Raw genomic sequence first — 56,988 nt, forward strand, 5'->3', positions numbered from 1 at the left:
CAATATACGGCTACAAATGTTGGCAAAAGTCATCGAAAATTGGATCTTCAGATTATACTAGTCCCGAGCGAGACGTGCAGATAATATGAAAGAAATCATTTTTAAATTACAAAACAACCTTTTTTAACTTCCCATAGGAAGTTATTGTTATGGGTTCGATTTCTCAAATTGAAAATTTTTACTTTTCTCGACGTTTGAAGATCCCTAGAGTCGAAATAAAAGATTTTTAAAAAGATGTCTGACGTTTTTTTTAGTTGTCAATAGTTCGAGAACCAGAAGACATATCGACTTCAAATAAATGTTATTATACAGATAAAAAGGCAGAAAGATGCAGAAATGGCTCTCAAGAAACTTGCGTGGGTGTTTTTTTATGATAGCAGTTTTAAAAAAGGTGATCATTTTGGTTAACCCTAAATATCTTACGAACCAAAAACGCTAGAGACTTGAATTAAATTTTATATAATATATTGTAACGTGATAACAAACAAATATATATATTTATTTTTTAATCCAATTAACGGTTTTTTTTATAAATCAAAAAAACTGGAGAAAAAAAATTTGTGACAACGAAAATTGTGCGAAGAATGATGCTTTCACCTCCAAAACAATTTTGTGCAACGATAAATAACGTTTTTAACTCCTGGTAAAATTTTGAAGAAAATCAAATTGACATTTTTTTAAAAATAAAACATAAACAAAAAAATTAATAAATGTCGACAAAAATTGATTTTTGACTCAAAAATCTTTTCAAAACTGAGATATTGGCCTTAAACTGCTTTAATTTTTTAAAAACTATTGTTGTCAACACTCAGTAAAATTTTGAGAAAAATCGAATTGGCAGTTTTTTTTTTACAAAAAATAAAAACCTAACAAAAAAAAACAATACTAAGTGTTGGTAAAAATTTTCTTACGACTCAAAAAGCTTTTAAAAATTAAAAACATTATCTACCAACTCTTTTTATTTTACAGAAAATATTGTTTTCACATTTAAGTTTTTTTTTATAAAAATCCAACAGTCCGTTTTTTCATATAAAATTAAAATCTATAAAAAAAAGTAAGCAAATTTTAAAAATTGATCTCAAATTAATTTCATTCATCCAATTTGTAAAAATTTAAGAAATTCTACTTAAATTGGTAAAAATTTGGTTTCGACATCTTAAAAAGCACAAAGAATAATTCAACTTCAACTTTTTTTTAACCCAACAAGAAAACCTACAAACTTTTAAGCAAGACAAATCGACAGAGGGGATGTAAAGTTATCAGTGTGGGTAGCATCCTAGCCTCTTTTTGTTATTCCATTTCAAAGTTCTATACATCTTAAAAAGCACCCTTTATCTATTCATAACTTCACCTCTAATCTAGTATATGTAAGTCAAAAAACCCCATTCTGAAAACTCGTGTGGGTACTTTGTCAAAGACCTTGGAAGATCTCTAGAACCAGACAAGAAAAAAAGAAAACGACTCAATGATGATGATGCAATAAACCTTCATACCTTTATCGTACAACCAATAAGACAATCCACTAACCGACAGGCACTTAACATTAAAAAAAAAAAAGCAAAAGTGCGGTAAAGTCAAGTTCTTTAAACTCCCATCTTCTTCCGATGAGACTATACAAATGTGACTTTTGAGTCGGGCCATTGTTTCTTCCGATAAGGTAGCCCAAGGTGGGTTCAAATTGTCTATTTGACCTGGTTAAAGACTCCAAGTATGGTACTTGCTTAGATCACGATCAAGTGAATTGCCGACGAAGACGACGACGCGACGACATCGTAGCTATGCTATGGACGTTTAATCGCGTCGTTTTTCTGATGTAGTCGTAGGTACTATTGGTATTTTCAGCTACAGCGACACGATAAACAACCAAACAAAGTTGACGACGCGACGACTACGAGCGACCGCGACGGGAGAAAGTGAGAACCGGAAGAAACAAAAATGGGCAGTCGTCAATTTTTCTGCCCGATGCGATGCCCTGACATTATGATTGTCATAAAGCAGTATCCAATCGTGTCTTGAATTTTATGTACAGCTCCTCCGTCCAAACGATCTCGCTGTGCCTGGGGCCGGTAATTACGGATGCAGACGCAGCGATCAATTGCGATTGATTGGCGGATGGATATTGATTATGACTATGTACATGCATAGGCATAGTGGCGGCTTCCTTGAAACGATTCAAAGCCGTATCTGAACCACAAGACGACTACCATTAGTAAGTCTTGATTTTTTTTCTGCAATGCAACAAAAAACTGATATACGAGTAATTTCTATACAAAATTCCCTAAAACAAAAATCGAGTTTGCATATTTCCCCTGTTTTAACTTTTTAAACGGTTTCTTGACTACGGCCTTGACAAATATCGATAGGTTTTGAATGAAGTTGGAAAAAGTTCACTTGGTCAGGTGCAGCCAGAAGGGAAATATGTGTATCTATAACATTTACTTGTGTATTTTTGTTGTTGTTGTTATTATTGTTTGGCCTTAACAAGGATGCAGTTTAAAAGGCCACCAACATTGTGAATGAAAGAAAGGGTTACCAGCCGCGCTTCAGGTTGTTGTGTTTTTCTCTTTTTTTTTAATTTTTTGATGGGAAAGTTTCATTTTCAATGAGTATATTATTTTTAGGTGAAAGTATTTTTTTTAAGAATGATTGAACAGATTTCGTTTGATGTGGAAGCTCAAGGGGTAAATATAAAGGGAAATTATTCTAAAATCGAAAGTAAGCTCATATATTTACACGATTTTTCTTGACTTTGATTAATGCTGGATTTTTACTATCTAATCGACATAATATTCTATTTTCGGGCGCATTCCAACCGTTTATTGCCTCAGATATATCTTTTTCTAAGACTACACATTAATACAAAATTATGGCACCATAACATCAAAAGCCTTAATTTAGAAAAAAGCTCCGATCAATTTCTTAATTCTTTGAACTTAATGACACATGAAAAGAAATGACAAACTCTAAATTATCTTCGAAAGGCAACAAATTTGAAAGATGATTTAAAATGTCTCTAAATACAAACAAATTGTTTATAAAATCTTTAAAAAACGTAAACAAAATTTTGGTCAACCTGTTTCGGCTTTTGTCAATTGAAGGCACTTGTCGACTTTAAAGTGGATAGCAGCAAACTATTTACCTTTTTATTTAACAAGATACCAACATAAACTTCTTCACACATATTATTGACAGCTGTTGCAATTTTTTCGTTGACAGTAATATCAAATTGGAAATGACAGAAACAAATGTAAGAAGCTGTGGTTCTGAACTCCTACATATATGTCAAATTCAGAATGTCAAAAATTTCAACCGTTCTAGAACAATCTATTGCTGGCAATTATTTCGTGTAAACATACTATTTTCAGATGACGAACTGTATCAATTTTAACACAAGTGAAAAAAGCATAACAATTGTTGGCATAGTGTCAAACTGAATTTTCAGCAATGACATTTCTGAACGTTATAATATCTGTCATTTTGCATAATTTTTGCTGTAAGTGAAAGAAAAACTTGCAATAAGAGACACATAAGTTGAGATACATATATGTACTTAGATTTTAAGAGGAAATCTACCAAACAAAATATAAAATTTGATAACTCAGCTAACGTCGAAGTATAAAATTTAAATCATTCTTAAACTTAAAGTTTTTGTTTTAAATAAAACTTCCATTTAACTATACTTTCAGGTAATATGTTCAAATTAAAAATTGTGGCACGTACTACCGTTTCTCATAACACGTGTATTTATGTGCATGCACGCTATGACATAAAACAATTGAGGCTTCCTAGTTGTTCAGGCTTCAGGGGATTATTTGAGACTTTTTAAGTCTTAAATATTTCCTCTTTTGTTCATTACATTACATTATTATATTGTATGAACGTTTGTAATGTTGGTACGTGTGGTTATTATTGTGACAGCAATAAGAGTGACAGTAAGTGCGCTGCGCATAGTTCATTCACTTTTCGTTCATTACAACTTGTGTCAAGCTACCTAAGTAAGGTACTCTAGGCACCGAGTACCGATATAATTTTTTCTTTGAAAAAAAATAAAAACTTTTGAACATTTTTGTTTAGATTTGTTGTAGTTTCTTTTTTGTAATTGCTGGCTGTTTGAAAACGCAACTGTCATTATTCCATATTTGATTGGTGAAGCAGGCCTTTTTGCTTTATAGCTTACATGTCTATAATGCAGGCTTGTCATGGAGTCATACTTCTTATGCATTGGTATGTGCGCGCATAAAAAATTATTATCGGAGAAAATCTTTTTTGTTTTTGCTTTTCGCTAATTACCTTTAGCCGTTGATTGCCATTTTAAACACGTTCAATGATTTCGTTTTGGTTATCGAACAGTTCAACTGAAGTGTGTTGTAAAACTTTCTATTTTGTTTTTTTCATTATTTGAAAATTTATAGACACACGAGGAAAAAATAATTGAATTTTTAAGGGTGGCTAACCTGCTTATAAGGCGAATATCATGTAGATATGCACCCTGCTGTCTCGGAACTATATTTATTAGTGTTGTAGAAAAGACTTCAAATAGAAATGATTTATACGAGTACGCTTGGAATAATGACTTTGAATGGTATTCAAACAATTTTCTATTCGTTTGATTTCTTCAAGCTAATGTATTTTAATATAATTTTCAAGATTAAGTAAAGAACAAGAATTGTCTCTTGTCAGAAAATTCCGTCAAAACTTAACGAAACTTAAGACTGCTCTCATAAGAGAATTGGATCAATCGCAATTATTGGAGAACGCAGTATTAAAAATGTCAAGAAATCACTGTTAATCTATTCGGAACTTATATATGGAGTTCTTTAATCCGCTTGAGTATTACTAAAATTGATATATGCAATATGCATACATACTTCCTTCTGTTTCGTCAACTTTTTTTAGATCTTAACTAGTGACTGAGTAAGTTAAACGTACGGAACACATGACTGCTTTCTATAAGAATTAATTAGAAGCTTAACAAGAGTCTCGGAGTAAGGTATATGTATTTACTTAAAGGTAATAATTACAACTAAGTTCTTTTGTGATCGATGGAATTTTTATATTAGAAGAAATTTCCAAGAAAAGTTGGAGGCATACAACTTTAACTTGGGAAAACTATTTTAAATGGCGGCTATTTTGTCTGGTGTCAAATAATTTATTTTAAGTTTAGTTTAGAACGATTTTGCTTAGCGACGAAACTCACTGTTGGTTGAATCGATACGTCAATAGACAAAAATCTTTTTGGAGTGATGATAATCCTCCATGACGGTGTGCGTCTTAAGCATACAGCTTAAGACGCACGCCGTTTTATTTACAAAAACTGAATGTTTGGCGTGCTTTATGGGTTTTATGACCAATAGGTCCCTACTTCTTTAATACCACAGTGGATTAATTGAAGGAAACGTTTGGTTACTGCCAAGTTTCAGATTACAGTACTCACTAGTCCGGAGCTGTACTTTTTTGTACGTATGTTTGAATTGTGCCGAGATGGGATGAGGCCATACTAAGTATGATTCCCACAAGTTAGGTTAATACATTTTAAGAAGAAGATAGGTTACTGCAATACATTTTTATATACGATGTTTTATGTTTTCCTTCCTTAGCAAGAACGTAAGGATTTGGTGGGTTTGTGACTCGTGAGCACGCTACATATAACTGCCCATAGGAAAAACAGTTTTTTTTGTCAAATTTACACCTCCAACTTTCAGCGTTTGCCGCCTGAGCTTTAATTATTGTTATTGCAAATCCTGCTTTCAGAGGAAACTGCACTCTTTTAAACTGAAACGGCAAATCTGTTGGAATTATAGGAATGCGGGGAATGAAAACTGTTTTTTTCTTTTGCTATTCCAATCATGATTATAGCTTTTATAATATTTCGTCCTAGGTGAGTAGTCTGTAGCCGTGTACGATTACATAACTTTGGTGCGTCACGATTTCTCATTAACAGGATTGGAACACCAACCTTTAATCTCAACTTATGAGAAGGCACCTCTGATAATTCAAAAGAATTAAGAAACGCTATGGGATATGATGTTACTGGCTCCGTGTCCATAATGTTGTCTACTGAGAGGATCTTGATGATATCTCCCTCCATGATAGCCCGGTTGTGCGTGATGTATTTCAGTGCACAATTTAGTGCTTTAACTGCTTTTTTGTGGGACATTGTACATTCATCCCAAACAAACAATTTACACTGCTGCAACATTCTTCCACGTTCACTACTTTTGCATACTGGCGTTTCCTCATAAAGCATTTTCAGAACCGAGTACGCTGTGCGTCCACTACTAAGCAGCGCCGCTGCTATTCCTGTGGAAGCTACTGCTAAAGTTTCTCCATTGTTTTACCGAATTTGAGCTAACAATAGATTGAAACGATTGCTGTGCCTCCTGGAACATAACTGTGTCAAAAACTATTTTTAGTTCTGAACATCCTCTGTTATTCTCGGCTCCCGGAAATTACGCCAGAATTTTTTTTTTGGCAAAAACGCCAGAAAATGTTTTCTGCTTCAAATTGGAAAAAGAAGCAGATTTTTTGTGGAAAATAAGGCAGAAACATTGGAAATTGTGCCAGACAGAAATGGAAAAAAACCAGAAACCAAAATGGAAATTAGGCCAGAAAACCAATTGATTTATTCTGGCCTAATTTCCTAATATCAATTTGGAAAAAAAAGCCAGAAAATGTTTTGCATTTTAAAAGTCGTTACTTGGTCAATATTGTAGACATTTTATCACAAGAGGAAAAAACAGCCCCTGACATGCACCCGCGGGGGGCGGTTGCGGCGCGGCCATGGCGTTGCCGTATTTTTTTGTTTGCCATTTTCCATTTCTGTAAATGGAAAAAACGCCAGAAATTTTTTTAGAAAAAAATGCCTGAAATTCCGAAATTTTGCCAGAAAAATTTGGGATTTTTTCCTAGGAATAAAAGCCAGAATTTTGTATGAAGAATTTTCTGGCGTTTTTTTCCAAAAAAATTCTGGCGTTATTTCCGGGAACCGTTCTCTGCTCTAGAGCGACAGTATCATAATTTAATTCTCGAACTAAATCACTATCTCCTTTCACAACTCTCTGTGGTCTGGTCATCTCAAATTCAGACAAATCTTTCCCAGTAATATTTATGACGTGATCTTCTACAAAAGTTAACGCCTCATTGTAATTTATATCAGTCGGATTTTGTTCTTGAACTCTGTGTAAAATATATTCCGCCATATCATTTTTAAACTTATCCCACAATTGTTGAGGATTTGGCATTCCACAAGTTGCTACTAATATAGCATAAAGTTCTCGCACTTTGGGAGCAGAATTACATTGTGCGGCCTCTTTTAGAGTTAGTTCCCAATGGTTGTGTTTTTCTAATAACTCTCTGGCCTCACACGTCTCTCGAAATGTTGTAAATTCTTAATCATTATGCTTTTTTAGATCATTAAAAGAGGTTGGCCCATGAACATGATGTCATTCTCAAACAGAAACATTCCATGTTACTTACATGGATCATGTATACTCGCCCTAAGCATGTCCGGATTTGACACCAGGCCAATTTTGAACTGACACTCCTTGACCGCGACGTTTCCATTCTTTTCGTGTTGCATTCCAGGTGTAATAAATTGGTACCTCGACGTAAAGAAGTGTTCTTGCAAACTCATCTCTTGTACAGAGTTAAAAAAAAGCGATGAAAGTCCTTTTAGGTGGAGATGATAGCCTCTCTTGTAAATTATTTTACGTTTTATACATGCGCACTGAGGTGAATAACGGGGCAGTGCCTTTTATGTAAGGGAAACTCCAACAGTCGCCACACAGCTTCGTTGTTGCTGACATAACGGCTAGACTGATAATTTTGAACTTCATCTAAGGGATTTCCATGGAAATGCATTGTTTTCGTGAGGTCAATAGTAACTCATCTTTTTTAAGTGTCAAACTATCTCCTTACCAAAATTTCAATTAAATCTGTTCTGTAGTTTAGACGTAAAAGCGATCGGCCCACCTGATTGTTTTTTTTTTGGGAATGAGGCATTTTCCAGGGGTAAAAAGTAGTCTATGTCCTTTCTCGGGTATCAAAATATCTCCATACCAAACTTTATACAAATTGGTTCGGTAGTTTAGGTGTGATTGAGTAACAAACAGACAGACAGAGTTACTTTCGCATTTATAATATTAAGCATGGATTATAAAACTGAAGATTTTGTTTGTTTGTTTGAACGAGCTAATCTCAGGAACTATTGGTTAGCCAACTTTAAAAGCAAGACCTATGCGGTCACGGACTTTTTTTTATAACCTTTAAAGGAAAAAAAATCACTCATACATTCTTCTACGAAAACTTTAACCGTTTCCTCAGTGCACGCAGTGGAAGATCTCAAAAGGGAAAATTCTTGATTGTGAAACATTCTCTATTGGTGCTCCGCTCGTACTTCTCTGAACTTTATGTTATATAGCCAATAGCTTTCCATAATAAAGCGGCTATCTAACGCTAAAAAAACTTTTTAAATCAGAACATTAGCTCCTGAGATTAGCGCGTCCAAACACACAAACAAACAAACTCTTTATATTTATATAGGTATTGATACCAATGCTTGAATGGTATACAATTTTATCAGAGTTTCACAGATGTGAACATTATATTAAATATTGTTGTTTATTGGTATAGGCTCATTACTCACTGTTTAGAAGTCACACCTTAATTTTCGCCAATTGTATAATTTTATTGAACCCATCATAATCCTTACAGACATTTCAGCTATTAAGAAGATTTGTATACAAATGGTTTTTTGTTCAGATGCACATCCGTGTATGCATATAATTATGTATGTTCTTTATGTCTACAAAATTATACCGTGCCCCATCTGCTATAATATTGCAACGAGTGTATCTTTACATTTAAATGAATTAGCTGGTGCGGCAAGTAATGAATGCGCCATTGCACCCGTCTCGTTTCGCTCGTTTCTTCATCAATTTTCTATTACCAATTCTATAGAACAATAAATTAATTTCATCAATGGAAGCATGAGTAAGATTGATACTCCTATATGAGCATGCCTTTCTAATAAAGAACAAATCCCTGAAAGTAACTATACACACACTTATGATGCGAATAGTTCCAGATTACAGCCCGCATCTATTGCCAATAATTCAACCTCATTGTTTCGATCTGCAACAAATTGGGAAGCAACATCATTTATCATAAACACCAACACTGGAGCTCCCGACTGGACTCCTTGTTGTTCAATAGAATCTTTGATTACCCTAAGACTTCTATTTCACGTATGTACGTATATTACATTTTCCTATAGAACTTGGTATATCCTGGGTAATTTCAAAACATCTTTTGTTAATGTGGCACGAAATTATTTTGAGACAACAGAACAACAGAATTGCCAATTTGAATGTAGAACGCAGCGTGAGATGATTTAATTTTGTATCAAGATGAACAAAAGGCTTCACTAGGAGTAAAAAATGATGGAAAATATACAATAATTGAGGAAGTCAAGTCGCGAGAGAAATAAAGTCCAGGAAGAATAAAAAATAATGATTTTTCCATTTTGAAAAATTGCCGTTGCATTAAGACCAGATTATACCAATTATAACGTTATTTATAAAATGCAGTTTTTTATGTCACTCTCTACCAGAATTCTTTACTTTGCAATAAATTTTCGTATACAAAATTCTTAGTGTAAATAATTGTTGTTATTGAGCGGCAACACATCACATCAGAAGATGTGTGGGAAGCATCGCAGTCACTTCTAGTCCTTACAACACAAACTCTGAAGTTCGGATTTCGACAACCGGCTTTCCTATTAACTTCAAGACGAGATCCTAAGTTAGCGATTGGTTTTTGATAACCGTTTGGGAAAGAATTACGATAAGTTTCTTGGTGTCTGCAATCTTTAGGACAATAATAAATTATTTTGTAAATGTAAAGTAATAAGTTAATAAGTAAACTAAATTACAACGTTGCAGACTTTGATATTTTTGGGACAGAATTATATTGTAATAGTGCCTAGAGCCTATAGAAGATGCTTTCAACTAACTTTCTGAAAAGAATTGTAGCTAAAGCTTGTGGTGCTGTCAAAGTTGAAAAATACGAAAAGAACACACAATTTAATGTGAAGTTGAAGCGCAAGTTGAATTAACTTTTACTTATGCTGCTCAGATTTTTGACATTTGTATGGTTTACATGGGTAGTTGAGGGATCAATGAACAATCTTTGACTTGAAGCTGTTCAGATTTGCACTTCACTATCGTAGAGGTCCTTCGCTTCAAAATAAGCGGTTTTAATAGCAGCTTCTGCTTAGAGCTTCATCCATTGTGTTCAGGCTGTAACCCAAAAGTGATTTAGTTTTGAGAACTTTAATTCATCCTTTTTGCAGCTCTGAAAAAAATTATGAATATAGTCCAAGCATATCGAGCACGTTCTGAACATCCTCTGAACAAAGCGTTTTCTGAACGCTCAGAATTATTTTTGGAACGCCATTATTTGACAATTGTGAATTTCCTTGAAATTTCTCCTAAAGGCACTAGAAATAGGATTTTAAACTTTAATTAAAATGAGAAAGCTAATTGTAAAATAAGCAAGCAATTTTCAATTTCAATATTTTTTCAATTTTACCTGTCAAATGCTTATCAGCTCAGTTGTTGAATCTGAGCTCTTCGAGCACGCTCTAAACATTCTCAGAAATATTTGAACCTCTGAACATTCAGAGGTAAAAAGGAAACTCGGTTCCAATTAACAGTTCAATATCAGCTTTGAACTAAAATAGAAAAACGCTTTCCCTTTACATTTTTAGCAATGGTGTAGTTTTTACTTGTCAAATGTCAAAAGATAATTGCTTTGAAAGTGACAACTGTCCAAATAGCAGCTTATTCAATTTTTTTTTTTGAAAAATCTTTTATATTGGCTTTTTGACAGTTTTCATAAAAAAAATACTTCCTTCCAATTCGCTCCAGAAACATTCGAGAAATCCTTTAAGCTTTGAAGCTTAAACAAAATATAAAAGTCAACCATATAAAATGAATAAAGTGAATAAAGTGCAAGTGCGTCAACGATAAAATGTTTTTTAAATTAAAATAGAAATCGATGTCACTTGGGGGTAACACATTTAGAACGAACATGAAATTTATTAGTTTCTTGGAAGAAGTAAAGCTTCAACTACATACCGGTACATATGTATATCTCCATCATACACACTGAAGTGGAAAGGAACAAGAAATTCCAGAATCTCCTCCAGGAGGGATTCTAGTTGACAAGTCTGTCGGTTGCTCGTTGTTGTAGTCAATGGTTTAAAGGAAAAAAGTTATTAACATTATACGTCTTCTTACTTTGCAAACCTTGAGAATGAACCCCATTGGAGCGGCGGTGGCTCGGTGGCCGGGTGTGGCGCATCATTTCAATGTTTTTCATTAAGCTTTTTTCCACTTGTGGTTTAAAGTGAGAAACGATGAATTTGTGACGTTAATGAGATCTGATGTCGGCATTTTGTTTCTTTCATAAGTAATCGAATTAATGAATTTACAAAATAAAGTCTTAAAGGTGTTGGGAGATTTGAAGCTAGGTATACTGTAAAAGGCGGTAAGGATTACAACAGTGAATGAATTTAAATGCTCTACTTTTATATCTCAATAACCTATTTATACTTAATATTTTATATGTTAACCAAAATAAAATGTTCTCACAGAAAATATTGTTAGCGTAGATACAAGTACTAAATGTTTGTTTCAATTTAATAGCAATCAGTCAAAAATATGTACAGGTAAACTCTTATAAAGATTTTCGATAGTTTCGGTATAATTTTCGACACTTTTTACCTAAACGAGTCATAGAAATGTACTGATACAATTTCAATTTCAAACGAATCCAATCATGCAAATCACTCAATTTTTCTTGAATGTTACCTTATTATTTAAAGATACAGTGTAAGCACTAGAAAAGGAAGAGAGAGGTTGAAAGGTGGTGTATGTCGTTCAATAATGTCTAAGAGGCTTAAGTAAATAAATAAGTGCAGGAGCACCAGCCCAGAGATGGGAGTTACAGTCATGCATTGGACTTATATAAGTTTTGTAGATAACAGCCTGATTAGAAGGGTAGACAAACTTCTTGCATCGCCTTAGAAAACCCTAACATCTGCTGCATTTTTGTCCACATCACTAATGTGATCGTGTCACAAAAGGTGGTTGGTGATACAGATACCAAGAATATCGAGATCTAAGATTACTATCGTCAACTAAACAAGGTATTGGATTGATTAGATGTTTCAGAAGGAAGATCATTAATAAAAATGATAAAGAGAATTGGAGATAAAACAGAACCCTGGGGCACACCAGAAATTATTTTGTGGTTTTCAGACTTGAACCCATCCAATACTACTTGAATTGAACGATCCGAAAAGTAATTACTAATCCAATCAAGGAGGAATTCGTCTAAACCGAGAACAGACATTTTCGATTATAGAGCCTGATGCCCAACCCTATAAAATGCTTTTAAAATATCAAGTGCAATAATATTATTCCACTGTTCGGTGATATGAACCATGAGGTCACCAGTGGGCCTAATGCTGCGAAGGCCGTACTATCAGTCATTAAGAAGCTTTCGACTTCGAGATATTTCTTGAGCTGATAATTAATCAGTGTTTCCATGACTTTGGAGAGAAATGACGTAAATGCAATCTGTCGGTTATACAGAGTGAAGAAGATACGTCTTTTTTAATTTAATTGTTTTCAATCTGTTCGGACCGATACCTGAGGAGTAGGACAAATGGAGCTTAAACGGTAGTTTTGCCAGCAAACACCTCTGCAGAACAATAGCGGGGATAAAATCCGGACCAGCGTATTTATGCATGCTGAGATCTTTAAGGACTCTCGCTACAGTAGATGTGCGGAAAAAGATTGGCCCCATAGAATAACACCGGAGCCATAAGCAGGGCTGGATTGAGGGAAGGGAAACCTGGCGGAAGCCCAGGGCCTCCTCAAACGGGGGGCCTCTACAATAGAGACTTTGGAAAATGGTTGTCTCAAATTTAAACTAATAAACATCTTTTCCTTTTATATGTAAAATTAATTATTATTCACTAATTGGTAATTGGTCCATCGGCTATTTAATTATTTGATTTCGTGCAGAATTTGTACAGGTTTTTCACAGTCAGTACAGAGTGGCACCGAATTCTGATTGAGAAAGGAGAAGAAAAGCTGCCAGTTTTTAGTCTTGAAAAAGCTCAGTGACTCTCCTTGGTCTTGTCGAGCTGAAGCTACGAATGTCTTAGTCAACGGCTATTAGGAAATCGAAGAAGCTCTAACCAGCATATCTTTTAATAAAGAGCAAAAAGACATCGTAAGAATTGAAGCAACGCACCTAATACAGAAGATGAGTGGTCTGGAAACCGTTTTGTTTGTAACATTTTGGAACGATATCTTGGAGCAATTTAACGCTATAAACAAGATGTTTGCAAGACCCAAAAATGATCATTGAAATCATTCGTGCAATCCAAAAGAAATGATTTTAATAAATACGAGGAAGCAACCAAAAAAATATGCCATACATGAATATGTACTATGTACAATAAAGCACCCGCACCAGAACGAGAAAGGTGAGATTGAATCCGCTCGATTACGGGAAACCACATGACCCAAATCTGTCACCCAAGGAAAAATGCAAAGTATCCGCTTTCATTCCAGTTATCCGTTTCTATTACTGAAAGATTGCATGCCTATGAAACTGTACTTTAGAGATTTGGATTTTTGAATCACATCGAGAAGATGGATGCTAAAAATTTGCACGCTGCAACAGAGGCTTTGGTGAAAGTGTATCCGAATGATTTAGAGCCTAGTCTTGGTAATGAGTTGGTTCAATTTGTGCCTTTGGTTGACTTATACAAACTATTTTACACTATTTTACTTCCGAATTCTTGAAAATCTCGAAATTGCATTGAGAATGTATTTGGTTTTGATGGTAACAAATTGCATTGGAGAGCGCTCATTTTCAAAAATGAAAATTATAAAAAATAGACTTCGAATCACGATGGGAGAAAACCGTCTGTCGAAGCTTTCCCTCCTGAGCATTGAAAGCGATTTACTCCGAGATCTGGATTTCAACGAAATCATCAACAATTTTCCGGCGAAAAAAAGCTCAAAAGGTTCCGTTCGTTAACCCTAAAGATTTGTATAATTCTTTTTTCCGTTTATATTAATTTATATGTGTTTGTTCAATACTAAAGGAATACTTGATTTCACAATAAACTCGAGTGAAAAAAAAGGTTTACTTTATTTTGAAAATAATTGTGGGCGAGGTGGCCTTTGTTTCTTTATTGCACCGAGACCTCTGGACCTCTAAATCCGGCCTTGGTCATAACACTTATCGACTGCAAATAAATTAGCTTTTGTGAGAGAGTATACAAATAGAGTATATTTGACAATGAGCGTAGGAACCAAGGAAGAGAAATAAGTCGTATTTTTTTACGAATAACTAACAATTTTTACTGCCTTTTGGACATAGCAGTATTTTTTGACGTAATTTTTGGTTCGACAAATAAGGACGTTGCAGGCATTCTTTGTTTGATTGGACTTATTCCGGTTTTCCTGGATTGTTGGATTGACTTTAAAACGACGGAAGCTTATCCCATGACCATAATAAACTATTTACAGATCGAATCAAACCATGCGTTATCACAAGGAACCCTATTCGGGATAAAAGAATCAGCGCTGGTATTAAAAAAGTTCTAAAAAGTGGCTCATATGAAGAATTCTACAACAGTATTAAATATTTTCCATTTTTTTTAATTATTTGACATCAGTTAGTTTTTAAACCAATTATATACAGAGATTGGTACCTAAAGCATGTTTCGCATGTGCCTAAAGATTATTACCCAATCGTATTAACTTTATTTTTATTCCCGAAATATTTGCAAAGCTTCTTAATTTAGCTTCAGGCTTTTATAAAAATGTCCTTTATCAAAGTAATCTTTTACTTTTTTTAATTTAAAAATATAATTTCCTATTCAATAACCCAGAGGCCAGAGAAACACGTGTTCCTAAAAATAAAATACAGTTAAAGAACTTCCAATTCCCAAAGACATAAACCATTTCTTCTTTGTTAGTTTTCATTTTCGTATATTAAATTTCTGTACTCCTGTCTAACCGCTAGTTTTATACGATAATCAATTCCCAGATTGTGTCCAATATAAATCAATCCAAAACAAAATAGCTTTTCACCAAGAAGTCAACCCAAAATACGCCTTCTGCAGCCGGCAGCAGCAATATCGCAATTCGGCGTTAGCACACAGCCTCACTGATGCACTTTTCTTCCAGCGCGATGAAATTTCACAACAACGGACGTACCTACATAGTGTGTGTCGTACGGAGTGCTTATAGGTTTTTCCTTTAGCCCCTCGTCGTTTCGTTTGGTCAGTTCTGGGGCGGGTGGTGACGTTGGAGACGTATCTACCGTGGCAGTGATCTTCATCTTCGACTCGAAGTAGATATTAATTTCAACACCAATTCGATTGTCCGCCATGCAATGCCAACCAAGCGAATCTGAATCCCAAGATCGAAAGATCGGGAACCATCAGGAGAGAGGGTGTTTCACAACGACTGCATTAGGCTCAACAAATCGATAGAATCGCATATTTATCGTTTCGGTTTCGGACAAAGTCAAGATCGAGAGTGCACATTGGCAACTGGGATTAAAACTACAACTTGAATGATGATAGTGGTTTTGGTGGCGGGCGGTGGCTCTGGCGGTGGTGGTGGTGGTTATGGCCATGACGATCTAAAAGGAGCAGTGGCGCTCTCGATAAGATGCATATCTCCCATCCTATCATCGTTATCATCCATATAGCCTAACCTCCTTTAAGCAGTAGGTATCTTTATAGTTAACATTGCCAGGGAGAAGTAAAACGCGAGTATAGAGCCCAAGACCCAGATCTAGATATGGATCTTATCTCAGAGATGGTTTGTTTGTGATAATCACGATAGCAAAACATATTTCTTCATTGCACCGCGCCCCTGTCTGTGATCTGTGAACGGTGGTGGACCTATAGACCATGCAAGTAGTCTGGTTTAGTGCGCAGATACACTGAAGCAGCACTGGCACTCTCCAAATTCGAATCGGCCGTTTCGTAAGATTCTAAATCCAAGAGGAGTCCTCCTAGTCCATGGATCGGAAAAAAGTTTAACACTTAATTGGAATCAAGTTGGAATTGATGTTCATGGGCATATCGTTTGATGTCTATCGATGTTAACTGTCAACAAGAACATTTATGTGAAAACCGTTTAGCAGACGATTAATATCACGCACTTCCTAATATGTGCTAAGACTAAGACGTTCGTTTAAGCCCTTTAAACATTTGAACTTGGTTTATGATGACTCTAATGATTCTTATTTTGATGTTTGATTTGATTGACACTCTTAACCTTTTAAAACGTTAAAAAACATAAACCGGACTTGGAGGTGTTGGGTTTTATTTGAAAAAGATGAAATCAGGTCAATCAAGTCAATTCACTGATGAGTAAAATAAATTTGAAACCAACCCCTCTCACCAACCAAATGCATTTCTTTACATTTCTTTCTTTCTCAATTTCACTCCAAAATCCCGTACAACTAATATTACTAGGTTTCTAGTCTGAATCTTAAGTATGGAAGAAGTTATAAGAATCAGTCAACCTGACTGCTGGTGCAGTCGGGTAGTGTAAATCCGCAATAATCTGCAACTTTAGCTGCGCGCACTCATTGTGGTGTCTTCGTATTCTTCGTCGCCTTCGTTCACAGAAATCTCTTGCAGTCGCGTCGGTGCAGTCACTCGCAGAAATCAAAGATGCAGAACATTGGAAATGGGTGATTTGGTGCATGTTATTCTATTCGGTTATTGATACAGTTAGTTGTCGTTGTTAATGTTGCTCCTGTTGTTTTTGTACGATGGGCTCCGCTAGTCAAAAAATTGTCTGTTTTTATTATTGTAGTAGGTGATGTCAAAGTGGTTAGAAAGTATCAAGTTGATGATGTGATGGGAATCTCTTAGGGATATGAATGGACCATTGGCGACTGGCTTTGCAATAATAAAGGGGGAAGTATTATTGGAGAGGGAATATTAGTCTTAACGGTTGTGGATTGTTTAATGGAGTGATATTGAGATATTTTTACAACAGTCTACAGCTTTACGAAACTTTAAGATAATTAATTTAGTTGTAAGCCATGTTTTAAGTACTATCAATTCTTGCTGATATCATAAAAGTTAAAACTTGGACCAAATTTTGCAGACTTTGCATTCCAAAAATATTTTAACCGTTAAAGAAAGCAAAAAAAAGGGAAACAAATTTTCTTCATAAGTTTTTTCGACTTAATATTACTTCAGAAACTCATGGTTTTGTTCTGCCTGCATGTGGCATTCTTATGTCTGTAACAGCACAAATTTGAACTCTGTTGCTGAAAGTCTTGGTGTTGAAAATTTTAAACCCGAGAACCCCTGCTTGAACTTCTGTCAAAATTGGTGAAGCAAGAGGAAAACTTAATTTTAAAAATAATAACAATAAAATAGTGCGTATACGCCCAAGTGAACCATTGCGTTTTAAGTTGTTATTACTAAGACTCATTCTTGCTGTCTTTTGTTGATTAATTAATCTTTTGCTTTCCTGTGTGAACTAGGGCCTTAGCCAACAAACTTCTCCAGTTGCGCACTTCAAGTTGGGTGAGGTTACTTTCAACTTGTGCTTGCTACCTGATCCGCAGTCTTCCTCTACAGCGCTGTCCAATGAGCGTGGATGTTGACGATGGGCTTTAGATGTTCACAAGATTTTGCAAGCGGTGTTAAGTAGACTAATTTCTCTGTAGTTAGTGTAGTTTAGAGGGTCTCCTTTTTTCAGGACATGCTTTCTTTCACCACATCTTACAGAAAAGGTGGTACATGCTCCTTAACAAATTATCTCCAACTCCATTGAGACGTTGTGGGTCACTGTAAAAAGAGTTTTTACTGAGGCCAAAATAAATATAAATAATGAAACCGATGCTTATCGGAAAACGGTTTCGAGAAGTTAGTATAGAGCAGCTCAAAAGGTAGTGCAGAGGTGTGTGAGACGAGATAGGAGGGCCAGATTAGACAAAATGGCAGGAGAAACTGCACGAAGAGGAAACGCGAGGATGCTGTACAAAATCACTAAAGATCTTGTAGGCCAACAAAATATTGTCAACCATCCTGTTCGTGACACCAACGGTATTCTTTTAGTGTCAATGGAAGATCAACTGCGGAGATGGAAGGGGTACTTCTGTACACTGCTGAACGATGACCAGAATGCAAATGAAAACTGCCGGACATATGTAGATCTAATAGAAGCATTAATATTGACCCCCGACATGCCCGGAAATAAGAACCGCGGTACATCTTTTAAAGAACAACAAAGCAGCTTGGCTGAACAATCGTCGGAGTGCCAATCGCCGCTATACCTCATGTTCGTCAAATGGGGAAATAAATAAGGCCCGTAGTGCATTCGGAATGCTTTCTTAAGTATGGAACTCCAGGAAAATATCGCTCCGTACCTAGTTAAAGTTGTTTGAGTCCAACGTAAGATCCGTGCTGCTATATGCATGTGTGGAAGTGCTCTGCTGAGATCTCGAGAAGGTTGCAAACTTTTATCAACCGCTGTCTACGATACATCCTGAACATCCAGTGGCCACAAACCATATCTAACGATGAACTGTGGCTCAGGACTGGGCAAACAAAATTGGATGTTGACATCGCGCAGAGAAAGTGGCGCTGGATTGCCTATACATTGAGGAAGCTGGAGGACAACAAAGCAAAACAGTGCTTTCAATGGTCTTTGCAAGGTAGAAGGCTGCCCGGAAGGCTAAGAGGAGAATGGAGATCATCTGTCATTAAGGAAGCTCGGTCCCAAAACTTGGAGACGTGGTCCCAGCTGAGGTATCGTGCTAGGAATAGAGAGAGATTGAAAGAACTGGTTGCCGCCCTATGCTCCAGGAGGAGAGCTGCTACTAAAGAAAAAGAAGAAGAGAAGAAGAATTCCTTTTTACTTGAACAAAACTGTTGAGTATCATTATTATTTTTGAACCTCTCCACATCTTCGCTTTTAATTTTTCCATCTGAAAAGTCGGTGTTCCTCTCTTCGCTTCTGCTCCTAAAGCTCGTGAGCAGCGCTGCTTTGCGTGCACGTTGTTAGGCTGCATTTACCTGCTGACATTCCAAGGGGTTTCATGTTTTTTCCTGCTTGAAACCCAACATGTGTGGGGTGTGTACGCATAAAAGGCCAATGTTGCGGAATTAATCCTTGAAGCGGATGATTATGAGGCACTCGTTGATTCACCTAAAGGTTAAGACTTGTTGCCTTAATCTGGCTCCAATGACAGGGCCGCATCCAAATAAGCGTTGTTGGTTTGTATCCTTTCCTTGGCCCATTCCATCGCGTTTCCCGGATGGCGGTGATATCTGCTTTATAGCAGTCTAGAGCCTTCACTAGTTCTTCACGTGGTGGCCTTCATTAAGGTATTTAACATTCCACGTACTTATCCGAAATTCGTTTTCTTTAAATCGTTTTCGTTGTCAAAAGTAAATCCGTATGTATCCGAATCTTGTTGGTGCTTCGTAACTAATTTTTGTACGTGATCAGGAATTAACCTAGACGCACAACCTTCAATCTGAAGGACCAGGTCTTTTATTTAAACTACGAGGGCGAGAGTAGACCTAACCACTACTTACAGACTTGAGCCGAAACCTAACACTGCCGTTGATTCTTTCTTGGGAATTCTTCCGTTTCTCCCCCTCTTTCGTTTGGTACCCCCAACAACTTTCTACTAGGGTAGGAATCCAATCTCTATAGGTGGTAGATAGGGGTGGGCTTTTAAGCGAAAACCTGCGGACGCTTATGTCCTCTTGAATGTACATGACTACCATTTGAACATAGTTAATGTTTTTAGCATAATATTATTAAATCTGACGAAATTGGCAAGGAAAAAGGGAGTGCACAAAGAACAAAGCGTCAATTTTCAACACACTACCCCTTAATACAAGCTTAAACATTTTTGAAGGAACCTTGAGTTTGAGCTCAATCTAGGACATTACGTCCAAGTGTACAGATTCGTTTTTCAGCCCCACATCAAGAATGCTTTTGACATTTAGAAGGGAAAGACTATTTCTCCTGTACAATCCTTTTTTATTTTCTTAACGCTCTTCACAATATTAAACAAAAAAATAAGACGTCAGTCACATCTGTCAATTATGACTAATCTTACCATTAAAGAAAAAGACTTCATATTTGTTCATAAACTTCGCTTGGAATTTTATTTTGTTATTTAAAATTTTAATAACTGGCTCATTTAAGTAGCCTTGAGACCCGATTAACAAAATTGATGTTCACCCAAGTCTCACCGAATATCAAAAATTCTGATCTAGATTAAAGTCTTGAATTTATTCCTCAAAGTGAATTCAAATTAAAAATCATAATGTCTTCAACTTTCTCTGCCACATACTCAACAAATCAGATCAAAACCATGCTATGCCAATTACGTTTAATAATTTGATTTGTATCGAAAATAGGATTGGTATTTCTCTTCTGGTCATTAAAATATGTTTCTTATTAATTCTTCTTCATTTAAAGACGAAACAACAACAATAAATCAATTAATCAAAATTCAAAGACCAACACTCAAGCCTTTAAGAGTTTAAATGGGGGCAACAAGGTGACATTTATAGGTAAAGGCAAGGCAATGCAAACAAATACGAATATATCATGAATTTTCTGAATATTCAAAATGTAATACTTTCATAGAAGAAATCAGTCCTCACGTGTTATTTATCACCATACTAACTGCTGGCGCTTTAAGATTTTCGCGAATAGAATATTAATATTATTTCAAACTGCACATTTAAGATATGCACGTAAATTTTGACCGACTGCAAAATAAGTCGAACTGGTATTTGTAGAAAATGCTAATTATTAAAGAATTCTTGGGGACTACTCTGAGTGTGATTTTTTGTTTCTTAGAAGTGTGAATGTTGAAGAAATTAACTAGAAAATAAAGCTAGACATATTAGACTTAAGTTTTCTTTTATGCGAATATGAAGCAGATAAATAGTATCTGGAAAAATCTAAGCTTCTAAGCTGTATAAAACCTTTTCACTACCTTCAGCTAAAATAGATAATTTACGCTTGATTTCGTATTTTTTGAATGCTAGTGCTGTTTATTTGAGCTACAAGAAATATAATTTATTTACCAAACTACCGTTTAGAAGGTAACGAAAACTATGTTAATTTCAATAAGGCCAGACATCTCATCTCAGACATTTTTATATTTCTTTTTAACAAATGGCTTAAAGAACTCAAGATTCTATCAGATACTTGTATCTTAAAAAAAATATTCGCAAGACATTCGGAAGCTACTTTGTTAAAACAACCAAAAAGTGTTAACTTTGGAAATTTCGGACCGTTACCGACCATTCTCGTCCTATAACTAAACATATTTCCAAAATAGGAGCGAACTACTCAAGGATTTCAGACGTGAAAGAATTTTGATATTGAAAAAAGTTAAAAAAATGTTGCCAACTTGAAGTTGTATACTTCCCAAAAATAATACCGACACGAAACTATTTAAAAAGAGGCTGGGATGCGAACCACGCTGATAACTTCTCAACTCATCGATCGATTTGTCTTTCTTAAAACTTTATCAAAATGTTTATAAAAATATATTGTGTGATTTGAAGTCAATGTCTTTCTTCGTTCTCTTAGTATTTGAGTCGAAAACCATTTCTAATCAGTTTTAAGTTGTTTTTGTAGGTTTTCGCGTTTTGTTAAAAATTAACAACAATATTTGGCATATGATGAAAAAGTTTGATTTCAAAATCTATTTGTTAACGAGATTTTTAGTCGAAACAAATGCAGATTGGATTTTGTCTAAGAAAAATTAGCACGAATGAAATGAAAAAATTCCCGAGATATTGAGAATCGAAAATCAATTTTTACCAATTTTGCGTACTATTTTTTGTAGATCTTAATTTGTATGAATAAAACTGACTGTCGGATTTTTATAAAAAAAAAAACGTACTGAATGTTGAACACAATAGCAAGACGAAAACTTTTCACGAGCTCTATGAGCAGAAGAGGAGAGAGGAACACCAAATTGTCAGAAGGAAAAAGAAAGAGCATAAAAAGAGTGCGGCCGAAGATGTTGAGCAAAAGCAGGAATGAAGTTCGAAAGTTTTATGAGCAGGTGAAACGAATTTCCGAAGTACACAAACCTCAAACCGAAGGCTGCAACGATGAAAATGGACACATCATAGTCAAAGGACCACTTTGCCAAACTGCTTACCGGCGACGATGAGCCGCTGTCAAGACCCAATCAACATAGACGAAGAAAGCCAACAATCTCGTCTTTCCGACTTAGAAAAAGTATAGATTGCCATATCTAAGTCTAACAAAGCCGCTGAAGATAACTTGAATGCCAAGTTTTTTAAGGCAGCTGGAAATAATTTAGTTAGGAGCATATACCAACTTTTCTGCAAGATATGGTCGGGAAAAAGCATGCCCAAGGAATGGGACCTCAGTATTGTTTAACCGATTCTGAAAAAATCAGACTTAACATCGCTTAAAAAATCTTCTCTGCCGTAATAATGTGAACGTCTAAATTCCGTCGTCAACAACCTGATAGGTCCTTAGCAGTGTGGTTTAAGACCATGAAAGTCTACACTCAATCAAATATTTACATTACGGAAGATCCTGGAAAAAAGCTAAAGATTATCAAATGTACATCCACCATCTTTTCATGTATTTTAAGGCCGCAGGGATGAGCTGTATAGAGCCATATCGAGTTTTCGCACCCCTTCCAAACTCGTTCGTTTGAGCAGGATGACCATTTAGTATGCGCTGCTCCATAAAGGTTTGAAACAACTAAAAGTATCTTTCGATGTCAAAAAAGTCTTTAGACAGGGTGATGCGCTGTCATTCGATTTCGTTGACATCGTCCTTGAAAGAGTAGTACAAAGCTCCCACGTCAAACACTTGAGGCACTATCTTTTAATTACTAGCATATGCTGATGACATTGACATAATCGGAAGAACACTGCTTGATGTCAATGGCGCTTTTGTGAGTATTGAGGCAGAGGCGAAAAAAAGGGAAAAACAAAGCAGATGTTGTCATCAAGAAAGGACCTACAACACCGACACGTCTCGGTTAACACGTGACCATTAACAGACGTAACTTTGAAGAAGTTTTTAGTAAAAAAACTGTCAATTTCATTTTTCTCAAAATTTTACTAGATGTCAACGTTATTCTTCTTTGCATTTTGGAGACAAAATCGATTATTGTTCGTAAAATATTCCAGGTGACGATTATTTTTTTTTCAATTGTTTTTCATTTATCAAAAATTCAACAAATCGTACCGATTATATTTTCTTCCTATGGGTAGTCAAAAAGACATTTTTTTGCTTCCTAACTTTGCTTTAATTTCCAAGTTTTAACCTTAGACGTTTTTTGTATTCAAAAGGACCTACATATGTTTAAAGTTGATCAAAAATGTATATACAGTTACTCTCAAAATTGAGCGTACAGTAGCTAAAAAAATGAGTGGTCAAATTCAAATTTTAATATTTTGTAGGGACACCTTTAGCCATAATCACAGCTTATAAAGTCGCCACGGCATTGATTCAACAATTTTGTAGTAAAAAACGGGGATATATTTTTTCAAAGTTCCGTAATCTTCGCTTTCAAGTGACTTTTGTTGGTTGGGTTGCAATTCTACAACCTTGGCTTTATTTGTTCCCACAAATGCTCGATGGGATTGAGGTCCGATGGCTGAGGTGGCGTCTTGTGCTGGTTTCTGGCATTATATAGCAACCATTCCTTCACATCAAATAATGTGTGTTTTGGAGATTTATCTTGTTGGAATTAAAAAGTTGCTGATAAATTTAGTTTTTCTGCAGACTGATGCATATTTCTTTTAAGAACGTCCAAAAATTTCCACTTGTCCATGATTGTGTCAATAAATTCTAAGTATCCAGTACCATTTGCCACCATTGACCCTCATAACATAAAATATCCTTCTCAAGCTTAACAGGTTTTTTTCCGAGCAACTCTGCCATTAAAATCATTCTTCCGAAGAACGCGACGAACAGTTTCGGTTGAAACTGGTCTTTCAATATATAAATATAAAATATAAAATTTCGGCCGCCAAGTTTGGTACACTCGTTTTGGGGTTTACTTTGAATTTTCTTAAAATTACTCGTTCGTCTTGCTGAGAAAAGATTTTTTTTCGTTCTCTTCCAGGCTTCTTTAGGGTCGTTCCATCATACCAATATTCGTTAAGTATGTTTTTGGACCGTTGAATGTGTTCGGCGACGATTTTTCCAATTTCACTTAAAGATACATTGTTTAAATGTACTTTTAAAATTAATTAGCAATTTCGGTTTTTCTCTTTACTCTGCTATTTCCAAAAACATAACGAATTGAATATTGAAACGAAAATTATTTCTGCGACGAACATTGGTTTCAAATTCAATTTAAAAATCAAGAAAATATAGCAGTACATTTTTTGGAAACTTAATTTAAGAAGCCATAAATAAAAAGTGTACACTTAATTTTGTGTGAATAAATGTTGAATGATAATGAAGGTTTTTTTAAATATTGCCTTTTGTTCATTGTTTAAGTATTGTTTTTTTTATGTTTTCGTAAGAATAAAAAATAGAAATTATAAAGAATTTTCTAAAAACTTTCCGTCTTAAATATGAAAAGTAACAAATAAGTAACCCTCAATTGAGTGTACGCTCAATTTTGGCAGTAACTGTAGATGTTCATTAATTTATTCTCTGATTGGTGTAAACTGGTATAATACAATCATATATCTCCTCAAACAACTCAAGTAGAGAGTTTTTGACTCTCTTTCACCAAAATGCTAACATATTAAAGGATCTATATTAAAACGTCAAAGCTATGAGCCTTGTCGTTGTCTTTCAGATCTTTTTTACATCCTCATCATCTAGACTACCCTCGCGTTAATAAATCAAAAGACGACACGACACGCGGCCGTTGTACCTATTAAATTTGTTCTTCTGCATTTAAATCAGCAACACAAACACACAGACCAGAGACCAGAGACCTCCTCTACTCTTTGATTAATAATATAATGACTAACTAGCTCCTGGTCTTCGATAATAATTTTTCAACAACTTAAGCATTTATGCATCAGCGACTGACGCAGTTGCCACAGCAGACAACCATCAGCCGTCGCGTCGTTGTTGATATTGATGATTGCGATGACGATGATGATTATGATCTGCCATAGTGATAGAGCTAGAGCTAGAGCCTGCTTTTTAAATAGTCCTCGGTCCAAACGAGACGATATACATGCTATGCAGATAGCAGATCCCTCAATCAATACGCCAATTAGCCCATCGCAGACAAGGTCATGCGAAAGAGTGGCGCTCATCGTAAATTATACCAAGAATCACAACGACTCCACAGAACTGAGTATCCATGCCCATTATACAAGACGAAGATGAGCCCGAGCTTCCCCTTTATGATTGTTTTTCAAAATTTAAATTTATCGCCATGGGAATCTCTTCGGCAGCCCAACCGATAAAACATACACAATCAGAAAAAATTCCATCGATTTGCTAGCTCCCCATGGTCAATGTCACTGTGCTTTTTATACTCGTATGCACTACGCACAGTGGTTCAAATACTGATGAATGAAGTCGTAATTCAAAGTTTTAATTTTAACCACAATTATGAGCTGGTGGACATTTTAATTTCCTTGTAATCAATATGCTGTCTTTCAACAACTTTCCACAAATATTCCTTTACACTCATCTCTATCACGAATTCCATCATAATCGAAAGCTTTTACGTATCCCGAATAAAAATATTACCAAATACGTTCGTAAGATTTCATACAATTTTGCATTACGAACGAAATTTATTATACGGTTCTTCAGGATTTGTAAAAGTTTCCGATTACGATGAAATTCTTGATAAGTCTGACTATGATTTTTGAATTGCCACACCCACACAAATATTACAAGAATATGTTTATTAAAGAAAAGACGAACTTTTTTTATTCGTATATGGACCACTGTTCATTCTATCGAACATCGATTGTCCGAATTCGGCCTCTTCAAGGCGCTCCACAGGAGCGCGTTTACTTGTTTAGTGTTATTGAAATCGTTTGTCTTCTTCGACGGCCTAGAAACTGCATAGCACATACAAGTCTCATGGTCCCATCCATGGAACAAGGAATACATCTTGCATTGTGGCACTGTGAAGCAGTAAAGTGAGGTTTCAACACTTTCCTCATATAGAAACTCGCAGTTCATAATTACACGGGTCTGGCTTGGATAGGCTTGGTTGCAAAGTGGCAATTACAATGCTATAGTTGATTTGTCCTGTAACTCCCTGCTAGCTGCTATAGTGTTCCTATACAGTTTAAGCTGGTGCAACAATGTTGCAAGCAGATATGGCAAATTCTATCCAGCCCTCTTGGCTTGCGCTGTTGCTCCCTAGCTGTGGTGGGAAGAAAATTCCTAAAGATAAATCGTTCGATTAATTAATTGGTAGACTGTTGGTGTGTGGAGAGCTCTTGCTTTTATGGAATTTGGTTTGAAGTCAGTCCCATCAGCCTTAGTTTTGCTATAGATTCATATGGTGCCTTTTGCTAGCTCTAGCCCAACAATGCTGGCACTTTAAATGGAGTTGTTATTGTGGGTAAGGCAGTTTTATTAATATATGTACTAACTAACTTTAAGTTTGTCTTTCATTTTTATTTTTACAGCCGCACGCGGGGAATTGTGTAAAGGTAGCAGGTACTTCATGTAGTGTGTAATCAAAAGTGACATCAGTTGATTATTGCGAGAAGAATTTATGTATTTTGAACCAAGTCGATTTTTTATCGATTACATATGTAGTTATGTTTTGAATGAAATTTTAATTATTTGTCTATTTTTACAATTTAACAGAATTGATAAAGAAGACGACGGCTTTGGTCTGTGACAAAAAAAAATTAGACATGTTTGCTTATCCTTTTGTTACTAATTGGTATAAACTGAGATACAGGCAAATAAGTCCACGGGAACTCAGTCCACTGAAAAACTAAGTCCACTGATTAAGCCCCTACTAAAGTTGCTTAACTTAAGGCGCCAGTTATAGCTATCATTGGTTCCCATCATTGAAAACAAACATTGGAACATCATTAAAGGTTTCCGTAATTGAAAAAAAAATCCAGATTGAAATCCTCAAAAAAAACTTTTGCTGACAAAAATCTGTCATTGGAATTGTGTGAAATTGGAACACAAATCAGTGGAACGATTCGTTTCACTTTTGAACATATACGTATCAGCTGTTCAGGAAAATGAACTTCCGTCCGGATAGAAAAATAATTTTTTTGAGAAAAAAAAATGCACATTTACACTCTTTTCCTTAAGAAAAATTCTTTGGGTGTTTTCCGATCGATCAGTACATAATTTTCATTTCTTATCGAAGGGAAACATAGTCAAATATCGGTTTAAAAATTTTACCGCATCGATTTCAATGATAAATATGTATAATTAGCCCCTAAGTGTGCTTTGTGAGAATTTAATTAAAAAAATATGTGGTAAAAGTTCCCCTCTGAAATTGAAATTAATTCCTACTTAAGTATGTCCATCCAAAATGTACAGGGTTATCTATTTTGAGGCGTTTTTTTCAAAATATTTCTTTTTATTATAAAGTTTTAGAGTTGATATTATATGTGAAAAACTTAAACATTTAAATGACCGCCACGCGAATTGTTGCAAGCATCGATTCTTTCAAGGATTTTTAGACCACTTTTTGACACATATCTCAATCATAACTTAAGTATTGTTGGTTTTTAAGTCCCCAAGAGTAAAACATTTACTGCATAAACACAGTCTTTTGCCTACCCCCCCCCCCCCCACAAAAGAAAGTCCAGTGTAGTGAAATCTCCACGACGAGAAATTACGTATTCAGGAAATATTTCTTGCAATAAAGCAATATTCGTTTGAGTTGTGGAGTATGGGGAACGTATTGTTGAAACCACATATTCTCCAAGTCGTATTCTTCAAAAGCAGGCAAAAAAAGTCAGTAAACATATACCATAACGCTCCCTATTGACTTTGACAGTCGTTCCATCGTCGTTTTCGAAGAAGTAAGGTCTAATCACAGCTCCGGACCAAACAGTGGCTTCAATAACTTGAGGATTTTCAGAACCCCAAATACGAAAGTTTTGTTTATTAACATACCCAACCGAGTGAGAAATGTGTTTCGTCGAAGATTAATAAATAAGGACGCGCAACAGTCCTCAAGGAACCAGGGCCTAGTGACTTGCAACTTTCAACCATGCCTGTTTGCGAGTACTGTTATATGCCGAATCCGAACGGCTAATTTGAGAAAGCACTTTTTCATGACAAGAATTACTCTTGGAAAATTTGTCAATTCCTCGAAATAGAGGCAGTACCCGTGAAAAAAACTTTAGATGGCACAGACAGGGATCGAACCCAAGACCCCTGGCATGAATGTGCATCGCACTTTTTTTTAATTTATTTTTATTAATTTATTCTTAAAGCTAGACAAAAATTCATGAAACTAACTTACTGGTCCCACACGGATACTCTAAGTTACAATATAACACTTAATTCTAATGCCTTTTGGCTTTAAGATCTATTTACTCGTAACTTCAATTCAATTTTATTTATTTTTTATTCATTAGAAAATTTAAAAAAAACTAGTATCAATATCCTTTCTTATTTTTACTATGTAAAAAAAATCGGCTTAGTGCCGATTGAAGCCACCAAAACTGGTTCTCATGCTTCACCCTATCAGTTGGGTCCCATTCGGACACAGCCCTACTGAATCGAAGTTCGTCGTCTGCCGTGGTGGATTAGCGGAACTGCCAACCGCAATCTGTTTAAAAGAGCAATGCCTCTAGTGGAATGAAGCCGCTCAAGCGCGCACTCTCAAAATACTCGTCGTTCGGATAGAACGCCCCGAAAATTAAAGTGTTGGTCGAAGACATAGCTCATGCAATGTGACCTCGACAGAGCTGTCGAAGTACTCCAATAGCAGTATTTGTACTGCAATTTGTTTCTGCGTACTGCCGTACTGCAGAAAGATTTTTTTTCTTTCAACTCGGAACGCTAAAAAAAAAACCCAAATTTTAAGTAAAAAGAGAAGTCCGTTCACTATTCATATCTATCAGCTATCGTCATTCCGTTCTATCTCCTTGTTGTTTTGGGATTTTCTGCAACGGTAAACTTAAATACACAAACTTCATTATCATTTTCAATTTCAAGTCAATTGCATATTGTTTTTGTTTGTATCGTTTTGCAAATTTTTCAAAAAAAAAAAACTAATGTATAATTACTTAGACCTATATCTATTTAAAATTAAAATATCATGGACAAGTAAGTTTTGTTGTATTTTATATATTATTTGATTTGGTGTCTCTTAAACATTTTTTTCTTGAGTCTGATTTCGAAGAGGATTCTGATTTGGCAAAATCAATTAATTCCTAACTTTATGACACAAACAAAATATATTTAACTTATTTAAGTTATGCACTAAAACTAACATACGAAATAAATACGGAATTTGAAGCTGAAAAGCCTAGAATTCATACTTTAATGAGCACCGTAAAAGGTTTCTATGAAAACCTCTTGTCAAACTTCATCAAACGAAATATTTTAACAGACCGCTCTATTGACGTTGACTTCAATGATACAAATATTCATTTAAATGTTGAAAATATCGACATCGGCCCTAAAGCCGAAATACTGATGAGAGCAAAAGATAATTCTAGTATAAATGTTTTTAAATTAAATCTAATTGTTTGATTTATTATATAAGTTTTTGTAAAGCTATCAAGAAACGGTTTGATTTTGATGACACAGTGCTTAATGAATTGCAAAAACTTAACCCCTAAAATGTAGGTGAAAGTCTAGTTGACTTAAAAGCCTTATTTCCAAACATTGCTAGTGACCTAGAAGTAGAAGATTTGGACTCTGAATGGAGGGCTATTTTAAACTGCAATGAGATGTCAAAAGAACATAATTTGGAAAAGTTTTGGCACGATGTATTTTTGGCAAAAAATGGCTTGGGAGAACACCGTTTTCCAAACATAAAGTTTTTTGTTAGAAATTTACTTGCTCTACCACACAGCAGTGCAACCTACGAGCGGATATTTTCAAATGTAAATTTAGTAAAAACAAAAACCCAAAATTGCCTCAATGTTTCCACCGTATGTGAAATTCTTTCAGCAAAGTCTTTGTTAGGTGACTATAGCACACATCAATGGCAACCTTCACCAAATTTGTTAAAAAATATTCGAAAACTTAATGGAATAAGAAAATATAGTAATTTACTGAGTTTTGCAGTACAATTTTATTTATTTTTTCAAAGAATACAACAATCCTAATAAATGTATTTAAAAATAATATTAATATATATGTTTTTAAAAAAATGTAAAACATTTTAAAAGCCTTGTCAAAACGTGTTCCTTTTATTTAATTTTAAATTGTAAGCTTTATACATAAGGTATTTGTTTTAAAATTGAAACATAATGTACTTAATTTAACCAAAAAACTGAATTCTTGATACCGTTTTTTAATCTTTTATTATTTAATAAAAAAAATGTATACAAATTTCCTGTTTTATTTGCATTACTGCCCCGTACTGCTATATTTTTCTGAAAGTACTGCAGGATCAAAAAGTGAAACGACAGCCCTGGACCTCGAACGAGTTTTATCACTAAATTGTCCATTCTGTTAATTCGAGCCCCGTTGGAATAGTAATGCACATAAAACATTTGGCTGTTCGATATAAGCCGGTACAGCGTCGTAAACACTTCCGCTCGAACACCCGAAACTTATCCATCTGGGAAGGGCAACGTTGAACCACACAGGACAACCATAAACGATCATCGGCCGTATGAGGGCCATATAGCAAATAACCTTCACTCTGGGGTCAAGCCAACCGTGTAAAACAGCCGTATTGTCAGAGTGAAGGCTCCCCTGGTCAGAGCAGCATTTGTTTGTCTGTCGAAATATAAATACTGATCTAACCAGATACCAAGGTACTTCACTACACTTTTGCTCGTTAATTGCAACAATTCTTGCACGTTTTCCTCGTGTCCCAAGGCAACGGAGTCCAGAATAGAATTTTCTCCAACTTCTGGACATTTATTTTCAGTTTCCAGTCGTCGCAATATCGCTGAATCTTTTCGAAATCACGCTGCAAGAGATTTCTAATAACCTTAAACTTTCGGGCCATTCTGTACGTAATTAGATCGCAATTGCCTTTGTAAGACTACCTATCAGATCGCTGGTGTAAATGCTGAAGAGAATCGACGAATTCACCACTTCCTGTTGAAGACCATTTTTTATTAAGAATGTTGTGATAGAAGTTACATTGCCACTTTTGACAACAAACTTTCTACCGTTATGCATATTATAAAGTATAAACAACAATGGTTTGCTTATGCCAAGCCTGATCAGTTTTAGGTAAAGACCCTCTAACCATACGATGTCAAAGGCCTTTTCCAAATCAACCAGAACAGCACCTGTGCATTATTGAATTGATTTATTCCATTGGATATCAGAAACGAGTTTAGACGCAGCATGAATGTTTTATGACCCGCCTTGAACCCGAACTGTTTATCCGGAATTATTTTCTTGTCCGCAGCCTTCTTAGTCAGAGCCCTTTTAATGATCTTTTCGAAAACTTTGCTGATGCTCGGAAGAAGACTTATCGACCGAAGATTTGACGGGTTGGAGTTGTCCTTTCCCTTTTTCGGAGAGGATGAACCACAGCGGTCTTCCAATGCACTGGATAATATGCATTATTGAGTGCATTATTGAAGAGCGTGGTGTAAATGTCAATTGCTTCCATCGGTAAATGTCTTAGTACAACGTTGGATATACCATTGACACCTGCTGACTTTTTATTTTTTAGTGAATTGAAAATGAGCTGAAGCTCAATCTTCGTCACTAACAAGGGACTTTCTCCCGTTTGCTCGGCGATTATGGCATTTGCCAAGGAATCGTCATTGAACCGCATGAAACCGCGGTTCTCAGATCCCCATTGTGTCATATCATTTCGAAGGTAAAAGTGATTAAGTAGGGCTCTGTTTTCCAGGTCGTGGTTGGGGCGAATGATAACATTTACCTTGTACACTTGCTGGAAAGCAGCTCCCACCGCCTTTACTTTTTCCTTCGGATCTTCAATTATAAAAAAGTCATACTTAAAGATGGCTACTTCTGGATATATTTGCGCTGTCCTGAGTACATCCCTGTTCTCTTCAGTTCTTTGGAGTTTCAGACACAGAAGGTCATTAACGTTCTTTTTTCTGAATATCTTGTTGATTTTGGGGAACATACTAGGGTCATAGGAATTAACTGACCAGGTCTTATGGTCCCAGTACTTGTTAATTGAGAACCTGTAGTTCTCCTTAATCAACAGATTGACATTTTTTATTGACAACTTCAGTGTCCTAACCTCCAAGTTGTGTGGGTTTGTAAGTCGTCTGTACAAGTTTTTGAGTTTTGTTAGTAAGCCACTCTTCTGCTTACGTAGTGCGTCAATAGTCGCGTTTCTGTAAGCGTCCATTTGGTCCCGTTTTTTGTACTTTGGTATTGTCCGTTCCATCGTTCGTTTTATTGTTTCGTCCATCTGTTGTAAATGTTGGCACTCGAAAGAAGTTCTTTCGCAAGGGCGTTGTAGAAACGAGGCCAGTGTTTCTTACTGTAATTGTAAGAGTTCGTTGCAACACATTCCTTCAAACCACGCGTTCGTTCGGAATCTGAATTATGGCAGCCAATCCGCAGTGATCACTGTCGTACTAGACTGTCTGTAAGCAGTTTCGAGGGTGATTACCCACTTTGTCTATAACTGTTAGTCCGGTGTTGTACAATAAAAGATCCAGAAACGAGCCGCACCTTGGATACGATGGCTCATCATACCAAGAGTACTTCCACTTCCAGTATTTATGTGCAAGAAATTAATTTCCCATTTAAAATAGTACATATATGTTATAAATAAAAAATATGTACCCGAAGAACGATAGTGAGACACATTTGCATCTGTTTTGCCTTTCCTGAGGACTTTCATTAACTTGTATAAAATAATAAAAAAAGTGAACTTGTGTTGCCTTTTTCTACTGTTACTGATATTTATTGGTCTTAACCTTGTAATTGTCAAGCTCTTCCTAGTTTTATTCGAAACATTTGCGGAAGGTCATGGAAATTATATTTTTTAATACAAATGTTATTTACAGAAGCGCTAATTGGTATAAAATGGTAGAAATTCCGACTAAAACTTTATTAATTTAGTTGGAAGATATTCAGTAAAAGTTAAATACAAAAAATAGATTTTGTTTTAATAGTTGGTTGAAATAATTTTTTGTTCAATGAATGAAATCAAACCAAATTGTGGGAAGAATTATTGATATTTCTAACACTAGTACGGATAGGAACACATGTTGCATACTATTTGGCTGATCAGTAGGTAAATGAAGTCGTATAAAACCAAGAAATAGCTGTCAGAAGGTGTTCATAACTCTCTTAAATATTTTATTCCAACTTTTACACATTTCCATGTACATAAATCTATAATGATTTATTTACTCTACTAATTTAAATTAAATTCTCCTTATACTCTTTTCCACCACAAAAAATAAAAACTCACAACAAACAAATTACCTCAAAGACGAATGGATGTGTAATTCACTTTCCGCAAATATTTTAACCCGTGTACCCGTGGCATGATGGTTAGTGCGTTGGACTGTCATGCTAGAGGTCTTGGGTTCGATCCCTGCCTATGCCATCTAAAGTCTTTTCACGAGTACTGCCTCTTGCGAAGAATTGGCAAATTCAAGAGTAACTTTTGTCATGAAAAAGTGCTTTCTCAAAATTAGCCGTTCGGAGTCGACATATAAACTGTAGGTCCCCTTCATTCCTGACAACATTACTCGCACACAGGAATGGTTGAGAGTTGTAAGTCACTAGGCCTTGGTTCTCAACGGACTGTCGCGCCACCCAATTTATTTATTTATTAAATATTTAAACTTAGAATAAAAATAATAAAATAATTCAAAGGTTTTAACTTATCGTTTAAATTCTCTTGTTTTCAAATGTGTCAGACATTTCATACTGTATAATCACTTTGACGTTAAGTGCATTACCACTTAACTGTCATAAACGTAGGAGTTCCTGCAACTGTCTGTTCTATTTAAAACAAAAGTCCTATCAAGTCCTATATACTTCAAATTTACATATATTTTGACTAAAATACTGTCAACAAAGTTCTTGATTTTTCATAAATTTAAATGTTTAATAGAACATTTCTAATCTCAAAATTTCTTTGACATTACTGACAAAAGAAACGTCAGAATTCAAAAAAACTAAATAACAATCTACTCGTATAACCAACTTTAAAATCAAATACTTTTTTTGTAGAGAATTAGAGGTTGTATGCATTTATTCACCAATAATGCACCAGCCTATTCACGATAAAACGGCAGCCAAAGAATTGCAAGCTCACGTCAATGCTCTCAATATTCAGCACCGCATATAACTTACCTTACTTCTTGTGGAAAGTTGCAGTAAGGTTTGCCGCTTGGATACCTCTTGGGTTAGTTGAGTTTGATATGATTGATTCATGGTCATGCTACATGCAGCAAATGGGCTGCTTTTAATTTTTCACTTTAAAAATTTAAGATTCATTTATGGGTTTGTCCGTACCAAGTTGGATACATGAATACAAAATGATTTTAATTTTTAACTGTGCGATCGTTTATCTTATTGTTTTCTTTTATCAAAATTGAATTTTTTGAATTATTTTTTTTTATGGAAATTAATTGGATCTGGATTGTAGGCAGGTATGGTTTGAGAGAAAGATATTAATTTGATGAATAGAAATGGAGAGTTAAGTGATTTATAAGTTATAATAAAGAAGTCACGACCTCTATCAATTGAAGAAAGTTTATATCACAAAAATGAATATGGAATAAACAGGAGTTCAAAAAATAATACAAACTTGTAGACAAGAAAATGATTGAAATGTCAAAATTATCTTTGAAAATAAAAATACGAGAAAGTTACTTCACTTATAAACATTTAACGGTACCTCCTAAAGATTTGGCCTATCCTTATTTAAAGAACGTCAAGTGAACTTCTTGCCTTTAGACTATTTACTTAAACATGCATTCAGATATTGAAATTACCAAATAAATTAAACTAAAATGCAAAAGCGAATCAAAGTGTCATAGGTCGCAAAAAAGTTCACAAAGTAAAAGTAATCATATTTCTCCCGATGCTAGAAGGGTTTGAAAAAGAATAAAAGGATAAAACTGTAAGAACGTCAATTATTTGACGTATATTTGATGGATTGAAATTATTAGCGTTCACACTCACACTCCCAATGTCAGTGAAAAATATAAATAAAACAGAAATTATTGAAGACATTAGTCTTTATGTTATGTAAGTTTTAATAGTCATAATGTGTTTTCTAACGATTTGTACTGTTTACAAATCATAATTTAAAATAAAATTTGCTTCAGTTTTGATTAACCAGCAAAATATCGAAATATCGCACTTTTCATTCAGCACAGTTCGATAAAGAGTTCACATTTTCAAATATGAGACAGTCAAACCATGCTTGTCAAACATAAAAGTAGGCTTTGCACAATAAAAATGTCTGACAGAAAACACCTGCCAAAATGACAACGCAGCTTTGTGTTTAAAATCTATAGTATTATATTGGAGCAGTATTTTTATACGTTCGAGGTATCAGCAATGTGGAGTTAGTAATTATATCAAATATTGTACGTTCACCTCAATCAAGATCATATAATCTTGATTTTTCCTATAACATCAAATACAGAAATTTTTATTATTTCTTACTAAGTGGTAGTTTTTAAAATATAAAAAATGTAACTAGCTACTACCAAATGGTAAACCTTTCTTTTCGTTTTTCTAACGAGTAATTGCGTCCGAAAATATCTATAGGGTTTTCAAATTGGAGCGGGTAAATTTTGGCGCCCGTTGCCGACATTTTGTTTTGGTGACATCTGTCAAATCTTTTGTTATTATTCAGTTGTTAATAGTAAATCACCATGGCAAGTTAAACGATTGAACAGCACATTCAAATGATAAAACTTTATTTTCAAAATGAGTGTTTGTTTGCAAACGTTGAGCGCATTGCTCCCTGTTATAAAAAAAGAATAACAAACAAACTCGACTTTTTGTAGTACTTTACTTCTTATTTTATTGACTCTAATATGTATATTTTTACAAAATTAAAATGGAGTACCGCAGCGAAGCACTCAAAAATTTGTCTCGTTCTCTTTATGTCTACAGATCAAATCAGTCTAGACTTTCTCGAAATTTTCTTTCATCCGATTCAAATGTGCAGCTGCTCTGTTTCGGCGGGGAATCTTCGTGTTTTTAAATTTATGATACGACATCTGAATTTCAATATATACAACTTTGGTGTTGCCAATGCATGTTTTTCGTAACACTCCCATTTTACACATTTTAAAAAATCAGCCAAAACCCATTCGTTCAAGGAACGCAAGATCGGCCGAGAACATCGCCGTTCACAAGAACTCTGCCTTTCCAAGACTTTAACTTGGCTAATTTTGCATCGGGACTTGGGCCTACACCCTCACAAGATCCCACTGACCCAGAAGCTTAAAGTTCATGACCATAGACAACGCCATTTGTTCGCTTACTGGGCCTCGAATCGATTGGATGATCGGCCAATTTTGGCCGAAAAATCATCTGTAATAGTGTAATGTGATTGGTTATGGCTACGTGCCACACAGCAAGCACCACGACACCTGCACACCACATATACCCGCCCTTATTGAAAATCCCTATATATAGTGCCAGTTCGTAAAAATAAACAAAGCACACAAACATAAACGGACCGCCTATTCATTGGAAATGTCAGATAACTCAGACACTCAAAAGTCAAAATGAAAACTTTAATCTCACATTGTTTTTGTATGTTTATTATTGAACACTGTTACAATTCAAATCAAATCAAATGGGGTGGCGCAACAGTCCGTTGTGAACCAGGGCCTAGTGGCTTACAACTCTCAACCATTCCTGTGTGCGAGTACTGTTGTCAGGAATGGAAGGGACCTACAATTTTAGGCCGAATCCGAACGGCTGGTTTGAAAAAGCACTTTTTCATGACAAGAATTACTCTTGAAGGATTTGTCAATTCCTCGCAAGAGGCAGTACCCGCGAAAATTATTTTTTTTTTTAAATTAAGGTGGCACAGGCAGGGATTGAACCCAAGACTCCTTGCATGACAGTCCAACGCACTAACCATCATGCCACGGGTACTACTGTTACAATTAGCCTGATGTAAATTTCTTCCAAAATATACAATTTTACAAATATGTACTTGTAATTTCGGGAGAATTGGAATGCAACGGTTCTTTATAAGGTTTATAAAGTTAACCTTCCGAAGGCAAGGCTTTTTTGCCTTAGTGAATTACATCTGCTGTTGTTCATCGTCCCATCAACTTTTATAAAAAAAAAAAACAGTAATGAAACTGAAAATCAATTATTATAATTTATTAAAGATCGAGTATTTACATTAAAAGAAACTGAGAAAGGTTTTCTTTTGAGGTTTTATAAAACGTAGTGGGGTGATGGGTAACCCCACTTGGCATCGGAAGGTTAAGATCATTTAAGAATCAAGAACTGAACTTTTACCTTGTCAAATCCATACCTTGAGTAAATTTCTCTATTTTCCAGCACTTTGAAGAGATTTGCTCGGGACTTAAACCTAGCACTTTTCTACACAAATATTTCGAAATCTTGGACTTCCGAATTTAAAAGAATTGTATCTCTGAACTATAAAAAAAACATACAAATTAACTAATTCTTGTAAAATTGGCAAGACGTTTTTTCTAGGATAGTGACAGATGTCATATGCATTTATCAAATTGACAAAAATTAAAGTAGCCATTGCGTGATTTTAACGTTATCAACTTTTTTTTAGAGATAATAAGGTGTTAATATCGTTTAGAGGCGAGTTTCCATTACCACAGCACGAATTTCCGTACGATTTTCTTAACTGGTAGGAAGGGGTCTCAATAGAACATGTTTTAAATATTAAGGCGAGAGAACACCTTTAAGTTATAAAAAAAAATATTTTCGTTTTCGGACTTAACTTTTTTTGTATTTGATTTACTGAACAGAAAACAGTGAAAAAACGTCAAAATCAACCATTTTTGCGTATTTTGTATGTGAAAAAGTGAATATAAATAAATGTTTGCTCGCTATAATTGCTATAATTATTATTTATTTGCACATATGTATATATCAAATAAAAAAACTGCGAGTCGAAATTTGTGCTGCGGTAATGGAAAGTTGAGCCATCGTTTTAACTGTTCATAACGCCTTTAACATTTACTAAATAGCCCAAATATAAACAAACAAATTAACTTTTTTGTTTTCTAATTAAAAATAAAATTATCGGATGGTTTATACACTTTGACAGCAACTGGTATTACACCACCACTCATCGAAGTTTCATCATGTGTTTAGAGCATAAACTCCGAAAAGTGACAACCGCATTTTATTTGTCTTTCTTCTTTTCACCTGTCAGTCAACACAACTTTTTTTCAAACAAATTTTTTAGCCGCTAATATTCGCTTCGCTTGTGCATGTGCCGTTGGTTAGAATATTGCAAAAATTGTATATTTTAACTAATTGCTATTTAAAAATATAAAATTGAAACTAGTAATACACGTGATAATATATAAATATGGCTCAATTTTCTCTAAGTTCTTTGACCAAAGAGTTGGCAGCAGTAGAAGAACCCGGTCTTACATTCGCTGGCGGATCTTTGAAATGGACAACCGCCGAAGATGGTAAGCACTTTAGACTTATTGCCATTCTAACTTCTGTAACTTAAAATTCATGGAATTTCAGTCAAGGAAGTTACATCTGCCATAGATGCATCAAAAAATCTTACCTATCTCCGATTGGAGGGAAACACGCTTGGCGTGGAAGCCGCTGCAGCTATTGGCAAATCATTAGAAAAGCATCCAGAATTTAAGAAAGCCCTATGGAAGGACATGTTCACAGGTCGTCTTAAAAATGAAATTCCCAAGGCTCTCGAGCATTTGGGAAATGGTTTAATGCTCGCATCTGCCCAGTTAACTGTTCTGGACTGCAGTGACAATGCTCTAGGTCCCAATGGAATGGTGGGTCTGCAGGCTCTCTTGAGCAGCAGAGTGTGTTTTAGCTTGAGGGAATTACATTTGAATAATTGCGGACTCGGTATCTATGGCGGCAGAATGTTGTCCGCATCTGTGTTGGACTGCTACAAGAACAGCTGTGATGCCGGCACTCCACTGGACCTTAAGGTATTCGTCGCCGGACGTAATCGTTTAGAGAATGAGGGAGCCATAGCGATAGCTAAGATATTTTCCACAATAAACACTTTGGAGGAGGTTGCCATGCCTCAGAATTCAATATACCATGAGGGAATCTCGGCTCTGTGTGAGGGACTTAAGAACAACCCTAATATGCGGGTTTTGAATCTTAACGACAACATCATGACCCCGAAAGGTGCTTTTGCTATTGCCAATGCTATCCAAGCTATGCCACAGTAAGAATTATTTAAGTATATTCTTCAAAACATCGTACAAGTAAAATTTGATTTTTTCACAGCTTGCGAGAGATAAACTTAGGTGATTGTCTTTTGAAGACCAAAGGAGCTTATCATCTGGCAAATGTCTTGGAGGACAACCAGCCGGATCTGGAAATATTAAATCTCGAAGCCAATGAGATTGGACCCGATGGAGGTTTGGCTTTGGTGGCGGCATTACAAAACAAGCCCAAATTAAAAGTACTTAAATTGGATAGCAATCAATTTGGCTATGACTGCATTGAGGAGATGAAAGAAATATTGGCCAACACATGTCCGGCAAACGTCGCCTCATCGTTTGAGGATGACGAAGGTGATAGTGACAATGAAGATGAGGATGATGACGATGACCACGATGATGATGACGACGAAGATGGTGAAGAGGAAGAAATTGATGAAAATGCAGACCATCACAATGATACAACAGAAGATGCGGACGAAGAAAATGACACCTATGGCGAAGAATACGCCGACGAGAGTGTCGCTGTGGATAATTATGTTACAGCTGTTTTTAATAAGGTTAGAATTTGCTTCACTTTTTTTTTTGTCTTGATTTTATCTGAACTTTTTTTTTATTTTAACAGTCAAATAATGACACTGTCGAAGAATCCTTCGAATCTAATACAAGCGTCACATTTGAAGGCGAACAATCTCGGCCTAATACAGTTGAGACATTTTGTAACACACCAAATCCGTCACTTAAAATGTTTGAAAGCATCGAAGAAACTGATAAACTTCAAGCATTCCGGGATCATATAAAAGTGAGTACTTTTTACCCGCCTATCAATCGCAAGTTTGAACGAAAAACCTGTAAAAATTGAAATCAGGACTTTGAGCGGTCTTAGAACGAATGAAGATTTTTTAAAATCACAAGAATCGTTTTAGTTAGCCAATATATATTTAAACGAAGTTCTGAAATCAATTTTTGCCGTGTAATAAATTCCGAGTATTCTTATTTCTTTTCTTTCAAAAATCTCATTTAATTTGTGTCCTTTTTTTTCTTTGTAGGGATACACATCTGAAAATTATCTAATAATGCTAATTTTCACTTCTCTAAAATGTGCAGCCCTATCAAAAGTCTCCAAAGAAGCTCTTGACATTTCTACGGCCTTGTATGAAGATTCTTTTGCTTATGCCGAAGAAAACGATCAAGTTACACGTGTTACAAATTTCTTTCTCATACAATTGGGTTTGTTAAAAAGCGAACAAAAAGACTTTAAACCAAACTATAATTTGAAAGGATGTCGATATGCCTTCAGAGAGGCTTTGAAAGAGAAAAACTTACCAAGTGAAGTTAAACAGACATTTACCTTATTCTTGGACCGATTTGATGTTTAAACTAAAGTGGAAAGGTTTTATTGTTTGTGTTTTCTTTTTGAATAAAAAAAAATGTGTACTTGTTTAATTTGTACTTTTTTTAAATGTTGAAACAAATAAAATTTGTAAATTGTTTTTTTAAAATATATTGGTATGGATATTTTTAAAATGAGAAGGGCGATTTTATTGATATTTAAATTTTATAATCGAGTATGGAGAAATTGATACTAAAATTGTCAAAATTAGGTAAATATGAAAAAGAACTTGGCCAATGTAGCATTTATAAACAGAGCAAAATAGTATGCTTGAGCTAATATTAATTTAGATACTAGATATCGCTAGTAAAGCTTTTGTAAAAATTTAATTAAAATATTTATATAATTTATTTATGTCATATATTTTTATTAAGTTTAAAATATCAACAATTTCTATAAAGAGTCGCTTCTAAATGATTTTAACAAATTTGAACAACATTTAAAAATGACACTTCAACACTTTTTTTAACATAACATTAATAGATTAAGCTGTTAAAAACAGTTGACGTTATTATTCGATTATTTGTTGACCAATAATGTTAATTCTGCCTCTTGCAGAAAATTGACAAATCCTAAAAGAGTAATTCTTGTCATAAAAAGTGTTTCCGTTCGGAATCAGTTTAAAACTGTAGTTCCCCTCCATACCTGACAATATAACTCGCACACAGGAATTGTTGAGTTTTGTAAGTCACTAGGCCCTAGTTCCCAAAGGACTGTTTAATTTATTTATTTGCATGACGTTTTTGTTTGAATTTGCTCTTTGACAGCTTTCATGAACCTGCACAGCACTACACTACTCTATACTGGAATTTTTCTAGTTGAACAAACCTTATGATGTCACTAAAACGGAAAATGTCAAAAAATGACAATGTTTCTTGAAATGTAAATATGGTGAAACTCATTGACATGGATTTTGGAGGGTTTCCTATTTTTGAATTGATAATTTGTAGTATTAAATATAAATAGTATTTGAATCAGTATTTATTTAATAAGACTTGCCCTCGTGTTCTGTACCAACAGTTCGTTTGCCTTTTTTAAGAAATTAAATCAAAACAAAAACTGCATAGCAAACTTTACAATTTTTTAAGGAAAGTTATAAATCGTCATGTCAGAATTATTAGATGAAGAAACTAACATATTAACAAGTGATGATTTTGAAATCACTTCTAACTTTACCTCAGAGGAGTACGAACGCAGCAATTGGTCAGAACGTTTGTGTTCCATGGAAGAAAAAAACGATTTTGAAGAAAGACAAAAAGTATTTCATAAATTATATGATTACATTTGGAATTTACTTTTCGGGACAGATGCAACTTTGGAAACTCGCAATAGAGCCATTCATTTACTAATAATGCAACGTTGTGATGCTGCATTTTATGAACCATACATTTACAACGATTGGATTCGTAGTGTAAAAGCTGAAATTATCAAACGTGAAATGTTTGATTTTTGGGAAAATGAAATTGTTAAAAATGAATTGGGATTGTTTTATTATAGAAATTGTGATCTTTTCGATATGGGAGATGTTTCGGATGTTGAAGAATTTAATGAGTTATGAATAAAGATGATATACATAGATCTATTTTACAAATAAATAAAACAAAATAAGCAACAAGAAGATAAGAATTTATGTGAGACATTAACTTAAAATTGACAGATCAGTTGGCCAGTTTAAATTCTAAGATCTCAAAGAGTTCTGTATTCTCAAAAATATAAACAAGATTTCTCAATTAATGTCAGAAATATGAGAATTGAGGATAGAATTTTTATTATTCGATTTCTTAAGAATTCTCTTCCCCAAAATTTAAAAATTTAGGAATGTAAAGCTTATTTGATTACTAGGTAAGAATGAATTAGCGCAGTGTTTAGAGAATTTGGTTCATATATAGATCTGTCAATCTGGCTAAGAAAATTCTCAATCTTTTTAGAAACATAAACTTAGCAATTGTGCAGTTTTTGAAGCAAGTTCCTTCTATCTGAGTGCCCAGTTGACAAAAAATTACGTTCCAATGGCAACTTTAATAGAAAGTTGACTAGAAAGTAAGTCCAAAAAAATCCCCCTAGTTATTAGTCGAGTCTACTTCTATCAAATCATTCAATTGAAAGCTGAACTTTAGTACTCTTTGATTTATTTATATTCTGCATATATTTAATGATTTTTGTAAAAGGTTTTCTTGTCAATTTAAAAAAAGTAATATGTAAAATACAAATTGCGATGGATTTGTAGCTTGCCTGGGGAGTGCACCCATGTTCTGTAATTTGCGAAGCGATAAAACTTGTCGAGAAACGGTGAGAATTGAAACAAAACTCATTTTATCGCATAATCAGGTTTCTGTAACTTTGACAGGCGATAACTTTATCGACTGGAACAAACGGAATAGAAATACTGGAAAAATGCGATAAAATGGGTTTCTGTATCTCTAAAAGTCGATAATTTGTTCACATTAAACGTCAAAATATAGCACTTTATTAAAAGTGGCGATAAGGAAGGAAAAACAACATAAAACTTAAAAATGAGCGAAGTCGCAAAGGTAAGTACAAAGTAATTAGGTACATAAATAAATGTACATAAATTGCTTATTATTGATAAATTAATAATAAATAAATAAATAAACTGTATTTTCAGAATTTTCTGAATTCAGACTGTGGGACGTTTCGATCGTCCAAATCGGCCAACGCGTTCCCAACTAGTCGCTTGGTTAAACCAGCGATTTTACGAATTTCATATGAATATCACATGAAATTCGTAAAATCGCTGGTTTAACCAAGCGACAAGTTGGGAACGCTTTGGCCGATTTGGACGATCGAAACGTCCCCGAGTTTGAAATCTGACCTCCTAACTTACTGCAATGTCCGATTTCAATTTGTAAAAAAATGTCAGCATTTTTTTCCTAAGGATGAATTTTTACTTGTGCAAGTCGCATACGTTTCATATTAATTTTCCAAGAAACAGAGAATTGATTAATTTAAATTTTATTGGTTCTTTCGTATTATACATGGACTCAATATAAACAGAAATTAAGGACAAATAGATAATCTGAGCCGGTCACGAATAACTGTTGCAGCGCGTAAGTGCGAAGTTGAATCGGGGCTTGTTTCTTCATTTGATACGGCATCTTCTTCAAATATAAATTCTTCTACAATTCCATAATTCAATCGTATGTTGTGGAGTACGCAACATGCGTTTATTATCTGGCCAGAAAGTGTTGGATTGTACGAAAGTCCTAGCTTAAGGCATCGAAACACAGACTTCAAGACACCATTCAATCTTTCGACACAGTTACGTGATTTTGAATGCAGGGTGTTGAAGCGCCTTTCACTTTCGTGGATTGCAGGAGCTCGGTAAGGGGTTATCAGCCAGGGTCGCAGCGGGTACCCGGAATCACCTTAATTGAAATGAAAAAGCTTATTTAATAATAATAAAGTTTAAATGAGTGAGTGTTTACCTAAAAGCCAAGAATTGTGGTCTCGCAGCTCACATGCTTCATAGCGCCTTTCAAGTAAACTGTTCACTTGTGAAGCTTCCCAAATGTAAGCGTCATGTGTTGCACCTGCAAATCTTGCAAACCCTGCAAGGATTTTCAGGTCAAAATCGCAGATCTGAAGTTTAACCATGTGCATAAATGCGAATAATGTAATGTACCTAATGTTGGAATTGTTTTATTTAATTACCAATTGAACATTTTTCGAATGAAAACCTTTTCGATTCAAATAGCATGCTTCTATTTCCCTTTTTGGTTTTTGGATTTGGACGTGAGTGCAATCAATTGCACCAATTACCCCCGGAAACCCTGTTTTTTCAAAAAATCTGAAATAAGTCAATACATATAGAAATTAGAATATTTTTTTTTAGTTATTAATTTATTAAGCAATAATTTACCTCTGTTTAATGGGAGCGTATTCCTCTATGCTTGGAAACATTATCCATTTTTTCATTAATTTATTATGAAGCACCGATGAAACCTCTCGGATGCAACGCGAGATCATAGATCTGCTCATGGCGGCAGAAAAATCGTGGCCAATGTCTCGTTGGTATGACCCTGACGCAAAAAAGTGAAGAGCAGCACAAACTCTTAGCGGGATGGGAATGAAAGTTATTCGTTGTCCCTGGGTCATATGGGGTCTTAATTCCTCCAAAAGAATCATTGCAATTTCTCTCGTGAATCTAAATAATTCACGAAAGCGCTCTTCCGGCATTTCAAAGGGATTCGTTGAATCGCGCAAATTTCTCCTTTGTATCCGCATTTGATTTCGGCGTTCTCTCGCATGCTCTAGACATTTGCGCACTAAACATTTTGTAGTATATTATTATTAATATTTTTTTTAAAAGCAGAAACGGGCACTTTAAAAGATTTCAATTTTAGATTTTTGTTTTGAAAATCAAAAAATGACAGATTGAATTATCGCCTTCCAATGGAAATTCCAGTAAAAAAAATCCCAAAACTAAAGTTATCGCGTTCAGTTATAGACACACAATTTTTTCCAGTGGCGATAAGTGGGGAACGAATCGTTTAATTTTTTAACGATGCGAAAAGTTATCGTCAGAGTTACAGAACATGGGTCGTGGTTTGTAGACAATTGTGCTTTTGGTACTTTTTGTACCATGAACTTAAGGTAAATGTTAGTGATGTTGAACTAGTTGCCTTGATCAAAATTTACGTTCAAAGAATGAAGTTGACTGCAAATGATGTCTCTTATGTTGAAATTCTTGACAAACTTTCCAGTCAGCTTTCCATTAAAGTTGCCCCTTTTGGCAGCTGGCCAATTATATACTGGGAACTTGCCTTACTTTAAAGTCCCTTATTTCGTCTGAGTTAAAACTCAAAATATCTCTTAAAAATGAATTGCATAATTGTTTTCCAAAGTACAAATCTTTATTTCCTAGTGCAATTAAAAAAAAAACATATTTTAATATCTTACTAAGTTTCTGGAATTGTTCAATAGTTATGAGTCTTTTTTTGACTCTTTATGAAGTTTTGAGAAAACTTTGAATTTGATATTTCATAGTTTTGAAAAATAAGTTTTGGACTTAATTTTTAGTGCTGATTTCAGATCCAAACTTTAATTGTAACTATTTGTAAAGTTTAAAAATACTCCTTTTCAAAATTATTTTTAAATTTGTATGTATTTTAAAAACTTGATAGACAACATCATTGTTACAAGAATTAAACTTACTTTCAAACCGTTAAGCCTTTTTCTTTTGAAAATCGTACAAATGGTTAATGGTAATGGTTAAAAGATTTTTGTGAGACAGGTGAAATCTAACAATTTATTAAGATTTTTCGAATACTATACTAAATAATATAAATATTTCAACTGAATATTGAAGAAAGGGATCATAGATTTGGAAAACCATAACGAATTTTATTATAAAAAAGCTATTCCACAAGTTTAGATAGCCTCAAAAATCCTGATATACGTTTCTGTTTGTTATTTTAAAAAGTAATATCTCAAAACCTAAGTGATACATTCATTTTAAAGTCGGATTTGAATTAAGACTATCAAAACCCATTGCAAAAGTGTAATTTTATTTCCAGTGTGATAATCTTAACGACCAGTTAAAAATCTGAGCATTTTGAAATCGCAAATTGACACAAATTTTAAAACATTTAGTAAAATGTTAAATACATTTATAGCAATTTACTAAGCTTAAAAGATGATTTACTTAATTTTAAACGTTTTAAGTATCTCATTATCTCTTAAAAATGTTGCTAAAGTTAAAATCAAGGAATATCTTCTCTAACTTTTTGCTTAATCTATATGACTTCTTTACAATTATTCTTTTAAGAGCAGTGGATAGAATGGTCCAGTTAACAGTTGTGAATTCCAATTACTAGGCTTGTAAGGCTTTCACACCAAGCGCAAAACCCGGTTTCGTTGAAATTATAGGTTTTGGCCGAAAAACTAAATCGAAAACTCAAGTTTTCCCATAAATTTTGTTTAAACCACAAGTTTTCGTAAACCACAAGTTAGACTAATCTCGAAAACTAATAGCAATTTAAAGTTTAACTAAACAATCAAATCTTTCGAAACATTCAGCGCTCAAATTAATGTAAACAAAACAGCTGATGGCTACTGTCAAAACAAATATTTCATTTTGAAATAAATTTGGTCGTAGTAAGTAATATTATCTATACAATTTCCCTACAAAATAAGAATTATTATTATTTACAGAATTAAGTCACAGCGGGTTAGGACAAAACATTCCACAATGTGGGAATCATTGTTCCAGTGAATAAAACTACAGCAAGGGACTATCGCCCCTTGATGGACAGCGATGCCAACATCAAGAAGATCCTCAGTCCTTTGGACAAGATAGGCGAGTCCTCAAAGGACAAAGCCAAAGAGATAGTCATCACTCTGGATAAGTGTGATTTTGGTACATATCTGGAACTAGGAACTGACATTTTCTGCTCCGGCCATAAGGACCTACACGAAATCGTTCAGAATCTTTTCAACCCCACCTATAAGTTGCCCGGACGGCCACAATATATGGCGATTCTGAAGAGACATTTGGTCAGTAGAAGCAATAGTCATAAGCTCAGTATTTTGGATTGAATTTGTTGTGTAAGAAGAAGAAAATGTTTTAAATAAAATGAATTTGTATTGTAACAGTTTTGTTTGTTGTTGATTCTATGATATATTTTCGGACAATTAGCTTCTCCTTAGTGAATTGTTCGGACTATTTGAAGTAAACAAAGAGGATAACTTCAGCCAAGTGAGCTTGCAGTTCTTGTTGGTTCATGTCGTGAGCCCAGAACTTCAGTTGAAATTCTTCTTCGAGAGGAGCTAGTGTTACGTTATAATCAATTTAAATTTAGAATTCATTTTATTTTCACAAATAATTTGAGAAGAACAAAACTTTTTACTTAAACATTTTTTTATCAATACAAAATTTGACAGCCGGTGTTAAGTAAATTTAAATGTCAAGTGACAACGTGTAAATGTTCGGTGTGAACGATTTTCGGGGGTTCGAAAACTTTTTGCCGAAAACCCAGTTTTGGGTTTGGTGTTAAAAGACAACGACTTTGTTACAACAATAAAATTTACTTTCAAACCGTTTGGCCTTTTTTTGTGTAAACCGTTTAAGCATAAAAGGGTTAGCGTTTTTAACAGATTTTTGTAAGACAGGTGAAATATATTATAACTAAATAATATAAATATTGACTATTAAAGAAGGGTTTCATAAATTTGGAAAACCATAACAAATTTTATAAAATATTTTGTTAGGCTCTTTTGGTCTTTTTGTTTTTGGAATGCTTAGCGAATTTTATTGAAAAACCCATGGGGAAAGGGCATTTTCAAGGGTTACAGGTTTAATATACCAAGGCGAAGATCGACCGTGAAATAATAAAAATGTTTTCTTTTTCGGTTTTAAACCTACTAATTTTGTCAATTGTCTTTTGATTCCTTTTAATGGAGAGAACAGTGCAATATAGGATAAAGGGTTAGTTTGTTTTTGTTTTTTTTTTTTCTGTTTCAAAAGCACTTACCTTAAATTTCCAGATTTTTTCCAAAGAAAGTCACGTATAGCATTACTGAAACGAAAAAAAACAGACAAAGTGTCAAAATAAACTATTTTTGCGTGTTTTCTATGTGAAAATGTGAACCTTTAATTTAATTAAATAAATAAAAATAAATATTTCCTCGCCTAAAAATTGTTCTCAATATTATTCATTTGCTCATATCAACGTTTGTATAAGTATTGTTGTTCGGAGTAGGGCCTTCTAAACAACTAAAAATGTCTACAAGTGCCATTTTTGTTTCAGAAATTTGCAAGAAATGTCAAATTTCATTTTTACTTTTCAGAAAAATATAACTTTCCACAGCATGTTTACGTGAACTTATTTATTTATATAATTAGCTTTTTCTTTTTTAAAATTTAAACTTGCTTATTTTTGTTTGCAAAACGTCATTTTGAGACATTTCTGTGTTACGTATAACATCGTTTGTTTTACTAGATAAAAAACAGCTAGGCTGTTAGAAAATAAATGCAAAGAATTTCTTTTTATGGGACTGTCAGAGTACATCTAAGCCAACACATGGTTGAATTTGAAAGAACCTAATAATTGATTATATTTTTTTATATTAATACTAATTATTAAAATTACGGCAGATCTTGGAAAAAACCCGCAACTTTAAATCGATACCCACCATCTCTTTATCGATTTTAAAGCCACGTATGACAGCATCTATAGGGAACAGCTCTACAGAGTAATGTCAAGTTTTGGCATAACTTTTCCGTTTGTGCAGAATGACGACGGAGAATGCACGCTGCTCTATTAAGGTCGGAAATGATAACATCGATTCACTTGATGTCAATAAAGTTTTTAGACAAGGCGATTTCTTCAACATTGTTCTGGAAAGAATAGAGGCACAATCTTCCAAAGGTCCATCCAATTACTCGGATACGCAGATGATATTCCCATAATTGGAAGATCAAAGCGTGATGGCAGTGGAGCGTTTTTGAGCATTGCGACGGAAGCGAAGAAGATGGGTTAAGTGGTCAGTAGTATATGCTGTCATCAAAAAATTACATTGAACAACGACGTCTTGGAGAAAACGTAACCATGGACAGCTATAACTTTGAGATAGTTAAGGACTTTGTCTACCTAGGCACCGCTATAAACACAGACAACGACACCGGCGCTGAAATCAAACGAAGAATAACTTTTGCAAATCGCTGCTTCTTTGGACTTGAAAGGCAATTGAGAAGTAAAGTCCTCTCTGGAGCATCTAGAATCACCATCTGTAAAACACTCATCATCCCGGTTCTAATTTATGGCGTTGAGGCCTGGACTCTGTCAAAGAAAGATTAGAGCGCCTTACCATGCTTCGAGAGAACGGCTTAGATGGCTAGGTCAAGTAGAGCGAATGGACATCAACGCTCCAACCCGGAAGGTCTTCGAATCCAATCCTGAAGGACGGCGCAGTAGAGGAAGACGGCGACTCAGGTGGCGGACTCAGGTGGCGCACTCAGGTGGGTGAGGACCTCCAACATAAATGCAGAAGACAACACTCCAGATCTCTTGCCTTTTAATTTTACACAATGTTTATTTTACATTTATTTTTAATTTGGTTCTTCACTTTTTTAAAATGCACAACCAAAGTAAAACCAAATTTAAAATTTCTAGAAGAAAAAAACTCCAAAAAAAGAAAATGTCATATAACTATTTTTACATTTTCTCAGTTATTTCTTAAAAGCTTTTAGGCAAATGTCTTCAAAAATGGTACCTTCTGAAAAGTGGAAATTTATCTTTTTTAAATTAATACTATTTTGTAAATTGGATTGACTCGATTCAAATGGAGCTTCTGGTTCAACATTAAGCTTTGAAGATTCTTTCAATTTATTTGGAATGCATTCATTTTATTTCAAATGAAAATAATTTATTTTGAATGCATTCATTTTATTTTGACAGTTGAATGCAGAAAAATCCAAAACAAAAATTTTTCACAGAAAACAAAACAACACAAAATTTTAAACTTTAACAAAACATGGCTTCAAATAAGGTATTTTTGTATTGATTTAAAATATTATTTAAAAACAATGATAAATTGAAATCTTTTAGGAATCGATGGTTATAATTATTGATGTTGGAATTGGAGCAGAGAAACTAACTAAAGACGCCGGCGAATGTTCATTGCAAGTTATCAAAAATAAGGTTTGTATGGCCCGAATGACTATTTCACCATTTGAATATTACTCATCATAAAACTGTTGTAAAGACAATATAAAGATGAATCCTAGTTGCACTCATTTTCTTGGATACATTTCTGTTTGTTTACGTTTTTGCTTTTTTCTAGTTTTGATTCCACCTGTTGGTTCATATCTCAGTACCCGTTAAAAGCTTTGCAAATTTAAGATAATTTAGACAAGATATTGAAACAAAATTAGCCATTTGAAGCTATTGGTGTTTCAGAATGAAATGAAGTACTTATTAATGTGGTCAAGTCCAATGGTTTCACAGAGCCACTTGAACTTTCTCTTCGTCATACAGAGCAAATTTTCTGTCGGTGAAGTTTAAACTAAGTTCTTTCTAATGAAAAGCGAATTCAATATTCGGCACAAATGTGGTACTATTTAAGAAGTTGAAATGGAGGGAAATGCCATGCCAAACTTTAGCTTGAAGTTGTAAAATAATGCAACATTCGATTCTTTAAGTTTATCCCCTCGTTTGTTTATTCATTCGAAGCTACTTCTACATATAAATTAAAACGTTACAGATTCCTTTAAAAATTGCATCAATGTTAACATTCTACTTTTAGATCTTCAATAACAAAATTGATATGCTTTCATTTCTAATGCTTCGAACATCAAAAACTGACAATGTTGGCAATAGCGAAGCGACCGATCAGTATCTAAACATATGTCAGGTTCTGCCTGGATCTCAAATCCCCACATGGGAAATGGCAAGAGTCCTAACGACCTGTTTGAAAGATGACAAAAGTCAAACCGGCGATTGGCTTGATGCTTTGGTCGTAGCAATAGGAATTATAACCGAAGATGCCGCGTAAGTTAAAATTAAATTACTTATAAACAACAACATTATAATTGTTTGTATTATTAATCCAAAAGGCTGCATAAAACTCGTCTGTCAAAAATTGTATTATTCCATAATTTTGATTCACCACTGTCGTCACTAGATGATGCTATAGTCGAAAAACTAAATGAATTAAACTGCAAGCTGATAATTGTGTAAGTTTCAATTTCTTGTGCAAACCTTCATAACTAAAATTACATACTTTCATACAAAATTACAGGAGTCACAACATTCAGTATATCCCAGATTCAGAGGGAAACTTACAGGCCCACTTCAAAACCATCCGAAATAAGAGTCCCACTCAAACTAAGAACGAAGAGTTAGCAATGGAATTGAAAAGTCGTTGTTCATTGACACAATTTTGTAATTTTAATGACGCACTTCCAATCATTTTATGCAAGAAGCTACTACGTCCCTGGAGCTGGAACAGTACTCTCGGTATAGGCTCAAAAATTGTGATAAATGTATCTGGAGTAATTCCCGTGAAAGAAGATACAACTGTGGCGAAATTTCAAAAAAAATCAAAAGTCCCAGGGGAGGTAATTGTCCGGCAGAAGGTCTTCTATTCGGGAGTTGATGAATTGAGTGATGATTTGAATGATCAACAAATCACAGGTTATATGCTGGGTAACACTCCCATGCCATATGATCCCAGTTTAGGACAAGCTCCACACATCGACACAAAGAAGGGAATTTATTTCATTGGGTTTGTTGCTTTGGAAAACATTCCACAAGAGCATTTTACTGGCTCTTCCACTTATGTGTTATTTCCCCAAAAAGGCAAAAAAGTATCGGCAAAGGTCTTAGACTCATTGGTTAGAGTGATGTTGGCCGGTGGCACGTGTATTTTAGCCTGGAAGGTTTATAATAATTCAAACAAACCAAAGCTAGTTGTGCTGATTCCCACCTTGGAATATGAACTTGCAGGCCTAGCTATGATTGAGCTTTCGTATCATTCTCAGCAACGATTCTGGGATTTCCCTAAATTACAGACGAAGAAGAATCAACCCACACCAAATCAACTTGAAGCCATCGATCAATTAATGGCTTCTATGGATCTCGCACCCAATTCCAAACCAGATACAAGTGAGGAACCTTGTGATTCCCTTACCAAAGATCGTCTGCCTTTTGATTTCCTTCCCAACATTCGTCAGCAGTATATGATAGACCATTTGTCTAGCGTCATTTTAAAGCAACCGTCCAAAAAATCTTCCCTTGAATTTCTGAAAATCCCCGAGTTCTTTCAGGATGATGCTTCGAAAGCTGTTGAAAACGTCAAAAATCTATTTGATTTGAAAAAAATTGAAGCCCATACCAAAGATAAACTCAAGAAACACTTTTTCAATGGTTCCAATGATCATGCTGATGTAGAAGGTAACTTGTTGAACAATCCAATATCGAGTACACTGCCAGGCGATCTAGAGTCCGACGAAAATATATGTACGCATGTTAGTACTGTTACACCAGCCGAAGACTTCAAAGCTCTCATCACATACGTTTGCACTAAATTACCAAATGGAGCTGAACGATCGGCAAAGTTCCACCACTACGCCTGTCAGATGCGATCGGTTATATCGGATTTGCTCTTTAAATCCATGACAAAACAGTACGAGAAAATTCGCAAAGCTTTGGTAGTTTATCGCGAGATTTGTTTAGCTGGTAATAGTTCGTATGACTACAATGATTGGATGCGAGATGTGCGTGCCAAGGTGATTGAAAGAAAAATGTTCGATTTCTGGGAAGATGTAGTCGTGAAGGGGAAACTCGGGCTTTGCTCGGAAGAAGATCCTCAAGTTGAAAGCGATTTTTATGATGTGTCGAAGGAAATTGCAGCAGCAACTAAGGTGGATACTGCAATGGATGACGATGAGTCCGTTGAAGATTTGTTTGTGAACATGTAGAACTTAAATATTGTTGTAAGGAAATAAAGAAGTTTTGTTTCTAAAGTAATTTTTGTTTGATTTAAAAAGTCAATGTGAGAAATAAAGATTGAACTGAAATGGGGACAAAAAAGGAAAAAGATAGGTGTTTTGTTAGGTTAGCACAGGTAAGGTTAAATTGCCCAGGATGATGGTTGGTATTTCTATTTATAACATTCTCGCGCTGCCCGATAAAGGTAGAAAACAAGTTTACCGAACTTTTTGTAGTTAAAAAACGCTTAAGACAAGGCGATTCGCTGTCATGTGATTTCTTTAATATTGTCCTTGAAAGATTGGTGCTAAGCTACCAGTCTTCAGATAGAGGCATTATTTATTTAAAATATCCAATTACCTGCATTTGCTGATGACATTGACATTATCGGAAGGACTAAGCGTCATTGAAAGTAGCAAATTCGTTACCTAGGGAACAGTACCTCTCTAACGGTATATGAATGTTTTAATTTAGTGATTTTTTTTCTAATTTTCAAGTAGAAAATTTTAGTATTAATTCCTCGATTTTTGGTTAAAAACTTATTTAAGCTTATTTTTAAACATTTGTATTCTAAAAATTGTTACATCTACAGAGACAACTTTTGGTTCAAATTGTAGTTAACTTAGTTCCCGTAAAATCATAGAACGATTCTCCCACTGTTTAAAAATACCAATAAGCGAAAAAGCGCAAAATTCTCTCGTTTCCTCCGATTTTTGGACATCATGCGATCGGGGCTCGAGGTCGGAAACTTAAATTATTGCTAATGCCAACATCATTAAAACGAGAAATAATCAGAACCACCGAATTTAATGCATGGTCTTATGTAAATAGGTATGTATATAATTATAATAGTAGAAAATTAGAGGGAAATGTAAAAATAAAAAGCACTCACCAGAAGTGTATCGAAATCATTCACAATATTTACAAATGTTTTAAAAATTTTGAGTTCAAACCGATGAACTACTGTTCCACACTGATGTTATTAAAATCGAGTATAAATAGAAAAATAGCAAACCGTTTACTTCGCAAGAATAATAACTTTAAGAAATAATTATTTCACAGAACTTTACACTTTTGGTTTATAAATGTTTATTAATTAATAATATACATCGCGATTCGCGAAGAAATGTAACCCGGTACCGATGAACAGAGCCTCAAGTTTTTGACCGCAGCCTTCAATTTTCCCCAAATTTACCGTTGTGTCGATCGCCGTAACAGATTACCAAAGACAAACAACATAAATTCATCATATGTCTAGTGTCAAGTTCGAACCTGCATGAATTGAATTGAAATGCTTCTGTGCAATGTCATTGTATATGAATTTAATTCATATACAGCTGGCCAATCAGATACTACTAAAAACTTGGCTTAATTTCTAGTCTCTAATGGGCAGGTTCAGACGACATAAGGTACTTGAAAGTAAGGCAAAGTTTCGGGGCGACTTTCCATTACCGCAGCACGAATTTCCTTCTGATTTTGTTTGTACAGTTAGGTAGGGGTCTCAATAGAACATGTTTTAAATATTAGGGCGAGGAAACAACTTTAAGTCATAAAAAAAAATATTTTCTTTTTCGGACTTAACCCTACTTTTTTTGTATTGCATTTGTTGAGCCTAAAACAAGTTTTTTTTAATTGATAGCACGGCGTACTAAGAGCTAGGTATGTAAGGGGGGGCATGCTGCCCCCCTGCAACCCCCCCGCTTGGGGTCACTATAGGATTTGGGGTGGGTGCGAGTTTGGGTATATGCAAAGTACTTTTCGATTTAAGCACTAAAATAAAAGAAATTACCAAGAAAAAAAAAACAAGTATGGCAACACTGAACAAAAAACAGGGAAGAAATGTCAAAATCAACCATTTTTGAGTGTTTTGTATGGAAAAAAGTGAACTTTAATAATTAATTAAAAATAGAAATAAATGTTTCCTCGCTCTAAAATTGCTATAGTTATTATTTATTTGCACATATCTATCGAATAAAAAAAACCGCGAGTCGAAATTCGTGCTGCGGTAATGGAAAGTTGAGCCAAAGTTTCTCTTATCTGATTGGCCAGCTTCCAAAATATTGCTTTCCAATTTAGGCAACTTTAATGGAAAGTTGACTGGAAAGTTAGTGAGGAAAAATCTCTTTCAAGTTAAGTCTACTTAGGAAGATATGGCCCATCTATAATAAAACCCGTACAAACTATCTTCTATGCAGGCCAAAGCAAGACATAGCCAGGATTGTTGCGGTTTATACCGGAAATTGGCCTATAGGAGTTCAAGCAGAGAAGTTGGATATCTCCTACAACATATTTTGCGGTAGTTGTAGTGACCAAATAGAATGAAATACTTTGGAAAAGCATTCTTTCACGAACTTGATGAACTATCTGAGACAAAGATTAGAGACCTAATATTTTTTCTCAATGCAACAAAATGGCTCTAACATAATCGCTATAAAGCTTCTCTATAAATCTTTCCCTTTCTATCACAGGTCAAACGATTTTTTAGTATCAAAACGGCGCACTACAGCGCTAATTGGAGCTCAGGCTAGGTTGCCTTGAGATCGCCATTTCTACCTACCTAAGTCTACTTATGTCAAAATGACAACTGATCATGCACTACAGAGCTAATTGGATCTCAGGCTAGGTTGCCTTGAGATCGCCATTTCTACCTACCTAAGTCTACTTATGTCAAAATGACAACTGATCATGTTTTTTTATTCAACTGGAAGCTGAACTTTATTACTTTTTGGTTTAATTATTTTCTGCACAACTTCATTTGACGTTTTCTGTAAAAGAGTTAGTTGTCGATTTGGAAAAGAAATGAGTAATATTTCTTTGCAGTGCAAAATACAAATCTTGATGGACTTGTAGCTTGCCTGAGAAGTGTTTTGTAGACAATAATATGTTTGGTAGTTTTTGTTAATTAGTTGCCTTGGTCAACATTTTACCTTCAAAGAATGAAGTTGACTACAAATTAAATCACTTATGTTCCCTGAACATGTCGTATGTAGGAATTTTCTTGACAGATGAGCTAAACAAACAAAAAGTCAGCTTTAAGAGAGATGTAGATTCGGTTGATTAAATAACTTTGTTTGTTTCTAAAAAACATAATTGGCTCTGCGGAGGTTTAAATATTGGGTTTTCCATTCGTTAGCGGCCATCTCTGTTGCGTCGCCAATGGCTGCTTTCAATATCTTGTTGGATAAGCTAGCTTGGATAGGTGGATATTTAGATCCCTTGTTGAACGAGTTGGATAGCTGTATTAAGATAGCTGTCAAAAAATAAAAACAACTTTCAGCTGTTCTAAAATCGGAGGCAAGTAGCTTCTTCATCGTCTATTATGTACAGAACAACCCCAAATACAAAATACAACTTTAAATAACATTTTGTATCTTTTTGTTTACCAACAAATACTAAAAGCTGAAATCAATTTTCAAGTTTCTTAAAATTCAACCATGTGTTGAATCAGCTGTTCTGTCAGATACCTAAATACCCTGGAAATTCTTGGATACCTTTGGATTCCTTTTTTGACATCTCAGTTGTTTTTTATCAGCTGCTATTTTACACTTAAAACACTTACAAAA

At 34.8% G+C, this 56,988-nt stretch overlaps 4 protein-coding genes and 1 long non-coding RNA gene across 5 annotated transcripts; 4 read left to right on the forward strand and 1 right to left on the reverse strand.

The window, feature by feature from the left end:
• Positions 1 to 38,582: 38,582 nt before the first annotated feature.
• On the forward strand, positions 38,583 to 41,086 carry LOC129941895 (ran GTPase-activating protein). The gene is made up of 5 exons (XM_056050664.1): positions 38,583 to 38,839; positions 38,901 to 39,582; positions 39,645 to 40,140; positions 40,206 to 40,382; positions 40,630 to 41,086. Exons 1-5 carry the CDS (start codon positions 38,734 to 38,736, stop codon positions 40,957 to 40,959), a joined length of 1,791 nt encoding a protein of 596 aa, XP_055906639.1. The 5' UTR covers positions 38,583 to 38,733; the 3' UTR covers positions 40,960 to 41,086.
• A 775-nt stretch (positions 41,087 to 41,861) lies between these two features.
• LOC129940522 (uncharacterized) lies at positions 41,862 to 42,591 on the forward strand. Its single transcript, XM_056048888.1, has one exon. It carries the CDS (start codon positions 42,079 to 42,081, stop codon positions 42,529 to 42,531), a length of 453 nt encoding a protein of 150 aa, XP_055904863.1. The 5' UTR covers positions 41,862 to 42,078; the 3' UTR covers positions 42,532 to 42,591.
• A 1,386-nt stretch (positions 42,592 to 43,977) lies between these two features.
• LOC129940521 (putative nuclease HARBI1) lies at positions 43,978 to 45,214 on the reverse strand. The gene is made up of 4 exons (XM_056048887.1): positions 44,854 to 45,214; positions 44,646 to 44,781; positions 44,420 to 44,573; positions 43,978 to 44,359 (listed from the first exon to the last, which is right to left on the reverse strand). The coding sequence occupies exons 1-4, from the start codon at positions 45,168 to 45,170 to the stop codon at positions 43,992 to 43,994; spliced, it is 975 nt and encodes a 324-aa protein (XP_055904862.1). The 5' UTR covers positions 45,171 to 45,214; the 3' UTR covers positions 43,978 to 43,991.
• Positions 45,215 to 46,255: 1,041 nt separating this feature from the next.
• Positions 46,256 to 47,585, forward strand: LOC129940523 (uncharacterized). Its single transcript, XR_008780699.1, has 2 exons — positions 46,256 to 47,090; positions 47,148 to 47,585. It is a non-coding gene; the product is annotated as an uncharacterized LOC129940523 (long non-coding RNA).
• A 2,788-nt stretch (positions 47,586 to 50,373) lies between these two features.
• Positions 50,374 to 53,458, forward strand: LOC129940520 (uncharacterized). The gene is made up of 5 exons (XM_056048886.1): positions 50,374 to 50,483; positions 50,543 to 50,635; positions 51,240 to 51,484; positions 51,550 to 51,669; positions 51,735 to 53,458. The coding sequence occupies exons 1-5, from the start codon at positions 50,469 to 50,471 to the stop codon at positions 53,413 to 53,415; spliced, it is 2,154 nt and encodes a 717-aa protein (XP_055904861.1). The 5' UTR covers positions 50,374 to 50,468; the 3' UTR covers positions 53,416 to 53,458.
• Positions 53,459 to 56,988: the final 3,530 nt, after the last annotated feature.

Source organism: Eupeodes corollae, chromosome 1 (assembly GCF_945859685.1).
Source record: "Eupeodes corollae chromosome 1, idEupCoro1.1, whole genome shotgun sequence".
NCBI classification, from domain to species: domain Eukaryota; kingdom Metazoa; phylum Arthropoda; class Insecta; order Diptera; family Syrphidae; genus Eupeodes; species Eupeodes corollae.

Bases quoted from the DNA above. Each gene is read 5' to 3' on its own strand.
- LOC129940521 (XM_056048887.1), bottom strand. From the start codon at position 45,170: ATGCCGGAAGAGCGCTTTCGTGAATTATTTAGATTCACGAGAGAAATT. The intron at 44,782-44,853 runs GTAAATTATTGC...GACTTATTTCAG, and splicing joins TACGCTCCCATTAAACAGAG to ATTTTTTGAAAAAACAGGGT. The intron at 44,360-44,419 runs GTAAACACTCAC...ATTTCAATTAAG, and splicing joins CCACAATTCTTGGCTTTTAG to GTGATTCCGGGTACCCGCTG.
- LOC129940520 (XM_056048886.1), top strand. The intron at 51,485-51,549 runs GTAAGTTAAAAT...TTAATCCAAAAG, and splicing joins ATTATAACCGAAGATGCCGC to GCTGCATAAAACTCGTCTGT. The intron at 51,670-51,734 runs GTAAGTTTCAAT...ACAAAATTACAG, and splicing joins AACTGCAAGCTGATAATTGT to GAGTCACAACATTCAGTATA.
- LOC129941895 (XM_056050664.1), top strand. From the start codon at position 38,734: ATGGCTCAATTTTCTCTAAGTTCTTTGACCAAAGAGTTGGCAGCAGTA. The intron at 38,840-38,900 runs GTAAGCACTTTA...ATGGAATTTCAG, and splicing joins ATGGACAACCGCCGAAGATG to TCAAGGAAGTTACATCTGCC. The intron at 40,383-40,629 runs GTGAGTACTTTT...TTTTCTTTGTAG, and splicing joins CATTCCGGGATCATATAAAA to GGATACACATCTGAAAATTA.
- LOC129940522 (XM_056048888.1), top strand. From the start codon at position 42,079: ATGTCAGAATTATTAGATGAAGAAACTAACATATTAACAAGTGATGAT.